The sequence below is a fragment of the Nycticebus coucang genome, chromosome X, assembly GCF_027406575.1.
Source record: "Nycticebus coucang isolate mNycCou1 chromosome X, mNycCou1.pri, whole genome shotgun sequence".
NCBI classification, from domain to species: domain Eukaryota; kingdom Metazoa; phylum Chordata; class Mammalia; order Primates; family Lorisidae; genus Nycticebus; species Nycticebus coucang.
This window is the reverse complement of record NC_069804.1, coordinates 153,216,609-153,288,697: the sequence shown is the minus strand read 5'-3', so window position 1 is coordinate 153,288,697 and position 72,089 is coordinate 153,216,609.

Sequence of the window (72,089 nt, the reverse complement as noted above, 5' to 3'; positions counted from 1 at the left end):
AAGTGTGATTGTGAAGCAAGGGATATTTGTCTCTGGGAAGATAGGAAATCCACTAAGGAGATATAATCAAATTTTTCTTTCTTTTTTTTGTTTTTTTTTTTTGTAGAGACAGTGTCTCACTGTACCACCCTTGGGTAGAGTGCCATGACTTCACACAGCTCACAGAAACCTCTAACTCTTGGGCTTACGCGATTCTCTTGCCTTAGCCTCCCAAGCAGCTGGGACTACAGGCACCCACCACAATACCCGGCTATTTTTTGTTGCAGTTTGGCCAGGGTTGGGTTTGAACCCGCCACCTTCAGCATATGGGGCCAGCGCCCTACTCACTGAGCCACAGGCACCACCCGATCAAATTTTTCTTTAAGTTGAATGTCTATGCATTCCATTTGAAATTGGTAAATAACATATTTATGTCAACTGAAAATGGAGTCATAAATGCACTTGAATACTGTTAACTTGCCCAGAAAACTGAAAATCTGTTTTTAAATTCTTATATCAAAATTGAAAAGCAAGGCTGCATATTTTTTGCTGTCCACAGTACTGTGTTTACTCAATGTGTTGAAATGCATACAATTGTTTTCCTCAAGCTAAGTTTGCCATAATTTCAGTTTCATGTGGAATGCTGTTATGGCTTGAAAAATTGTATTGAGAAGTTGGTTTTCAACTTGAAGATGCATTGTTAACTCATTTAGGTGAAAAGTTAAACCCACTAAAAATGCTCAATCTGTAAACCAATTTTCATTTTTAAGTTCTGGCACAAATTTGGTTGCTGATGCCATAAATGACTATTAATTTTACAAATCTTTCTGTTTTAAATGCCATCACTGGAGTATCACTAACTACCTATATGTTGACAATAGACATAGAAAATCTAACTCTTTCATGTTTACATGGATGGAGCTGGAACATATTCTTCTTAGTAAAGTATCTCAAGAATGGAAGAAAAAGTACCAAATGTACTCAGCCCTACTATGAAACTAATTTAGGGCTTTCACATGAAAGCTATAACCCAGTTATAACCTAAGAATATGGGGAAGGGGGAGAGGGAAGGGAAGGAGAGGAGAGGATGTGCGTAGGGAGGGTGACGGGTGGGATTTCACCTGCGGTGCATCTTACAAGGGTACATGTGAAACTTAATAAATATAGAGTATAAATGTCTTAACAAAAAAAAAAAGAAAAGAAAATCACTTTAACATACGTTTTATAGCTTCACATAAATCTCTTTATTTGGTTGTATCTTTTAATGGCAACAAAGAAGCCATTTCTTCAGTGACTTTATATTCCACCTCAATATCTCTAAGAAAAATAACAAGTTGAGCTGTATTTTTAGCATCAATACTGTTATTCATCAACAAAGGATACAAATTAAAATTGGCAGTTTTACTCTCCAAACTTCTTTCAATAGATTTTACAGTTTCTTCAGTTCTCCTCACTATAGTCTGGTGAGACAAACTGATTTTAGAAATATATCTTTTTTTTTCACAGCAAATTACCTCTGCCATGCTTTCCATGTATTGCTTTATAAACTTCCCAGTAGTTTTAAATTTTTTGCTATTAAATATGCCACCACGTTACTAGCTTCTTCTTCTTCTTTTTTTTTTAACCAGAGTCTCACTTTGTTGCCCTTGGTAGAGTGCCATGGCATCATAGCTGACAGCAACCTCAAACTCTCAAGCTTAAACTGTTCTGTAGCCTCAGCCTCCCAAGTATCTGGGACTACAGGCTCCAGCCACAATGCCCAGCTATTTGAACCCATGAGCCCAGGAAATCCACGCTTGGATTACAGGCATGAACCACTGCACCCCGCCTACTTTACTAGCTTTTACAATGAAATACATCTGAATTGTAACTTTAAAAAATTTGTTGAGAAGACATAGTTTTTTCAGTCCCATTGTTTTGTTCTTAGGACATAGTCTTCCATGTGCATCAGATTTGCCACCACGTATTTGCATATAATGCATTTTCTAATTATAGTCTTTGAAAACTTGTGTAAATTCCCTATTAATTATGCAGATAACCTTACTATTTGCCACAAAAAGGAATCATCTGTCTCCTTTTCATTGACTAATCTGTAATTTTTGTTTGTTTGTTTTTTAAGACATTATAGAAACCATGCTGTGATTTTAAAAAGTATTAATAAAGTACTATATTTCCTTTTTTTATAAAAATTAATTGACAGGAAAATAGAAAGCAAAGCAATTGCTGATTATGGCAGCCAATTGCAAAGTGAGTCAGGTGATGTTTGAGGCACCTCCAAAGTGTGGAAATGCCTTTAATAATGAAATACAAATGCTTACCTGACTTCTAAATAACATTAAATGTCTATTGTTGCAATGGCAGGTTGAAATATGATTGATAATCATTACCACACTGAGTCACCATGAGCACATGTAACGTCTGATGGTATCAATTTAACAGTGCTTGGAAGATAACATACTGGAGGCCACATACCACCACAAAACTGAAACCATACATGTATACAAATAGTCAGAGCACATATATATTTATTTAATATGACACTGTGACCCAACATGGCCATCTACAAAGCCACTCTTGAGAATTATGCAATTGAGTTTCCACTAAAAAATATCATAATGTTTTAGTAAGTTTGCCATTTTGTATTGGGCTGCACTCATAGCCATTGTGGGCCATATGAAGTCTGTGGACAATGGATTGGACTTCCCTGATTTAGAGCATTAAGACATTTCTGTGAAATTGTGTGAATATGACTGAGTACACTCATCTGGCAGTGACATTTTCTCTAGACTAAAGGAAATAATTATCTAGCATATATAGAATAATTTATAAATTTGTTAACTATTTGAAAATAACTATCTTTGTAAATAACAAATACTGCATGATTGGTGAGTACTGGTCTCTAAGTATGATGCCACAGTTCTTATTCATAATATTTTATTCCCTGGGTAGATGACTAGGCTTTTTCCTACATTTTCTTCTGGGATGCAGCAATCCAGCTACTGGGTATTTACACAAAAGAGAAGAAGTCAATTTATCAAAATGGCAAAATCACTCAAATGTTTATCCCAAGACGATTCTCAATAGCAAAGATGTGGAATCTATCTAAGTATCCATCATTTATGAGTGGATAAAGGAAACATGAGATGTGTCTCTCTGTGTGTGTGTATACACACACCAAGGAATAATACTCAGCCATGAAATGGAGTAAAACAATGTATTTTTAAGCAATTTGGATGGAATTAGAGACCATTATAAATGAAGTATCTCATAAATGAAAAAACAAACACCACATTGTCTCCCTAATAATTGGGAAATAAACAGTGGATACATATGCCACAAAGAGATATTAGGAACATTGGAAATGAGGAAGGGGAGAGAGTGGGAGGTGATGAGTACAAAATTACCTGAGAAGTATAATGAACAGTATTTTGGTAATGGAAACACTGATAACCCTGATTTCAGTATTATACAACTATCTGTTTACCAAAATCCTTTGAAATATGCTAGATGTGGTGGCTCACACCATGTAATCCTAGCACCTGGCAGGCAAAATTGGGTGAATTGTTTGAGCTCAGGAGTTCAAAACAAGCCTGAGCAAGAGACCCCATCTCTAAAAAAATACCCTGGCAGTGTGTTGATTGCCTGTAGTCCCAGCTACTTGAGAGGCTGAGGCAAAGAGGATCACTTAAGCCTGAGAGTTTGAGTTTGCTGTGAGCTATGATGCAACAACACTAAATCAAGGGTGACAAAGTGAGTCTCTGTCACAAAAATATATATATTTCTAAATAAAAAAGAGTAATACCATGATAGAACATTGATCTTTAAAATTTAAGTGTCCTCCAAATATCCGAATATATTCAACTAACCACTGTAGATTATAAATGGATCTATTAAAACACTTCTGGATTCTAGTCTTAGTCTTCATTCTAAATGTTTCTTAAGGGAAGTAGTAGATGAACTTAGAGAACTGAGTGAGAAATATCCATGAGAGGGAAGGAGAGTTCTTTTCGAGTGTTCTTTCAATAAGGTTAATATGGAAGGTGAGATCTTAAACATGATATATAGGCAATTATGTAAATAGAAGCTTCAATACCAGATGTGTCCCAATAATCAACAATACCAGTGTATAATATTTCAAGTGACATTTCTAAGCACAAAGATGCCATATTATTCATTTACAGTGATAACTTTTCCCAAACAATTTTAACTACAATGCAATTTGGAATAGCTAACATTCAATAAATGTTGAAACCACTGAACTTGTAGAGTTGCCCTATCCTATAGGATGAAGTTGATAGTACAGATAAACAACTACAGATGATGGAATAATAGATTCAAGTAAAAAAGTGAATAAATGGCTGGACTTATGTTGAAAATAAAGAAATGCCCTCACTTTTGCTGTTAGAGAACTAAAACTTGCCTATTGTGACAAGAAATCCCATGCCCCTTGTGAAGCTTCACAATTGAGCCTTTGGCTTTAGCATAGGAAGAATGATACGTTGGTTCTGATGAGTTTGGGGATTTAGCCCACACTAAACAGTTTTAATTTGTTCAGGGAGCTTTTACTATTCAGAAGCTTGAAAACATTTATTCTATAATAAGACCCAGTGAAACCATTCCTTAATTCCTTAAATTTTTCTTTCTTCTCTCCTTTTTACTTCGACCAGGATGATGTATGTATGTACAATGCATCCCACATTACACATAATCATGTGGGATGCATTGTAGCATGGATTAAATATTCTTCACCTTGAAAATATTTAAAGCATGTTGAACCAATACCTACATTAACCATAACAAATTCCAATAAAATAGACATTAAAAATCATTTAGGGAAAACAATCTTGCATCAGCAGGCCTGTTTAAATTAAATACCTTGCAGCCACAATGCTTATAAATAATTCAGTTCAATTATTACATGCTCAAAACTGTTTTAGGCACTGCAAGGGATAGAAAAGGTGAGAGAAAATGTTTTGTTTTGTTTTGTTTTGTTTTCTAGTGAGAGGAAACTCACTTGATAACAACATACACCCATATGCTAAGAGTTATTAATGTCTATTTTATTGGCTTTGTTTTTGTGGTTAATGTGGCTCTTTCTTACATATGCCTTAAATATTTTCTAGGTGAAGATTATTTAATCCATGCTATTTAAAACAGAATGTGGAGGCCTCAGCTCTCTTGTGTTAAATTTCTTTTAAAATTATTTTCTAAGGAGAATGTGAGTTCTATTTATAGATCCTCTTACCACTGAGCTTGAATGACGTTCTTCTACAATGTACCTCTCAGATTAAAAAGCAGTTTTAAAACATGAAATGTCTTTTAATCTTATAAAGTAAGCAAGTGCTCTTAAAATCATAGGGACATGTCAAAAGGACAAAGAGTCAGCTTGAAATATCCTACAATAGGCTAATTGAGACAGCATTTGAACATCAAAATAAATGCTAATAGTAACAGATTATACTTTATTGAATAAAATAAGAATCCATAAATCCACAGTGATAAGTAAATAGGGAAGAAGAAAAAGCTATTTCTTATAGTAGAATGTCAACTAGTAAATATGGAAGGAGTGATGGTGCTAGGTTTCAGGGCAGTCAGTTGACTTTCTCTTAAAATGACCAGGTTACAGGCAGCTGTATAGCCCCTGGATATTTTTGTCAAAAAATGACCAGCACCTCAAAGTAAGACAAACTTGAAGCAAAGTTTATTGAGAAAAGGAACAATGGGTTTACAGAGTAAGAGCAAGATAAAGGCTTTCAGGGCAAGATATGTTCACCATATACAGTAAACCTATTCCTATTGTCACAAAAAGGAAAAGACTTTGAATAATATCTTTATAGTGGAAAAACATGGAGGACAGAACCTTATCTAAGCAATCAAAGTTAAAATTGTCAATATTGGAAGAAATTTGTATCATTTATTTTCTCTTGAGACACTTTGAAAAGGCTATGCCACTTTTCTGTTATTCTAGTTAAAATGTATAAACTAAACATAAGCATGAGAAAATATCTTCTATTTAGTAATATTTCTCAAATAAGAAGTCTATATGCTTCAAAAAGATCAAAAATTATGTAAAAACATGAAGAAATTATTTGAACTAAAAGATATTAAATTGACATAAGGATTAATTATAACGCATATCTTTGCATTGGGTCATGGATAGGATAATTTTATAGCTTTAATTGACATTGTTTGGGCAATTGTAAAAATGTACTTGAAGACTTTGGGTTAGATAATAGTATTCTATTGATATTAAATGTGTGGATTTTCATAACAGTACTCTGGCTATATAAGAAAATGTTTTATTTTTATTTTTCTAGGAAACCTGAACTGAAGTATTTAGGTATACAAAGAACTATTTATGTGTGCTAGGGCTTGTTGAAGGTAAGGAGTCTTGGTTCCCTGAACCCAGTTGGCCTAATTCAACTACTCATCAGAACTAGAAAGTTCAACCAAGGCATGGCACAAATAAGAACTAAAAGAGTGAAGAAACTGAAAGTAAAACTGGTAATCACAGGCAGTGTGAATAGAAAGCAAAAGTAACTTCACACAGGCTGTAGTATAAAAGATAAATTTTATTTAAGAACAAAGAAAAAGTGTAGAGCACTTTCAAAGAGAGTTGGAAATGGGTCTCGCTTATAAGTGAGAAGAGAAAGATGGAATGGAAAGGCAGTGTAGAGGCATAAATATTCCCTTGTTTCCACTTAAAATTGTTTGCAACTTTATTATTGGTCTCTCTGTGCCTCTGGGCACGTTTATCTTTTTCTTCTTCTTCTATTTTTTTTCTCACAGAGATACTGCTACTTTTTATGTTCTTAATTTTTATTAAACAATAATGGTATAAATTTATGGGGTACAATGTTATGATTTGATATAAATGTGGAATGCTTAAATCAAACTGATTAAAATAACCATCACCTCACTTACTTTTTGTGGTAAGACATTTATAACATACTCCTAGTTGTTTTGAAATGTACCCTTGCATTGTGCACATTAGGTGAGATTCCACTCCTTCCACTCGACCTCCCCCTTCACCTTTCCTCTCCCTCTTCTCCCCTCCTTCTTTCTGGACTATATTTGTGTTTTATATTTGTATGAATGTGTAAGTGATTATATATTGGTTTCATAATAGTATTGAGTACATTGAATACTTCTTTTCTTCTTTCTTTCTCAAGAATTATTTATTAAGAATAATATATTCCAGCTCCATCCAGGTAAACATAAAAGATGTAAAATCTCCATATTTTTTATGGGTGCATAATAGTCCGTGGTACACATTTACCACAATTTTTTAATCAATTTGTGTGTCAATGGGCATTTGGGCTGCTTCCATGATTTGTTAATTATTAATTGGGCTGAAATAAACATTCTGGCACAAATGTCTTTGTTGTAAAATGATTTTTATTCATCTGGGTAGATACCAAGTAATGGAATTGTAGGATCAAGTGGTAGGCCAACTTTTAGTTCTTTGAGAATTCTCCATACTTCTTTCCAGAAAGACTGTATTAGTTTGCAATCCCACCAGCAGGGTAGAAGTGTTCCCTTCTCTCCACATCCATACCAACATCTGCAATTTGGGGATTTTGTGATGTGGGCTAATCTTACAGGATTTAGATGATATCTCAGAGTGGATTTGGTTTGCATTTATCTGAAGATTAAAGATGATGAGTATTTTTTCATGTGTTTATTAGCCATTCACCAATCATCTTCAGACAAGTTTCTATTCAAGTCTCTTGCCCTCAAAGAAATAGGGCTGTTTGGGTTTTTTGTTATTGATTAATGTGAATTCTCTGTAGATTCTAGTTGTAAGGAACTTGTCATAATCATAACCTGCAAAAATATTCTCTTATTATGAAAGCTGTATTTTTTCTTTACTTGCAGTGCCCTTAGCTTTGCAGAAGCTTTTTAGCTTGATAAGATCCCAGTGATACATTCTTGCTATCACTTCAATTGTCAGAGGAGTTCTCCTCATAAAATATTTTCCCAAGCCAATATCTTCAAGCATTTTTCCTGCATTCTTTTCTAGTATTTTTATAGTTCCATGTCTTAAATTTAAATCTTTCATCCAGTGAGAATCAATTTTTGTTAGTGGTGAAAGTCAACTTCCAGTTTCAGTCTTGTACGGGTTGCTAGACAGTTCTCCAGCACCATTTCTTAAATATGAAATCACTTCCCCAATGAATGTTTTTGTTAGGCATATCAAATATGAAATGATGATATGTGGCTGGGTTCATCTCTAGATTCTCTATTCTGTTCCATATATCTACATCTCAATTTTTGTGTCAGTACCATGCTGTTTGGATAACTATACATTTGTGGATTAACCTGAAGTCTGGTAATGTGATGCAACCTGGTTTATTCTTATTTCTAAGTAATTTATTTGGTAGTCAAAGTTTTTTCTGATTCCATATAAAACAAAGTACTATTTTCTCAAGTTCTTTAAAGTATGACATTGGTACTTTGAATGGGATTGTATTAAATCTGTAGATTGCTTTGTGTAGTATGGACATTTTAAGAATGTTGATTCTTCCCAGCCATGAGCTTGGTGTGTTTTCCATTTGTTAACATCTTAAGCTATTTCTTTTATCAGGGTTTCATAATTCTTATTATAGAGATTTTTTGTGTCCTTTGTTAGATAAATTTTCAGGTATTTAATCTTTTTTGGAACTACTGCAAAAGGGTTAGAGTCCTGGACTATATTGTCATCTTGACTTTTAATACATATAAAAGCTACTGATTTGTAAGTATTGATTTTGCATCCTGAGACACTGCTATATTCCTTGATCACCTCTAAGAGAATTGTAGTTGAGTCTTTGAGTATTTCCAGGTATAAGATCATGTCATCCACGAGGAGTGAGAGTCGAGATTCTCTGATCCCATTTGAATACCTTTGATCTCCTCTTTCCTGATTGCAATGGCTAGGACTTCCATTACTACATTAAATAGCACTGGTGACAATAAACATACATGTCTAGTTCCAGATCAGAGTGTTAATGTTTTCAATTTTATTCCATTCAATATGATATTGTCTGTAGATTTGCTGTGGATGGTCTCTATCAATTGAAATGTCCCATTTAACCCTTTTCTTATAAGTGTTCTCATCATGAAAGGATGCTGAATATTATCAACATCTTTTTCTGCATCAATTGTGAGAATCATATGATCTTTTTCTTATTTTACTTATATGGTATATTATCTTTATATATTACATATGTTGAACTGGCCCTGTAACCCTGGGAGAAAACCAACTTGATCACAGTGTTTAATTTTTTTGATGTGTCCTTGAATTCTGTTTGCTAGGCTCTTGTTGAATATTTTTACATCAACATTCATTAATCATGTTGGTTTATAGCTTTCATTCTTTGTTGGGTCCTTTCCTGGTTTGGGAATCAAGGTGATATTTCCCTAATAGAATGTGTTGGTAAATATCCCTTGAAATCACAAATTTCCTATGTTTTGGAAAAGGATATGTGATATAGGTAGTAGTTTCTCTTTGAAGGTTTGGTAAAATTGTAATGTGAAGCCATCTGGTCTTCAACTTTATTTATTTATTCATTTATTTTTTAAATTTATTATTATATTTACTGTTGGGGATTAATTGAGGGTGCAATAAGCCAGGTTACACTGATTGCATTTGTTAGATAAAGTCCCTCTTGCAATCATGTCTTGCCCCCAGAAGGTGTGGCACACACCAAGGAACCACCCCTCTCCCTCCTTCCCTCTCTCTGCTTTTCCATCCCCCCCCATGACCTTAATTGTCATTAATTGTCCTCATATCAAAATTGAGTACATAGGATTCATGCTTCTCCATTCTTGTGATGCTTTACTAAGAATAATGTCTTCCACTTCCATCCAGGTTAATACGAAGGATGTAAAGTATTTCTTTTTTTTTAATAGCTGAATAGTATTCCATGGTATACATATACCACAGCTTGTTAATCCATTCCTGGGTTGGTGGGCATTTAGGTTGTTTCCATGTTTTGGCGATTGTAAATTGAGCTACAATAAACACTCTAGTACAAGTGTCCTTATGATAAAAGGATTTTTTTCCTTCTGGGTAGATGCCCAGTAATGGGATTGCAGGATCAAATGGAAGGTCTAGCTTGAGTGCTTTGAGGTTTCTCTATACATCCTTCCAGAAAGATTTTACTAGTTTGCAGTCCCACCAGCAGTGTAAAAGTGTTCCCTTCTCTCCACATCCATGCCAGCATCTGCAGTTTTGAGATTTTGTGATGTGGGCCATTCTCACTGGGGTTTGATGGTATCTCAGGGTGGTTTTGATTTGCATTTCTCTAATAGATAGGGATGATGAACTTTTTTTCATGTTTGTTGGCCATTCGTCTGTCTTTTTTTTTTTTTTTAAGTTTATTTATTTATTTATTTATTTTGGCCAGGGCTGGGTTTGAACTCGCCACCTCTGGCATATGGGACCAGCGCCCTACTCCTTGAGCGACAGGTGCCGCCCCATTCCTCTGTCTTCTTCAGAGAAGGTTCTATTCATGTCTCTTGCCCTTTGATATATGGGATTGTTGGCTTTTTTCATGTGGATTAATTTGAGTTCTCTATAGATCCTAGTTATCAAGCTTTTGTCTGATTCAAAATATGCAAATATCCTTTCCCATTGTGTAGGTTGTCTCTTTGCCTTGGTTGTTGTCTCCTTGGCTGTACAGAAGCTTTTCAATTTAATGAAGTCCCATGTGTTTATTTTTGTTGTTGTTGCAATTGCCATGGCAGTCTTCTTCATGAAGTCTTTCCCCAGGCCAATATCTTCCAGTGTTTTTCCTATGCTTTCTTTGAGAATTTTTATTGCATCATGCCTTAAATTTAAGTCCTTTACCCATCTTGAATCAATTTTTGTGAGTGGGGAAAGGTGTGGGTCTAGGTTCGGTTTTTTACATGTGGATATCCAGTTCTCCCAACACCATTTATTGAATAGGGAGTCTTTCCCCCAAGGTACGTTTTTGTTTGGTTTATCGAAGATTAGGTGGTTGTAAGATGTTAGTTTCATTTCTTGGTTTTCAATTCGATTCCAAGTGTCTATGTCTCTATTTTTGTGCCAGTACTATGCTGTCTTGACCACTATGGCTTTGTAGTACAGACTAAAATCTGGTACGGTGATGCCCCTAGCTTTATTTTTATTACTAAGAACTACCTTAGCTATACGAGTTTTTTTCTGGTTCCATACAAAATGTAGAATCATTTTTTCTAAATCTTGAAAGTACGATGTTGGTATTTTGATAAGAATGGAATTGAATAGGTAGATTGCTTTGGGAAGTATAGACATTTTAACAATGTTGATTCTGCCCATCCATGAGCATGGTGTGTTCTTCCATCTATTAAAATTCTCTGCTATTTCCTTTCTGAGGATTTCATAATTTTCTTTATAGAGGTCCTTCATCTCCTTCATTAGGTATATTCCTAGGTATTTCTTTTTCTTTGAAACTATGGTGAAGGGAGTTGTGTCCTTAATTATCTTCTCACCTTCACTGTTATTGGCATATACAAAGGCTTCTGACTTGTGGACATTGATTTTATATCCTGAAGCATTACTGTATTTTTTGATGACTTCTAGGAGTCTTGTGGTTGAGTCTTTGGGATTCTCTAAGTATAGGATCATGTCATCAGCCAAGAGGGAGATTTTGACCTCCTCTGCTCTCATTTGGATTCCCTTTGTTTCCTTGTCTTGCCTAATTGTATTGGATAGAACTTTCAGAACTATGTTGAACAGTAAAGGTGACCAAGGACAACCTTGTCTGATTCCAATTCTAAGAGGAAAAGCTTTCAGTTTTACTCCATTCAGTAAAATATTAGCTGTGGGTTTGTCATAGATAGCTTCAATCAGTTTTAGAAATGTGCCACCTATGCCTATACTCTTCAGTGTTCTCATTAGAAAAGGATGCTGGATTTTATCAAATGCTTTTTCTGCATCTATTGAGAGGATCATATGATCTTTATTTTTGCCTCTGGTAATATGGTGGATAATGTTTATGGACTTTCATATGTTAAACCAGCCTTGCATCCCTGGGATGAAACCTACTTCTTCATGATGTATGACTTTTTTGATAAGTTGTAATCTATTGGCTAGGATTTTGTTGAGGATTTTTGCCTCTATATTCATGAGTGAGATTGGTCTGAAATTCTCCTTTTTGTTTGGGTGTTTTCCTGGTTTTGGTATCAGGGTGATGTTTGCTTCATAGAATGTGTTGGGGAGGATTCCTTCTTCCTCGATTTTTTGGAATAATTTCTGCAGTGCAGAAATAAGCTTTTCCTTGAAGGTTTGATGGAATTCTGGTGTGAACGCATCTGGACCAGGGCATTTTTTGGTTGGAAGCTTCTTTATTGTTTCTTTAATCTCAGTGCTTGAAATTGGTCTGTTCAGGAGCTCTATTTCTTCCTGGCTAAGTCTAGGGAGAGGGTGTGATTCCAAATGTTGATCCATTTTCTTCACATTGTCAAATTTCTGGGCATAGAGTTTCTGGTAGTATTCAGAGATGATCTCTTGTATCTCTGTGGGATCAGTTGTTATTTCCCCTTTATCATTTCTGATTGAGGTTACTACAGATTTTACTTTTCTATTTCTTGTTATTCTGGCCAATGGTTTATCTATTTTATTTATTTTTTCAAAAAACGAACAACTTGCTTCATTAATTTTCTGAATGATTCTTTTGTTTTCAATTTCACTGATCTCTGATTTGATTTTGGGTATTTCTTTTCTTCTACTGAGTTTAGGCTTAGATTGTTCTTCTTTTTCCAATTGCATAAGATGGCTTGTGAGTTTGTTGATGTGCTCTCTTTCTGGTTTTTGAATGTAGGCATCTACAGTGATAAATTTTCCTCTCAAAACTGCTTTTGCAGTATCCCACAGGTTTTGGTAGCTTGTGTCTTCATTGTTGTTATGCTCAAGGAAGTTAATGATTTCCTGTTTTATTTCTTCCTGCACCCATCTGTTATTCAACATAAGATTGTTCAATTTCCATATCTTTGTTTGGGGTCGAACATTTTTGTTACAGTTGAGTTCCACCCTTAGTGCCTTATGCTCTGAGAAGATACAAGGTAAAATTTCAATTCTTTTGATTCTGTTAAAATTTGTTTTGTGTTCCCGGATATCACCAATTTTGGAGAATGTTCCATGGGGTGATGAGAAGAATGTGTATTTTTTATCTTTGGAATGGAGTGTTCTATATGGGTCTATCAAACACAGTTGTTCTAGGGTCTCATTTAAATCTCTTATATCTTTGTTTAATTTCTGTTTAGAGGCTCTGTCTACCTCTGTAAGAGGAGTGTTAAAGTCCCCTGTTATTATGGTATTATCAGATATCATATTGCTCAGACTGAGTAAGGTCTGTTTCTGTTTCGAGAATCTGGGAGCACTTAAATTGGGTGCATAAATATTTACAATTAAAACGTCTTCTTCTTTTTTTTGTTTTTTTGTTTTTTTGTTTTTTGGTAGAGACAGAGTCTCACTGTACCACCCTCAGGTAGAGTGCCGTGGCGTCACACAGCTCACAGCAACCTCTAACTCTTGGGCTTACGGGATTCTCCTGCCTCACCCTCCCGAGCAGCTGTAAAACATCTTCTTGTTGTATTTTTCCCTTGACCAATATAAAGTGACCATCTTTGTCTTTTTTGACTTTAGTTGCTTTAAATCCACATGAATCTGAAAATATGATTGCAACTCCTCTTTTATTCTGAATTCCATTTGCCTGAAAAATTGTCTTCCAACCCTTGACTCGGTGTTTTAATTTGTCTTTTGAAGCCAGGTGTCTTTCTTGCTGACAGCAAATGGATGGCTTGTGTTTTTTTTAATGTAGTCATCCAATCTATGTCTCTTCAGTGGGGAATTCAAGCCATTGACATTTATTGAGATAATTGATAAGTGTGGTAGTGTTCTATTCATCTTATTTTGTGAGAGTCCATTGCTTAGTTTTATCTTTTGCATCAGTGTGGAGGTTAGGTTCTGTCCTTTAATTTCTGAGTTGTTACTTTGCTGCTGATCCATTGTGATGGTCAGTGTGTAGGACAGGTTGAAGTATTTACTGTAGAGCTGGTCTTGTTGTGGAAAATTTCCTCAATGTTTGTATATCCGTAAATGATTTGATTTCTCTATCTATTTAAGGCTTAGCTTACCAGGGTACAAAATTCTGGGCTGGAAATTGTTCTGTTTAAGTAGATTAAAGTTAGATGACCATTGTCTTCTTGTTGGAAAGTTTCATTAGAGAAGTCTGCTGTCACTCTGATAGATTTGCCCCTGTAGGTCAACTGGCGCTTATTTCTGGCAGCTTGCAGAATCTTTACTTTTGTCTTGACTTTGGACAGGTTCATCACAATGTGTCTTGGAGAAGCTCGGTTAGAGTTGAGGTGACCCGGGGTCCTATATCCCTCTGAAAGCAGTGTGTCAGAATCTTTGGTGATGTTTGGGAAATTTTCTTTTATAATATTCTCTAGTATGGCTTCCATTCCTCTGTGGCATTCTTCTTCCCCTTCTGGGATTCCTATAACTCATATGTTGGAACACTTCATAAGGTCCCATAATTCTCATAGTGAACGTTCTGCTTTCTCTCTCTTCTTTCCTTCCTCTTTTACTATCTGAATTATCTGAAGAACTTTGTCTTCTACCTTAAATTCTTCTTCTGCATGGTCTAACCTGTTGCTGATACTTTCCATTGCATCTTTAAGTTCCCTAATTGACTGCTTCAGTTCCTTCAGCTCTGCTATATCCTTTCTATATTCTTCATATCATTCATCTCTGATTTGATTCTGTTTTTGGATTTCCTTTTGGTTATTTTCCACTTTATTAGCAGTTTCCTTCATTGTTTCCATCATTTCCTTCATTGTTTTCATCATGTGTATTCTAAATTCCCTTTCTGTCATTCCTAACATTTCTTTATAGTTGGAATCCTCTGCAGTAGCTACCTCATGGTCCCTTGGCGGGGTTGTTCTGGACTGATTCTTCATGTTGCCTAGAGTTTTCTGCTGATTCTTCCTCATGAGTGATTTCTTTTATCTGTTTCCTTGCCCTAATTTTCCTTTCACTTCCTCTTTCTCTTTAAGTTCCCGTGCCTGTGGACTATGGTTTTGATGAGTCCTTTTGATATAGGACCAGAGGATGAGAAGGTTGAAGAGTAGAGGGATGAAAGAAAGAAGGAAAGAATTTAAAAAAAAATAGAGAAAGGAGAGGATGTGGATAAAAGTATTATTGATAAAAAGAAGAGAGGCACAGAAAGAGGGAGACAGAGCAATATAGGTGTACAGTAGGGTACTTTGACACAACCTTAAAAAACCCCATCCTCTGGGGGTGCCCAGAGCAGTGGTTCCCTTGAGGTCAGCAACTCTTTGTTGACCTGATCAGACACAGTACCCCACCTCCACCAAGTAGAAAGGAAAGACAAAAATGCTATAAATCAAACCAAAACAAGCAAACAGAAAACTTCACGGGGTAAAATTAGGTGAAAAACCTAATAATAGGGTAGAAACACTAGCAAAAATGAAGTTCTAGTTATTGAAAAAGGCAGCAATGGGAAATTTTATTTATTCTAGAAAACTGGAGAAAGAAAAGAGAAAATCTGTACAGAAAAAGTTTAAATTAAAAACAAAACAACATCAAAATAAACAAAAAACAAACAACCAAAACCAAAACAAACAAACAAACAAAAAAACAACCAAAAACAAAGTAGTATATATATATATCTTGTTGAATATTGTCTGGGCAACAGGTTGTCTTCTGGGGTATGAGATGTTAATTACAATGCTTATATGACTGGTGGGCTCCGCTGATTTCTCAAACCCCACAGCGTAGACACCCTAAGTCTCTCTTCAGCCCTCTTAAAAGGCACTTTAAGCTTCTAAACTTGCTAAGCAGAAGCTTTCCCGAGAAAGTGCTTGTCGCTGGAATCACTGGTGAAGTTGCTATCCACTTACCCAGTGTGCCAAAACTGGTTTCCCTCTGCCCCTGAGGGTTAGGGCTGCAAAGCAGCTCAGACCCCCACCCCCACTTTAGGCTGCTCAGTCACTAGGTTACTAGTTCCCACCCGATCCTTACTCTGCAACACCTAGGGTGGATCTTGTTGGGGCAGTTCTCTCACAATGGCTCCCTGTGGCCCACAGCCAAATACTATTAGCTCTGTCTGTCCAGCTCAGCGGCTCAGTCTGGGGTCCCAGACAATGCCCAAAGTTCTCCGCACCCCCACTCAAGCTCTCCCCAAGACAGTTCAACTGAGTGCCAAGTCCAAAAACACCAAAACAGTTCACAGGTAAGGCCTTTCTGGTTTGCAGTCTCACTAAGATCCTTTCCTCTGCCTGCTCACCTCTATCACTGAGGGATTCTACCATATTTGGAAGCTCCTTGGATAACTTTTTTACTTCCTTGAACTCTGGTATATATTTTTTTCATTATGTTCACATCCTTGGTGAATTTGTCTTTGACTTCATTAATTTCTTGAGACTACTTTTTCTTTTTTGAGACAGAGTCTCACTATGTTGGTCTTGGTAGAGTGCTATGGCATCAAAGCTCACAGCAACCTCAAACTCTTGGGCTTAAGTGGTTCTCTTGCTTCAGTCTCCCAAATAGCTAGAGCTACAGGTGCCCGCCCCAATGCCCATCTGTTTTTTGATTAGAAATATCATTGTTGTTTTGGCAAGTATACCAAGACTAATAGGAATTTTTAAACTTTACATATGGCCGTGTTGGTAAACTCTAATTGCCATTCTTCTCAGGGGAACTGGCCTCATCTCTGAGCAGGGTTCAGAGGAAAGGGAGGCTTGATCAATCTCCACAGGCTATCAGCTTGACAAATGGCATGTGCCTGAGACACCTGTTTCACAAGAGACTTTGGGCATATTATTATGGTTACTCAGTGTATCAGATCCACTAGAGAGTTTCCAAACAGCAGGAAAGCTTGGTGGAAGCTTGTGAAGAATTTCCATATGAGAGTGGAGGGAATATATGTCTTTCCTTTCCCTACTCACCATCCAGTTGGTTCTAAAATCATTCCATGCTCTAAAGCCCATTCCAAAGAGAAGGGAAGCTTCTCTTTAGTTCCTATTTCCAAAGGCTGAAATAATAACAACAAAAAGATTCTTTACAAGACGTCAATGTTGCCCTCTTTGTCTATCTTCCGTGTTATTTCCTTCTGGCTATTTCCAGCTTTTGGCATTGTTTACTGTATGAAACAGATAACTGGAAAGCTGCACTGCTTTTAACAAACTATTGATTTATGGCCCATATTTTATGGTGTATTCTGGGGATATAATGGTCCTCTTACTCTTCAGATTTGTCCAAGGGTTTGAAGGATCATAAATTCATATCCACTATCAGTGTGGATTTGAATTTTCTAACCTTTTGCTAATTCTATTGCTCTGGTCAAAGCAGTAAGTTCTGCCACTTGTGTGGAAGTTCCAGGTGGCAGGGATTTACTTTCAATTACCAGAATTAATGACACTATCCATATACAGCCTTCCTTTCCCCATATACCACTAAACTACTATCATAAATATACCAAATATAATCTGGTTTGTCATCTATAGGATGATCCTTTAAATCAGGATATTCAAAGAAGGTAAGCTTTAATATCTCTTCACAGCCAATTCCTATATTTTATCCATCATCTGAGCATATACTTACTGGCAACAACGTAGCTGAGTTTAGTATCTTCCAGATTTCAGCTGCGACATCAGGATATTCTAATGGTATAAACTGATATTGGAACATTCAGCTATTTGACAACATAAGTTACCCTTCTTTTATCAAAAGTGGGGCTAAGGAGTAGGAGGCTTAAACTATCAAAGGTTGAGTATGAGTAAATTTCTGAGATTCCTCTACCAACATAGCAACAGCTGCTACTGCTCTGAGATAGTGACCAGCAGGCCACTACTGGGTGTAAATTTCTTGATAGAGATAACACTGGTCATAGCTCTTCTCCCAGATATTGAAAAAATGCTCCCACTGCCACATTACTTTTTTTTAGTCACATAGAGAAAGAAATATTTCTTTAAATCAGTTATTCCTAGGGCAGGTCAATTCAAAAGGGCTTGTCTCAAGGCTTGGAAAACTTTTACCTGTTATTCACCCCATATCAGTCCTTCCACATATTCCCTGTTTAAAATGTCATACGAAGACTTAGCAAACTGAACATACCAAAGAATCAATATCTGACAGTTTGTCATTCATAGCAACTCTATTATTTTTTAGTAAAGAGACTAGAGAGGGAACAAATTGTCTTAACACTCTCATATAAAAGCTTCTTCCTGCCAGGGGAAAGAACAAAGCCAAAGTAATGTCAGGTTTGAGAGAGAGAGACACACAAAGGCATTGTAGAGGTATAACTATCCTTTTTTTTTTTTTTTTGAGACAGAGTTTCACCTTGTTATGCTGGATGGAGTGCCACAGAAGTTCAGCTAACAGCAATCCCAAATTCTTGGACTCAAGTGATACTATTGCCTCAGCCACCAAAGTAGCTAGCACTATAGGCAACCACTACAAGGCTTAAATATTTTTTAGAGATGGGGTCTTGCTCTTGCTCAGGATGATCTTGAGCCACTGAACTCAAGCAATTTACCTGCCTCGACCTCTCAGAGTGCTAGAATTTCAAGTGTGAGCCACCACGTTGGCTTTATCTTCATTTAAAATTGTTGGTTACTCTTTAATTGGTCTCTCTGTACATCCAGGCAAGTATGTCCTTCTCTATTTGTCATTGATTGCCTAGGTTACCTAATATTCACATTCTTTTCTCTTTTTGGTGTTAATTAATGAGTGCAGATCTAACAATTGAATGCTTCTGTGGGCTCTCCAGACTTCCTTATCCAACAGGCCAGATTTTCTTCCATCCCCCTTAAAGCCCCTTTCTTTGTCCCTTCTTAGGCCTGCCATAGCAAAACATCATAAATTGGGTGGTTTAAGCAACATAAATTCATTGTCTTACAGATTTGGAGGCTAGAAGTTCAAAATCAGGATGTTAACAGGGTTTGTTCCTTCTGAAGGTATAAAAGAAAGATATATTCTGGGTTTCCTTAAATTTTAGATACCTATCTTGTCTGTGTCTCTTCACAAGGTATTCTGCCTTCATGTGTCCCCGTGCCTAAATTTTCTCCTTTCATAAGGATATTATATATTTTGGATTATGGCTCATTCTAATAATTTCACATTAACTTCATTATCCCTATAAAAATTCTATATGAAAACAAGATCACAATCTGAGATACTAAGAACATTTTGTGAAATAAAGTCTTAAGACTTCCCCCTGAACCGATGACTGACTGTAACTCCTCTTGGCCAAGGGCATTCCTAAAACTAACTTGCTAGCCATGAGAAAGGAGATGAGACATACCTTCCTGTGCCCCTCTCCCCTTCTTAGAAATGTCATTTGTGACTCATTAACAGACCTAAGGCTATGCAAGACATACCTGTAGGTCCTCAATAAACCTAACAAACCACATGAACCTGTCCCCTACTTTGCCTCTGATTATCAGACTCTTTATCTTAAGTGTCCTTCTTCACTGACTCCTGGTCCTTTAACAAAACTTAACTCCTTAAACCAATTGTCATGTAAAGAATATTTAAACCTACCTATTCAGCACTGAGTGGGAAAATCCTATATAATGATGACTGGTTTTATGTGATAACCTCTAATCTCCTACTTCCAGATTCCCCACATTTTGAGCCCAAACCAATGTATGCTTTCCATATATTGACTCATGTCCTCACCGTAATTCCTGTCTCCCTAAAATGTATAAAACCAAATTATAACTACACTACTATGAGTTTACTTGCTCCAGGCTTGTTGGGTATGGTTGTGAGTCATGGCCCTCAAATTTTGCTCAGAATAAACCTCCTTAAATTATTATACAGAGTATGTGATATAGGCTAGTCTCATTGGAGTTAGATGATATCTCAAAGTAGTTTTGATTTGCATTTCTCTGATGATTAAAGATGATGAGCATTTTTTCATATGTCTGAAGGCCGTGCGCCTGTCTTCTTCAGAGAAGTTTCTCTTCAAATCCCTTGCCCAGCCTGCGATGGGATCCCTTGTTTTTTTCTTGCTGATGTGTTTGAGTTCTCTGTGGATTCTGGTTATTAAACCTTTGTCAGAGTTATACCTTGCAAATATCTTCTCCCATTCTGAGGGCTGTCTGCTTGCTCTGCTTACTGTGTTCTTAGCTGTGCAGAAGCTTTTTAGTTTGATCAAGTCCCAGTAGTGTATTTTTGAAGCTGCTTCAATTGCCCGGGGGGTTCTCCTCATGAAATACTCACCCAGACCAATTTCTTCAAGGGTTTTCCCTGCACTTTGTTCTTTCCATTTTTAAGGTTAATGAGAGAAATATTTTTGTTGGTGACTAGTCTTGTAAGTGACTCTGGTACATGTATATTCTTTGTGGTATATGAATATTCATGTTGTTTGATTCCATCTCCTCCCAGAAATAAATTCTAACTGCTGTCATTGTTAAAAAAATAAATAAAAAAAAAATAAAAAAAATAAAAAATTATACAGAGTATGGCTTTTTTCCATTAAGAATTTTAATCCATAATACTGTCTGTCTCCAATACCAAACATATTCTAAATTTATTCAGAACAATAAATCTATTTATGGGCTTGGCACCTGTGGATCAGTGGTTAGGGTGCCAGCCACATACAATGGAGCTGTTGCATTCAAACCCAGCCTGGGCCTGCTAAACAACAATGGCAACAACAACCACAACAAAATGGCCAGGCATTGTGGTGGGTACCTGTAGTCCCAGCTACTTGGGAAGTGGAGGCAAGAGAACTGCTAAGCCCAAGAGTTTGAGGTTGCTGTGAGCTGTGATGCCATAGCACTCTACCAAGGGTGACATAGTGAGACTCTCAAAAAAAAAAAAATCTATTTATGAAGGTAAGTTGTATTAAATACTTGGGACCAGGATCCGACCTTCAAAAACCTAAATGTAATTTTTAATATAAGTATGTTAAAATATTGTATAATGATTATTATATTATAAAATAGTATAATTTATATTTTATATTACCTGATATAAATATTGCATTGTGTAAATATAATTTTTAATAAAAGCAGCAATATTTCAGGTAGATGGTAGGTGTGATTGTTACCAGAACTTCTTCTTCACTAGATCCTTGGTCTCTGGGATTCATAGAATAAACCCACAGACCACAGATCAGTGGTAAGATAGGATTTTATTAGAAAGGAATACAGAAGAGCTTCTGGCAAAAGGGAATATCCAAGTCAGAAGTCTCCCACATGAGTCCTTTATCTAGGGGTATATATTATATTTTGGCCAGGATTTTCAAAGTTAATGAGTATATTAAGAAATGAATGAATGCAGTCCTTTCCCTGGGGAAAGGTTATTAGGTCTTTGCAGTTTTTGAGTCAGGAAGGGGATTAGGTTCTATGCTCCCTACTCAAGGTGGATCCACCCAAAACATATCAGGCTGCTTTTCATGACTTTGCTTGAGCCCAGAAAATGTGACCTGGAAAAGGCAGTCTGTTTGAGCCTACAGATGAGGTCTGATTTCTGAGCTCACCTGGGCCTAGAGAATGGTGGGGGTCTCTGTCCAGCCCTGAGTGGGGAAATCCTATATAATGATGATTAGTTTTATGTGTTAAATTAGCTAAAAGATAGTGAAGGAAATCAGAAACATTGTACCCCAGAATATATTACTTTGACATATTTTGAGATACCTGCCATAGTTCTCACAGATAGAAGAAGTGCTTGTGCAAAGCTATCTGTTGTGGGGAAATACTTACATCTGTTGAGAATCTCATTAAGTGCAACCAAGTCCTTCCTTACTTGAACTAGGAAAGATTAACCGAGAGCCTGACACTTTTAAACATTTGAAAAGAAACACTTACCATTTTTTCTGAAGTATGCCACCTATAAGCATTCATGTACATAATAAAACTACCTTTATGAGCTAGATAAACCTCTTCCTATCTTCAACCCCAAACCTATTTTTGCTGCTTTCAAGAGACCATTCTTTAAAAACCTCTGTATTTCATTGAGGAGTTGGCCCTTCATCTTGAGGATTCCCGTGTACATATATATTGAATAAATTTGTATCTTTTTCTTCCTATTAATTTATCTGCCTCATGTCAGTGTTTCAGGAAAACTTAGGGAGACTAGAGCTTTGTTCCCTAAAACAATATCCAGTTATTTACTCAAACAATAATCTATATATCACTGTGAAGTTATTTTGTAGTTGTAATTAACATCTGCAGTCATTAGACTTTTAAGTAAAGGAGATTACACTGGTTAATATGGATGGACGTCATACAGTCAATTGAAAGGCCTTAAGAACAAAAACTGATGCCATCTTTAAAAGAAAAAATTCTCCTTTGAGACTACAACATATATTATACTTGAGTTTCCATCTTGCTAGATTACCTTAGCAATTTCAGATTTTCCATCCCCAACAATTGTATGAGATTATTTCTTAAATATCTTTCTGCAGATAGGCAGGTAGGTAGATAGATAGAATCTATTGGCATCTGTATTTTCCAATATACTTAAGATGTATATCTTTATCTCTACAACATCAATTATCTATCTATCCATCATCTATCTTCACTGGTTCTGTTTCTCTGGAGAACCATGACTGTCATGGACATTGGCATTGAGAGAATTTTAGAGGAATATATTTTTAAGGATGAGCTTTCTGAATTGGTTGTGGGGGCTCTGGAAATTTTTCTCTACTCTGATTAGATTTCAAGGCATAGTCAGTCCATTTTTAATGTTATAGAGGACACTGCTAGTCAATGGCACAATGTGGAAACAGACATATGCAAAATAGCACCTTTTGGTAGTCCTAATCAAATGTTCATAAAAAACAAAATTTGGGGTAGCCATTCACTTGATACTTTAGAACAATGTTATATTACTAATGAGGATAATGTGATTGGCTGGTAGCTCCACACTGTGCTGTAAAATGTGGGATGGCAGGAGGTCAAGGCTTCTAATTCCAAGCTAAGGCTCTACATCAATTACTGACAGTTTTTATGTATACCCTGAAAGAAAATATTATCTCCTATAGCCAAAAGTCTGGGATTGTTGAAACAAAACCCACAGACTAATCCAGTTTGTGAGTAAATTACAATGTGATTTGAATTGTTCAAACTTGTAAAGTATCTCTCTTAAAGAAAGGACGTGAATTGGGATGAATTGAGATTCTTAAATTCTGTTGGGCATATATAGGTAGATTCTGACGAAGCTGGGGACATTGAAAAACTAAATGTTGATGAGTCTTCTTTGCCTGTAGAAGCAGTTATTCTACTCTCTGTTTGAGGAGAACTCAGCTTTGCCTGAGGACATTTTAATGGCTGTCTCTGAGATAGGTGCCTTGCAAGGAAGGCACTTCAGATTCTTTGTAGGACCTATTGCTAATGCCTTTTTTTTTCTTTTAAGTCTATAACTAGATAGAATCCCAACAGTCACCAAAAAGTGAGTGACAAAGTATTACCCATGAGGAAGTGAACTGTACTCCAAAGAAATTGCATGATTTTTTTTCCAATTTATATAGACAAATATCTGGAGACTATTTATGAGGATAAATATTAAGGATGTGGGAGATTGAAAGAAATATAAAGGTGTTGCCAGAATTTCTCTTCCAGTTTCTTGATCTCTAGAAATGAAAGAATGAATTCATGAATTATGAGTATACAAAAGGACAGATTTTATTACAGATATGAGGACATGAAAAACAAAGTCTCTGGCACAGCAGAGGAGGTCCTAAGTGAGTTTTCAGTTTTGGTTCTCTACTTGGAGGGTTGTAATATGGTTTCTTCCTCTCTGCAAGCAGGGGGTGTTTGGGGAAATGGAATGCATGTCTAAAATGTTATAGCCATTGGTGCCAGAGGCCTGTGGGCAGAACTTAATTTTAAAACTGCCATTGTATAGGAATGTGGTACTGTTTGGGAACTTCTGCTCTTCCTGCTAGGAGTGGTGGCTTAGATGGAACATTGATCAAACTTATAATGCAGTCCATGTCCAGCCCTAAGTGAAGGAGACCTGCATCAAACCTCTGAATGGAAGGCCTAACCTCCATAGAGGAAAGAGGCCATGATCAATATTGACTGCTTCCTGCTGGATGGGGAAAGGATAAAAATTGGGACACTTAGGGGTCCCATGGAGGAGCCAATTCAGAGATTCATGATAAAATAGGGTTCTGGACCAGAACTGTCATCGCCATCTGTAGCCTGATGGTATCAATTCTGGAAAAATTAATTTGGTTAGCATATTTATAAGGCAAGGGAGAAAGAGGTAAATGTAAATAAATTTTAATAGAATTTGACGGGAAAAGACTAGTTAAAAACAAAGAATTAGGGCAGCGCCTGTGGCTCAGTCAGTAGGGCGCCGGCCCCATATACCGAGGGTGGCGGGTTCAAACCCGGCCCTGGCCAAACTGCAACCAAAAAATAGCTGGGCGTTGTGGTGGGCGCCTGTAGTCCCAGCTGCTCGGGAGGCTGAGGCAAGAGAATCGCTTAAGCCCAGGAGTTGGAGGTTGCTGTGAGCTATGTGAGGCCACGGCACTCTACCGAGGGCCATAAAGTGAGACTCTGTCTCTACAAAAAAAAAAAAACAAACAAAAAAAAAAACAAATAATTATTGGTGCCAGGTGAAAATAACAAATCCAGCAATCATTTAAAGGATAAATAGCCCCTTTGAAAGTTGGAGATTGAAGTAGTGCACTTCAGGTACACATACTTTGGTCTAAGCCTTGGAGACTTTGTGTCCACAATCAGCCAAAAAATTTGGTAGGGCTTAGGTAACCTTATGACATTCCTCTATACCTGGAGCACCTAAAAGGTCATCTACATAATGAATTAGAGTTTCTGTAGGATATGAGGAATGACTTAAGTCCTGTGTTAAGACATGTCCAAGTAAGTGAGGACTGTCCCTAAATCTCCAAGGCAACACAGTCCATGTAGACTGAATGTTGGAATCAAAAAGATCTTCAAAAATAAAAAATAAAAGATAATTGGGAATTTTGGTGAAAGCAAATGCAGACAAAATCATCTTTAAAATCTAGGACTGTAAGGTAGGCAGCTTTCTCAGGAATTTGAGATAATAAAGTATATGGTTTGGGTACCACAGGATAGATGGAGAGGAATGACTGCTTTATTTATAATGCAGAAGTCTTGAACTACCCTATATGTCTTTTCCATTTGGCTTTGGCACTCACAGAATAGGAGTGTTACACAGATTGTTGCAGAGTATTAATGATTTCTGTTGATTTAGATTTTTCATTATAGGTATTAGCACTGTTATAGCTTGTGCTGTTAAAGGATATTGTCTCTGGTGGGGATAGGTGGTGGTGTCCTTTAACTTAATTTGGACAGGTTGAGCATATTTTGCTTTTCCCAACTGTCCCCCAGTAGCTCATACTTCTGGGTCAATGTCTGTCTCTGATAAGTAGAGACATAATATAGGGTCTTGTCTGAATTCATATAAATTATTGTTACTGATTTTGTCAGTATGTCCTTTCCTAAAAGAGGAATAGGACTTTCAAGCATGATTACTAAGGCATGAAAGGGCAGTCAGTTTCCCCAATTACAACTTAAGAGTTGAGAGAATAATTTGGTAACAAGCTGTCTTGACACTCCATGTACTATTACAGAGTTGAGGGACAGAAGACAGGATTAGAGAAAAGTACAGAAAAGGTGTCTCCAGTATCCAGTAGAAATTCTATTTCCTGGCTTTCCACAGTTAGGCATACCAGGGCCCCTGGGCAGTGCTGACATTAGCCCAGAACCAAAAGAGGCTGTCCTGGTCATACTCAATCCAGCTCAGCAGTCAATGGAGTCACTGATCCCCAAGACCTCTACTTTTGAGAACAGGCCAATCTTCAATTATAATCCTTACATTCCAGGCAGGGGGGCACTGCTCAAGGCTGCCTTTCTTAAAGTGGCCGATCTGGACATATCAGAAGGCTTTATTTGTTGTTCTTCTGACTTCCTTCTACCCCTGAATATTACCTATCTATTGAAGGGCCATCACTTGAGCTGATGTTTTTTGTTGTTGTTTGTTTGTTTGTTTCTATCCCTTCTGTCTTTCTTTTCCTCCTTCTCCTGGTATTGGTTATAAGAGACCAATGTGACCATTTTTTATGAGGTCTTCCAGATTATGATCAGAGCCTGGAGCCAATTTGTAGTTTCCTTCTAATGTCTGGGGTGATTTGAGTGATAAATTTTTCTTTTAAAATAATTTGTTCCTCTGAGAAGTCAGATATTAACTAGCTATATTTTCCAAATGCCTCCTTTAACTGCTGAAGAAGAGCTGAGAAATTTTCATTCTGTTCTTGATAAATAGTTGACAGCAGAATAATTCATAGGCTTTTTCTTGGATCAGTGTAAGTCTTCCAGGATACATGTTAGAAAATGTTGGTGCCACCAGTCACGTGGTCTTTCAGGGTCACATTCAGGATCCTCAAGGGAAACTGCCTTTCTTTCCATTGGGTACCTGGTCCTTTCTCTGGAAGACATATTGCTATTGGTATTGGATATGAACCACAAATCACCCCACTTTCTAGCCTCATTTAAGTTTTCATCTTCTCAATTAAAGTTAAGGTTTTGTCTAGTAATAGCTTTTCATCTCTCCAAGATAGGTCAAAACTCTCTCCTAGCCCTTGGAGAACTATATGTTTTTACCAAAATCATCAGGAAACATTCCTAAATCAATCTTGATCTATTTTAAATCAGCCAAAGAAAATGGGGCAAATACTCAAGTGGTTCCCATTTTACCACCCACAGTTTCCACCATATGACACAAGAAAGGATACAGTTGCTTCCTAGGGTCCCACTGGGGCAAGGGAAAACTTTTGGAGCAGGCTCTTTCTTCGGTTCTTCTAGAGGAACCCAGGAAAGTTGAGGACGTGCTGCTGGTGTTCCTGGGTAAGGTGGCAGCACCTCTCTCGGGAATTCCTGGCTGATCCATGAAGTTACCATTGCTTTGGCAGGTTCTGCACAGTTGAGAGTTATCATGAAACAAAAGAAAGTCTGCACATAGGGAACTTCATACCATTTTTTCTCTTCTATGCAAAAGAGTGCTAGCTGTAAAACAGTGTTATAGTTTAGCACACCATCTAGTGGCCATTTTTCACCATGGGGGAGTTGGTGGTGGGGCCGGGTTTTGATGTAAAAGAAAATCAGATGTTTCTTCTTTAACATCTGAGTGGGATCAGGTCTCAGTGTTTCAGGATGCAGACCAGTGGGGCAAACTCTTTGCAAGAAGGTGTGTTACCTATTTGGGTGAAGAACAGACATCCAACACCTTTATAGTCCCTCTTTGTCCTGGATAAATCAAAGTGTCCCCTGGTTGACTGAGGAATCCTTCCTAGCAACCAAGAGTTATCATCCTCCTGTTGCCTGGAAAAGTGTTCTGACGAGTGTGGTCTCCCCACCCAATGTGCTTGTCTGGATTTAGCCATAATTACCAGTATAGTGTTCTACAGCCAGTGGCACAGTCTGATTCTTGAGTCAAGTAATAATCAGGCATGGGGGGTTCATTGTCCCAGACCCAGAGTTGGATGAATGTCATTTCCCATTCTTTTTGCACTCAAGCATTAAGTCCTTGGAAGGATATTATCAGAGATTTTGACTACACAATTGCTAATTAATTTATATAGTTGGACTCTGTACTCATTTAGGCTTAGCTTGTATTTTCCCCTGAGCATATATAATGTTCCAACTTGAATTGAAAATTTAGAACAGCCAGGAGATAGAATCTGAACTGTTAACAAATTGTTTATATATATCTTCTCCACACAAACACATTCTATTCTGTTTAATCTTTCCTTTTCTAGAATACATTTCTATATTCATATACAATTGCTGGGGAGCTCATTACTCCAATCCTAAACAGCCTTTTTTTTTTTTTTTTTTTTTTTTTCTCAAGGATAGGAGTAAGGAAGCCCCTAAGCCTGGTAGAGAACTAATAGGAACATTGCTTCTACCCTCTCTTTTTTCCCCCAAGAAAGCCAACAAAACAATAATGACCTAAGTCAGTAAAGTCAGAGCTAATGTAACTTTGATGTAATTTTTCCTTCAGTAAAAACTTGAGCACAAGAATTAGCCACAATCAGCAGGAGTCCTAGAAAATCTGGACTGCCTTTGAGCATTTCCATTTACACAAACAAACCAAGTAGGGCACCAAGGGTCATTCTCTTTAACTCTCCTACATTTTAAATGATTTTTTCAAGTTTTTTCTTTCATCTTTTTGAAGAAGGGACTGAACTTTACATTTAGTGTAATATATAGGAGTGTGCTGTTTGTGGGTGAAGCTTAGTGTTTTACCAGTGAGCCAGTTTCTCCCTCTTATGTGTCTCATTTTCTCTCTCTGAGGGTCTGGAACCTCTAAGAGGACTCAAAAGGCAGAGTGATCAGCTCTTATGAGTGTTTCCTAGATGAGCCTTCTATTAATTAATTTTGGAAGGTTCTTCATAGGGTCACTCTTACTTTGGGGAAATTATTGTAAGCAACTGCCACTCAGGCTTCTGGTAATCCAGGAATACCTTTCAGCTGGGAGGTGTAAAATGCCCTTTTTCTTTGGAGCTGAAGAACTCAGTCTCTCATTTATCTATCAACAAGACAGTTCAGTCTCCTCTTTTGCAAATGTGCAGAAAAGGCAATTGGGATCAATTTTGGGAGAAAGAGGCAATGAAGAAGACCCTTTAAAATGTATGTAGAGCTATTGGGAAGTACCAGATAAAGTAAGCAAAAACTTAACCAAACACACAAAGCAGCTCCTTACTGATACATTGTCATTACTAAATAAAGCATGTGAACCACAAGGAGAACACACCTCAAAGAATCAACCAGGTTTCTCTCCAAGAGTGGAGAAGAGACTTTATTTCTTACCTGTAAATGTAGATGATGAGAGAGTTGGGAGTCATGGGCCTACAGTAACAGAGCGTGGGAGTGCCCCCTAGAGGGTTTTTCCAGAGGTTTGTACAGAGTCATGAAGTTGATACGTCACCAGAGATCTCAGGAGTTCTAACTACTGCCTCTGACTGCCTTTGGCTCTAAACCATAAAAAGACAGTAGGGAAAGAGAATGGGCTCAGGAACATGCCAACAGTCTCTCATGCACTCCTTATGGGGACTACAGGGGATTCAGAAGTTCATGCTCTTGTAGACTGTCAGGTGTGCCTTATAGACCAGTGGCCACATTACTCAATCTTAACTGACTGACAGGTGCTGGGTGTGAAGTCTCCTTTGATATTGATACAGCCTTCCCCCACTCAAGGCTGGACAAGGGACCCCAGTTTCCTAAGCCCGAACAATTTCCTGAAGGGAATACCCTGCCATTTTCCCCTGGCTGGAGGCACTGCATTCATTCATTTGTTAATATAATCATTAACATGAAAAAGTTGTCTCCCATCTACCAAGTCCTGGCCAAATGTAATTCTCCAAAGAACTTATACCCCCTCTGCCAGAAGCTCTGGTGCTTTTTATTCCTTCTGTATTACTTTCTATCTAATAAATTCTACCTTACCACTGATCTGTGGTCCATGGGTTCGTTCTTTGAATCCCCAAGATCAAGCACCTACTTCAGAAAGAAATTCTGGTATCAACATAAGGAAAAAAAAAAAGAGAGAGAGAGAGAGAGAGTCAAGCAAGATCCATTTCACTTACATAACAGCAGATCCCAAACCTGGACTAAGCCCCCAAAAGACGTAATCAAAACTTTTCTGCTGGGTCCTTGATCTTGAGAAATTGAAGAATGAATTCATGGACCATGAGTAAATGAAAGGACAGATTTTATTATAGATAAGAGGAGAAGGAAAATAACATCTCCAGCATAGCAGAGGGTATCCTGAGTGGGTTGCTGATTTTGGTTCTCTGTCTAGGGGTTTATATACAGTTTCTCCCTCCCTGTAGGTGGAGGGGGGAAGAAATATATGTCTAAACTAGAACACAGCTATTGGCATCAGAGGCTTGTGGGCAAAAGGTAATTTTAAAACTGCCATTGTGAGGGAATATGGTCTTGTTTGGGGCCTTCCACTTTTCCCATTGGGAAATGGAGGCTTAGATGGAACATTGATCAAACTTTTAATGGATTGCATGTTTCAGCCCTAGGAAGAGACCTGCATCAAAGTTGGATGAGGTTGAATTTATTGATACAGGTATGCTAAGTAAAGCATTTTCAATTTTGTAGCATGAGTAGTTTGAGGTCTCTAAGAATTTGTTTGGATAATTGGCTAAAATATGGACCAAATTATGATCTCGGTAAGTAATGATAAAAAGTGGGAGTCTGAGGTGAGTGGATTGCCTAAGCTCACAGATTCAGGACCAGTCTGAACCAGAGAGAGACCTTGTCCCTATTAATAGCTGGGCATTGTGGTGGGTGCCTATAACCCCAGCTACTTGAGAGGCTGAGGCAAGAGAATCACTTCAGGCCAAGAATTTGAGATTGCTGTGAGCTATGACACCACAGCACTCTACTGAGGGTGACAAAGTGAGACTATGTCTCAAAAAAATTATAATGATAAAAGGAAAGATCTTATTTGGTATACTGTAAGAGGAAGGTTACTAAAGGCTTAGGGTTATTCAAAACTTAAAGTAGATTCCTTACTTAAAACATGATTACCCGTCACAGGAGGGTCCAGAATACACACCTTTCACCACAACTCTGAGAATTAAATTTGCAAGGGGAGTCTTAGCATTATTGAAGATCTCTGTAGTTGTTCTTCTCTGTAGATCAGAAGTTTAATTGGTAGCTGTTGTCATTGAATGAGAATCTTTAAATGCAATGGAGTAGCCACTGAACAGAAATATTTACATGGATTCTGGCATGGCAGCAGCCAAATGGTAAAACACAATTACTAAAGAAATGGTAAGTATGATTACACAAATTGGCAACAGAGTCAAGGAAGTAAAAGAATGTTCTGGCTCATAGACATCTGTCATGTTGGCTAGTTCATCACAGTTTTCATAAATAAAAGATATATAGGCAGTCTACTAAATTCTTTCTTGATGTATATAAAGCAGAAAAGTTTAAGTCTAGTGAATAGAAGTCTAATATAAGTCATTAAAAGGGGTGTGCTACTCCAGCACATTTTCCAAGTAATTTGAAAAGCTACTATTTTGATGGAAGCCCAGCATGCAAAGGCTCTCCAGCAAGTCCAGTTTGCTGTACAAGTTACTCTGTCACTTGGAGAATATAGTCCAGCAAATATTATGGTACTCTAAGTGTCTGTGACATATTGAGAAGCTTTCTGATTATTTACCAGGCTGGTAGAGGTAAACCAATATGCATATCCTTAGCATTTGGAGGCAAAACATTTCCGTATCTTGGGCGGCACCTGTGGCTCAGTGAGCAGGGTGCCGGCCCCATATACGGAGGGTGGCGGGTTCAAACCCAGCCCTGGCCAAACTGCAACAAAAAAATAGCCGGGCGTTGTGGCGGGCGCCGGTAGTCCCAGCTATTCGGGAGGCTGAGGCAGGAGAATTGCCTAAGCCCAGGAGTTGGAGGTTGCTGTGAGCTGTGTGATGCCACGGCACTCTACCGAGGACAATAAAGTGAAACTCTGTCTCTACAAAAAAAAAAAAAAACATTTCCGTATCTTGTGAATAGATAATTTACTTTTGATAAACAGCTTTTAGTTTACCACTGGGCCTTAGTAAATAATAAATGCTTGACCACGAACACCAAGATACCATGTGACCTGAGTTCCCCATCATGAGCTAGGTGTTTTCTGACCCATCAAGCTACAGAATTAAACATGGGCTGTATAACTCCATCACTAAATAAAAAGTGGCACACAGATCAAGTTTGGAAAGACCCTGAAGGTAAAAATAAATTATACAACAAAGTGGCACCAATGCTTATGGCTTCAACTTTTACCACATTGCATTTTTTCCCCAGCCCATTCCTATAGCCTAATGGAGACATTCTTTTGATTATTTGACTGAGTAAGAGTAGACTTACTACTTAGGCCTAGTTCACAAATGGTTCTGTATAATATGCAAGTACAACCTGAAAGTGAGCAGCTATCATATTACAACCCCTTTTAAACACATTCCTAAACAACAGGAAGAAGGGAAAACTTCTCAGTAGGCAGATCTTCAAGCTAAACAAATGGCTTTACATTGTTTTTGGAAGGGGAAATGGCCAGATCCACAGAGTACATCAACAAATGGACTATGGCCAATGATTTAGTTGGAGGGAAGGAAGGTAAATTAGTAATAAGGAGTACTGAAGAAGAGATACACAGATAGACTTTTATGTATGGGGGGAAAGCAACATAAAGATATTTTTGCCCCATGTAAATGCTATTGGGTGGCCTCAGAAGAGAAGGATTTTAATAATTAGTTTGACAGGAAGACGCCTTATGATGACAGCAGTCATTCTCACTGCTGTCATTAACAAATAGATTCATAACCATGTCATGATGGCAAGGATGGAAGTTATGAATAGGTTCACCAACATGGGCTTCTACTCATTAGTGCTGACCTGGTTACAACCACTGCTGAGTGTCTGATTTGCAAGCAACAGATACCAATACTGAGTCTCTGATATGGACCAATCACCAGATGATAAGAAAAACACTTAATGGTAGGCTGATTATATTGGACTACTATCATAAAAGGGGCAGCACTCCATTCTTACTGGAGTAGATATTTACTCTGGAAAAATATTTAGCTTCAGTACACACAATGCTTGAGCCAGACCTATCACCTGTGGACTTACAGAAAACTTTGAATTACCATGCTATTCCATACTTTATTACTTATGATTAAAGAACTCACTTCACATCAATTATAGACAATAGGTCTATAATCATGACGTACACTGATATTAGTTTCCCACCACGCTGAAACATACGAATAGTTCATCATAAAAGTCTTTTTATGCCTCAGTTATAATGGAAGCAAGGTGGCAATATCTTTCAGAGGTAGAACAAGGTTCTCTTAGAAAATGTACATATGCTATAAATCTATGCCAAATAAGTGCTATTTCTATTATATCCAGGATTCATGGATACAAGAATTAAGGAGGAAATGGGAGTGGTATCACTCATTTACTTTTAGTGATCCAATAACAAAAGATTTCCTTTTTACCCTCACAGCCTTATGATTTACTAGTCTAGAGATTATATTTACAAAGGGAAGAATACTTTTACTAGGAGACACAAACAATGATTCCACTGAACCAGAAGACTGCTACCCAGCCTCTTTGGGCTCTTTATGACTCTGAGTCAACAGGCAAAGAAGGGAGTAATTTTTCTGGTTGGAGTGATTGATCCTGGCTACCGAGAAGAAATTAGACAGCTGCTACATAGTGGAGGTAAGGAAGAATGCACATATGCCTGGAAAGCAGAAGATCCCTTAGGATGTCTATAAGTATACCATGCCCTGTTGTTGAAGTCAGTGGAAAACTATGAAAACCCAATCTAGGAAGGAGTAGTAATGGCCCAGATCCTTTAGAAATGAAGATTTGGATAACTACACCAAAAAACCATAGCTAACTGACACTCTTGATGAGAGAAAAGGTAATAATAAATGAAGAGTGGAAACAGGTTAAAAAAAGTGTAAAGCTACAAGTATCTGACTAGTTGTAGTCATAAAACCATAATAATTATGAATAAATATTCCTTATTTTGTCATGAATTTTTTACATATGCAATTTTTGTTTTCTTTTCTCATTCTCTTATCCTATCACATGAAATGCTTTAATAATAATGAACTTTGCATTATGGTATTTAAGTTACTGGTTGCCTCAATTTCATCGTGTCACAATAATAATAATAAGTACTGTAAACTGAGTGAATTATTTTATTTTATTTTTATTTTTTAATTAATTAATTAATTAATTAATTTTTTTTATTAAATCATAGCTGTGTACATTAGTATGATCATGGGGCACCATACACTTGGTTCATAGACCGTTTGACACATTTTCATCACACTAGTTAACATAGCTTTCGTGGCATTTTCTTAGTTATTTTGCTAAGACCTTTACATTCCACTTTTACTAGGATTCACATATTCTCTTTTAAGATGCACCGCAGGTGTAATCTCATTAATCCCCCTCCCTCCCCCTCCGTCCCCCCTCCCTCCCCTCCCTTTCCCTGTAGTCACCCTTATTATGAAACTAATGTAGGACCTTCACATGAAAGCTGAGTGAATTATAAAAAGTAAATTTTAAGGTTTCTGGAGTGTTGATCCTTTCTGAGAGCTATAAGGGAAAAACCTGTTCTACACTTCACTCGTTCCTTGTTTTTTCCAGACAAACAGAAGCCAAGGGAGTTTATTACCAATAGACTACATATACAGTAAATGATAGAGTGAGTCCTTCATTTTTAAAGAAAAGGGCAGTAGGCAGCAATGAAAAGATATCCAAAAATATACAGCTTTCTTTTCTTTTGTTTACCACTTCCTATTAAAGGTAAATACACAGGTAAACACATCCTGTACTATTGTGATTTTAATGCATAGGGTTTAAATGACAAAAACATCAAAAAGTCATTATTAATATATATGCAATACACAGGGTGTTCATAACGTTTGTGTGCACATGAATTGTATGAACATCCTGTATAAAGACGTAACTTGTGAAATCAGTAATACAGAAGTGTAGAAGATGGAGCTCTAAATAAGTAGAAATTTTGTACATAATTTAACTTAAATTGTTATCAGTTTAAAATAGAATACTATAACTAAGATGTTTTATGTAATTATAATGATAATTACAGAAACATTTTGTGTAAAATGTATTAAAAAGTAAATGACTTCTTTTTATTTCTGAGTAATGTCTTGGCTATTCAACGTTTTTTTCTGTTTCCATATAAAATGAAGTACTATTTTTTCCAAATCTTTAAAGTAGGAACTTTAATAGGGACTGCATTAAATCTGTAGATTGCTTTGGGAAGCATATACATTTTAACAATGTTGGTTCTTCCCAGCCATGAGCATGGTGTATTTTTCCATTTGTTAACATCTTAAGCTATTTCTTTTTTAATAGTTTCATAGTTCTCTTTTTTTCTTATTAAATCATAGCTGTGTACATTAATGCTATTATGGGGCACCATACACTGGTTTTATAGGTCGTTTGACACATTTTCATCACACTGATTAACATAGCCTTCCTGGCATTTTTTTAGTTATTAGAACTTTCATGTCCTTTGTTAGGTACACTCCCAGATAGTTCATCTTCTTTGGCACTATTGTAAATACTATGCAGCATTAAAAAAAGATGGAGATTTTGCCTCTTTTATGTTTACATGGATGGAGCTGGAAAATATTCTTCTTAGTAAAGTATCTCAGGAATGGGAAAAAATATCCAATGTACTCAGTACTACTATAAAACCAATTTATAATCAATCACATTTTCATTTGAGAGATCAATCACAACTGTAGCCCAAGATGAAGGAGGGAAGGGGAGGGACTTGAAAAGGGAGGGGGTGGCTCTATACAGAGAGGGTTAATGGTGGGACCACACCTATGGAGTATATTGTAAAGGTACAAGTCAAATCTATCAAGTATTGAACACAAATGTCTTAACACTGTGATTATGTAAATGAGGTGAAAGCTATGTTAATTAGGAGGATGTAAGCACTCCAATTTGTACAAATAATCAACATATTGAATCCCACAAAGGCATTAATGTATTCATGATCTGTGTATATATGGCTTAATAAAAAATAAAAGAAAAAGTAAATGACAAGACATTCAAAACACATCACTACAAAAAGTCAACAGAACAAAGGGAAAACAATGAGAGGAAATGAGAGACAAAACAGATATAAGACATACAAAAAATGGGGCAGCTCCTGTGGCTCAAAGGAGTAGGGCACCAGCCCCATATGCTGGAGGTGGTGGGTTAAAACCCAGCCCCAGACAAAAACTGCAAAAAAAAAAAAAAAAAAAAAAAAGACATACGGAACATGATGAACAAAATAGCAATAGTAAGTTTTTCCCTATCAGTAATTAAGTGTAAATGGATTAAATTTCCTAGTCAAAAAATATAGATTGGCTGAATCAATTAAATAAACAATATCTAACTGTGCGTTGTCCTCAAAGGACTCACTTTAAATCTAAAAATCATATAGACTGAAAATAAAATAAGGAAAAAGGTATTCCATGGCAATGGTAACCAAAAAAATATGCAGAAGTGGCTGTAATTATATCAGACATCATAGATTTTAAATAAAAATTGTTATAGGAGATAAAGAAGGACACTACATAATTATAAAAGTGTTAATTTACCAACAATATATGTATTTAAAAATTATAAATATCTGTGTATTAAAACTTAGTACTCTTATGAAGAAAACATGGACATAATTAAAGTAAGAAAAAGGCAGCATCATAAAAATAGTAGTTTTTAATATCCTATTTAAAATAATGGATAAACCAACCTGAAAGAAGATCAAGAAAACATAGTACTTAACCAATGCAACAAATCAATTAGACCTAATAGAAATATTCTATCCAAAAATAGCATAATAAATGGTATTTTTATATACACATGAAATGTTTTCAAGGATAGAATACCTATCAGTCAACAAAACAATTATTGCAAAATTCAAGAAGATTGAAACAAAAAAAAAATTAAACCTACAAAAATATTGCAATTTATCAATACAGTATTAAACAAACCATAGGTCAATTAATTCACAAAAAATCAGAAAATATCTTGAGGGGAGAGGGCAAGCTTTCCACAAAGGCCCCTGTCCAGAAGGGGAGATAAAGGACAGAAGGTTCTCAAGAAAACTGATAGTTAGGAGCTGAGCTAAGACAGAAGATTGAGGAGTGCACATAACCCCTGTTTCCCAAGGAAACAAACTGCAGGTACAAAATCCATTGCCAAGTGGACAAGAGTCCCTTCCCCCATGAATGTGACTCACTGTGTGCTTTCTACAAACAAGTTAGCAGAGTTCAGATCTTTCATTTTATCCCACATGAGAGAGCTGCTAAAAACCAGAACTCCTTGTCCAGAGAGATCCCACCTGTAAGCGTAGGCATTCTCCTGCCAGGCAAAAAATTGAACAAATATTCTACCTGCAATTCTGAATTTCCAGTCCATCCCTCCACCCTCATTCCATGGTCTGGAAGCCTATCCCCTGCAGAGTCCAGAGTGTTGGGCAATTCTTCAAGAGGTATGGGCATGGTGTGGGCTGCTACAAATCTATGCTGAAACAGCAGCACAGGTGTAAAGTGGGGATTGTGGAGCAAGGGAGTCAAGCGGGAGAGGGAGTAACGTGGCCTGTGGCAGAGCAGGGTGGCTGAAGTGGCAACAAGGCTCACATCCTGGGTTGGATTTTGGAGATACACTTCCCCTTTCTCTTGGCAACTGGTGGGAGCCAGGCCTCTACCCTGGGGGAATCTGCCAGTGGAGCAGAACTTGGACAGAAACACAGGCTCCGTGAGCTGGCTGTACACCTGCAGTGGAGCCTGCCTGGGCAGGGCATGGTTAGGACTGTGATACAGACCCTGCAAGGGTTCACACTACAGCACCTGCCCCATAGTCGGACCAGACTGGGACAGAGATTCAGCCTCTGAGAGCTCAAAATAAACCTGGTGGTACCTGCCCTGCTGGGAAATGCAGCCAGGACAGAGAATCATACCCCACAAGAGTATATGTACAGTGGTAGCACCCACCCACAGCAGGTCTAGGACAGAGTTGTAGCCTCTGTGAATCCAAAATCCACCCAGACCCTCAGTGGAGCATAGCCGGACAGAGAAGCAAACTCTGCAAGAATGAGTGCAGTGGTGGTTCCAGACCAGGGCTAGGCTGGCACAGAGGTGCAGTCTCTGTGAGCTCTAATTACTCCTGGCCCAACACAGAGTACAGCTGGAACAGAGACACAGACTCTCCAAAGTATGCTTGGCAGTGCCACCCATCTGTACCAGGTGGGGCTGGGACTGAGTTGCAACTGTTGTGAGCGCAAAAGATGCCCGGCAACAGTATTCACCCCCAGCAGGTCCGGGTCAGGACAGAGATACTGACTTGGTGAGTGCGAAATACGCCCTACAGCCATGCCCTCCTATGGACTGCAGTGAACTCACCCAGGGACTGTTGCTGCTGTGTGCTCCCCAGAAGCCACTGAGCACTAGATGAGTGGGGCTTCTGACCCACAAGACTGCTCTGGTGGTATAGTACTACAAGGAGGAAGTGCTGATCCTCCTTGTCTCAGGCAGGCCCATATCCCTGTTGCTTCCACCCACTGAAGGGATCTGGGTCATGGCACCACAGGGTGACCAGTGATGGTGCAAGGCTGTGGCATAGGGTGGGAAAGGAGGCACAAATTCCTCTAGCCTGACTCTTGGTCTGGGTGAGCCTTTCTGATCCCTTGACCACCAGAAAGAGCTAGACTTTGCATCTTGGGTTTCTGGGTCTGAGCTGCCTATGGAACCCTACCACCAGGTTGCTGGTCACCAATCTAACTCTCACAATCGAGCAGTGATTTGTACTGCCCAGGATAATTGCTTTTGGAACTATTGACTTGGGGGGTCCATCTGGAGACCCTCTAAGATTGAACTGTCGTTGTGTTGAACTGGTACGGACTGACTCCTCCTGCAATAGTTGCAGGGAATGGGATAGGGGATCTCAGTTACCTGTATATCCCCCCAGATGAGATTTTTGCCTAATGTTTTGTCTCAATAGGATTGGATAGAGGCTGGCTGACTACAAGTCAGAGCCAGCTAGCCCTATCACACAGCTTTGGTCCTCAGAATCTCTAGATTCAGGTCTGAAAGGGGCCTTTGCAAGGCTGTAAGGAAAAAGCCACAATCACTAATCCCAGCTTTTTGGTAAAGGGCTAGTTAAGGACATTACTTGAACCCTCAATTCAATCACACCCTTCCATTTTTAATATACAACTATGGAAAATAAACATGGAGTGGAACCAGAGGAAGAACTCAGGAAACATGAAAAATCACAGTAAATCAACTCCCCCAAGGAAAGACAAAAGGGGTATGTCAGAAAATGCTATTCATAAACAAATAGCAAAAAATTCAGAAACAGAATTCAGAATATGGATGGCAAATAAGATGAATAAATTGGAGGAAAAGATGGACATTGAAATCCAAAAAGTTGTGCAAAAGTTTTCTCAAGAAGTAAATGAATTCAAAGACTAATTTATGAAGGATATGGATATAATGAGAAAGCAGACAGCGGAGCTCAGTTAAATGAAATAATTATTCAAGAAGCTTCAAAATACAGTAGAATCCCTCAGTGATAGAGTGGAGCAGGCAGAAGAAAGGATTTCTGAAATAGAAAACAAAGCTTTTGAATGTGCCCAAACATTCAAAGAGGCAGACAGAGAGAAAAAGCTGATCTTTCCCTGAGAGAGTTGTGGGGCTACTCCAAAGGATCAAACATTCGTCTTATAGGAATTCCTGAAGGAGAAGAGAATGGTCCTAAAGGCACAGATGCCTTACTCCAAGAGATTATGGAGGAAAATTTCCCAAGCATTGCAAGGGATACTAAAATTCAGATAGCAGACAGTTTCAGAACCCCAGCAAGACTCAATCCAAATAAAATATCTCCTAGACACAATGTAATTAACTTCACCAAAGTTAAGAAAAAGGAGAAAATTATGCAAGCAGCCAGACATATGAAAAGCATTATATACAATGGGAGAAATTTAAGAATGACTGCAGATCTCCCACATGAAACCTTCTAAGCCAGAAGGGGTTAGTCATCGACCTTCAGTCTCCTTAAGCAAAACAACGTCCAGCTCAAGATCCTGCATCCAGCCAAACTAAGCTTCACCTATGATGGAGAAATCAAATGCTTTATTGACATACACACATTGAAGAAATTTGCTATAATTAAACCACCTTTCCAGGATATTCTCAGTCCCATCCTCCCTAATGGTCAGCAGAATGGTCCACGGTCAAAGTAAACTCACCTAGAAACTTTTGGACAAAACTTAACTTCCACAGTAGGGAAAGGACTAAAAATATATACTAGACATTTGAAAAGCATGACACCAAAAAAACTATCATGCTTATCAATTCTCTCAATTAATGTGAATGGCTTAAATTATCCTCTAAAGAGGATAGGTTGGCTGACTGGATACATAAACTAAGACAAGATATATGCTGCATAGAAGAGTTTCACTTTACCTTAAAGGATACAAATAGATTCAAGGTGAAGGAATGGTCATCTATAATTCCAGCAAATAGAAATCAGAAAAAAGCAGGGGTTGCAATTTTATTTACAGATACAACAGACTTTAAACCAACAAAAGTAAGGAAAGATAAGCATGGCCAGTTCATATCTGTCAAGAGAAAAACTCAACATGAAGAGATTTCAATTATCGTAATTTATGCACCCTATCAGAATGCTCCTCAACTTATAAATGAAACCCTACAAGACATGAACAATTTGATATCTTCCAGCACTATAATATTTGGAGATTTTAACACCCCTTTGGAAGTTTTGGATAGATCCTCTAAGAAAAAAGTAAACTAAGAAATATTGGACTTAAACTTGATCTTACAAGTGGACTTAACAGACATCTAAAGAACATTTCATCTGAATTAAACTGAATACAAATTCTTCTCAGCAGCCCATTAATCATACTCCAAAATTGATCATATCTTAGGACACAAGTCTAACCTCAGCAAATTTAAAAGAATGGAAATTAGGGTGGCACCTGTGGCTCAAAGGAGTAGTGCACCAGCCCCATATGCTGGAGGTAGTGGGTTCAAATCCAGCCCTGGCCAAAAACTGAAGAAAAAAAAAGGAATGGAAATTATTCCTTGTATCTTCTCAGAATAACATGGTATAAAAGTTGAACTCAATAGCAACAGGAATCTTCATACTGAAACAAAGACATGGAAACCTAATAACCTTATGATGAACCAAAGGTGGGTCAAGGATGAGATTAAAAAGGAAATCACCAAATTTTTGGAACAAAATTATACTGAAGACACAAATTATCAAAACCTGTGGGATATTGCAAAGGCAGTCCTAAGAGGGAAATTTATAGCACTAGAAGCCTTCCTCAAGAAAAAAGAAAGAGAGAAAATCAACAACTTAATGGGACATCTCAAGCAACTGGAAAAGGAAGGACATTCCAACCCCAATCCTAGCAGAAGAAAGGAAATAACCAAAAGTAGGGCAGAATTAAATGAAATTAAAACAAAAGAATCATTCAGAAGATCAATAAAACCAAAAGATGGTTTTTTGAAAGGATCAATACAATTGATAATAATTTGGCTATCTAAACAGAAACAAAAAAGTAAAATCTCCAATATCATCAATCAGAAATGATAAAGGAGATAACAACAGATCCTCAGAAATCCAATAAATCCTCAATGATTACTTTAAAAAGCTCTATTCTCAGAAATATGAAAATCTGCTGGAAATGAACCAATATCTGGAATCATGCCACCTTACTAGACTAAGCCAGAAAGAATTAGAAATGCTTAATAGAACTATATGAAGCACTGAAATAGCATCAAGTATATAAAATCTTCCAAAAAAGAAAGGTCCAGGACCAGATGGCTTTACATAAGAATTCTACCAAACTTTCAAAGAGGAACTAGTACCTATATTACATAACCTTTTCCAAAACATAGAAAAAGAATTGCTCCCCAACACATTCTATGAAGCAAATATCACCCTGATCCCCAAAACAGGAAAAGACCCAACAAAAAAGAAAACTATAGACCAATATCATTAATGAATATTGATGCAAAATATTCAATAAGATCCTAGCAAACAGAATTCAACAACACATCAAAACAATTTTACAGCAACATACATAAATCCATAAATATAATACATTGAATAAACAAAATAAAAAAACAAAGACCACATAATTCTTTCAATTGATGCAGAAAATAGTTTTGATAATATCCAGCACCCTTTCATGATCAAAACCCTCAAGAAAATAGGCTTAGAAGGATCTTCTCTGAAACTGATAGAGGCCATATACAGCAAACCCACAGCCAATATCATACTGAATGGAGTAAAATTGAAAACATTTCCACTCAGATCTGGAACTAGGCAAGGATGCCCATTGTCTCCAATGCTGTTCAACATAGCAATGGAAGTTCTAGTCATTACAATTAGACAAGAGAAGAGGATCAAAAGTATTCAAATGGGAACAGAGGAGATCAAACTCTCACTCTTTGCAGATGATAGATATGGTCTTATACTTGGAAAACCCCAGGGACTCAAATACAAAGCTCTTAGAAGTGATCAAAGAATAAAGCAACATCTCAGGATACAAGATCAATACTTACAAATCAGTAGCTTTTGTATATACCAACAATAGGAAACTGAAAATACATTCAAGGACTCTATTCTTTTACGGTAGTGCCAAAGAAGTTGAAATATCTGGGAGTTTATCTAACAAAGGATGCAAATGATCTCTACAAAGAGAATTATGAAACTCTTAGAAAGGAAATAGCTGAAGTTGTTAACAAATAGAAGAACATACCATGATCATGGTTGGGAAGAATCAAGATTGTTGAAATGCCATACTACCCAAACCAATCCACAGATTTAATGCAATCTCTATTAAGTCACCATTATCATATTTTAAAGAGCTGAGAAAATAGTGCTTTATTTTATATAGAATCATAAAAAAACCTCAAATAGAAAATATACTACTCAGAAATAAAAACAGATCAGGAGGTATCATGCTACCATACTTCAGGCTATACTATAAATCTATAGTAATCAAAACAGCATGGTGGTGGCACCTGTGGCTCAAAGGAGTAGAGCATGGGCCCCATATACTGGATGGATGTAGTAGGTTCAAACCCAGCCCCAGCCAAAAACTGCAAAAAAAACATGGTACTGGCACAAAGACAGAGAGGTAGATGTATGGAACAGAGTAGATAACCAAGAGATGAGATGAACCCAGAAACTTACAGTCATTTGATCTTTGACAAACCTATCAAAAGCATTCAATGGGGGAAAGATTCCCTATTTAACAAATAGTACTGGGAAAACTGGCTGGCAACCTGTAGAAGAATGAAACTGGACCCCTATCCCTCACCATTAACAAAGATTCATTCTCATTGGGTAAAAGACCTAAACTTTAGACACGAAACTATAAAAGTATTAAAAGATAGTACAGGGAAAACACTTGAACAAATTGGGCTGAGAGAATGTTTTATGAAGAAGACCCTCAGGACAATTGAGGCAACACAAAAATTATATTACTGGGATCTGATCAAACTAAAAAGCTTCTTCACAGCCATGAGCACAGTAAATAAAGCAAATAGAAAGCCTTCAGAATGGGAAAAGATATTTATAGGTTATGCTTCTGACAAAGGTCCGATAACTAGAATCCACAGAGAGCTCAAGCTAATCAATAAGAAAAAAAATAAATAACCCTATTTCTATGTGGGCAGGAGACTTGAAGAGAAACTTCTCTGAAAAAGATAGGTGCCTGGCTTACAAACACATGAAAAATTGCTCACCATCTTTAATTATCAGAGAAATGCAAACCAAAACCACTTTGGGATAGCATCTAACTCCAGTAAGATTAGCCCACATAACAAAATCCCCAAACTATAGATATTGGTGTGGATGTGGAAAGAAGGGAACACTTCTGCACTGCTGGTGTTAATGAAAGCTAATATGACCTTTCTGGAAAAAAGTTTGGAGAATACTCAAGGAACTAAAAGTAGACCTACCATTTGGTTCTCCAATCCCCCTAATTGCTATTTACCCAGATGATCAAAAATAATTTTACAACAAATAAATTTGTACCAGAATGTTTATTGCAGCTCAATTTATAATTGCCAAGTCACGGAAGCAACCCAAGTGCCAATTGACCCATGAATGGATTAACAAATTGTGGTATATGTACACCATGGAATACTATGCAGCCATAAAAAGATGGAGACTTAACATCTTTTGTGTTTACCTGGATTAAGCTAGAATATATTCTTCTTAGTAAAGTATCTTAATAATGAAAAGAAATGTATACAATGTATTCAATATTACTATGAAATCAGTATATAATCACCCACACATTCATAGGAATGGTAAAACATTACTGTAGTCCAGAAAGAAGGATGGAACAGGAAAGAGAGGGAAGGGAAGGAGGAGGGTAGGACAAACTAAAATTATTTCTGTTCACAGACATAATATCATATATAGAAAACTTTAAAATTTACAAATACCTTTTATAACTGACCAATTTCAGACAAGATGCAGCATACAAAATCAACATGAAAAAATCAGCTATGGTTCCATACACTGTCAATGAATAATCCAAAATTGAAATTAAGAAATCTTTCATACTAAATAAATCATATTGAAATATACTAAGGAGTTGATAAACAGTCAATCATCTGTCAAATAAAGTTATTCTTCTTTTTTTAAAAAAAAGAAATCTACTCCATTTGCAATCGAATCAAAAATAATAGAATGAAAATAAAAGAAATGGAAGTGGGCAAATACTTGCAAAATAGAAACTGCAAAACTTTGATGAAAAAAATAAAGATAAATAAATGGAAAGATATCCTCTGTTCAAAGAAAAGATATTTAATGATGTTAAGATGTTCATACTATCCAAAGAAATCTATAGATTCAACACAATCTCTATCAAAATTTCAGTGACATTGTTTACACTCAGGCGTCCTCAAACTTTTTTTAAACAGGGGGCCAATTCACTGTCCCTCAGACTGTTGGAGGGCGGGTCTATAGTTTTTTTTAAAAAATTATGAACAAATTCCTATGCACACTGCACATATCTTATTTTGAAGTAAAAAAACAAAACAGGAACAAATACAATCACAACGCCTCATGTGGCCAGCAGGCCGCAGCTTAAGGACCCCTGCCTAAATACCTATACTTATGTGTATGTGTTTCTATTGGTTCTGTTTCTCCAGAGAACCCTGATTGATACACTAGGGAAAACATAAGATTTCACATTTACTTCTATGGGAATCTACCCAAAGTTTAACCGAGTAAAATATTTATTTAGAAGTGTTTTTTGAAAATATGATGCAATCTATTTTTTGGGGGGTCTGGATTATCTAAAATCCAGTCCTACATAAAATAACTGCTGTTTTTCTAGACCCTATTTTATTCTGTCTCCCCCTTTCCACGCACCAGTGACTGCATTGATAACTTTAAACTTAGGATGTTTTGCCTTTCCTGAGCTATTGCTTTCACTTCTCTGTACAATGCATTTGATCAAGCTTCTGTGTTCACTTTTTTTTTTTTTTTTTTGCAGTTTTTGGCTGGGGCCGGGTTTGAACCTGTCACCTCTGTTATATGGGGCCAGCACCCTACTCCTTGAACCACAGGTGCAACCCTTCTGTGTTCACTTTTGTAGCTAGAAAGTGTTAAAAATAAATTTGTTGTAATAATAAGGATAAATAATATTTTGTGGTATGCATTCTTTTAAATATATATTTATCTTTTGTGATCAACTTGTTTCCTATTGTGTGGGTATGAGAATGTATCTATACCTTTCTATGTATATTTTTACTGGCCAACACATACGCTTCTGGGACATGATAGAAATATAAATAAATAATTGTAAAAATGTAAAGCAAAAAATGACTTTAGATAATATCTAGTCGAATACATTATTCATAGACAAAAATGAGTCTGAATGTGGAGTTATGACTTACCTAAGCATACACCCATTCTGTGAAAGAACCTACTAGAAACCTGTTCATTTTTGTTGGTGAATTTACTAAAGGCTAAAAATGGGTAATTCCTACAATTGATACTGCGTCCATGAAAAGAAGGATGAGATCACTGTGAACTCCTTAGAAAATATGGGCCTTGAGCTGTGCCTTAAAATAAGGCAGAGCTGGCTTGGCACCTGTGGCTCACTGGTTAGGGCACAGGCCACACGCACCAGGACTGGTGGGTTCAAATCTTGCCTGAGCCTGCTAAACAAACAAACAAACAAAAATAGTTGGGCATTGTGGTGGGTGCTTGTAGTCCAAGCTACTAGGGAGGCTGAGGCAAGAGAATCACTTGAGCTTAAGAGTTTGAAGTTGCTGTGAGGTATGACACCAAAGCACTCTATTGAGGGTAACAAAGTGAGACTCCGACCTGGAGGGAGGGGCAAGATGGCCGACTGGATGCAGCCTCTGACATAGGCTCCCATTCAGAGAGAAGGATAATGTCCAGAGGATATCCAATTGAGCTGAAGATAGGAAGCCCAGCCAAGAGAGAAGAGACATAACTGAGGCAAGTTGTGATTCCAAGATAACAATCTCCAGGTACAAAACTCAACCAAAAGGAAAAATGCCTGACCCTTCCCCTAAGAAAGCTGTGGGTTCTTTTTTTCCTTTTCCTTTTGCTCTTCATTTGCTCCTGTGGGATTTCTACAGGCAAGTAGTGAACTGAGGACCTCTTGTCTCAACACACGGGTGAGAGCAGTAAGAAGTGATGACTTCTTCCTCCACAGGGACCCTGTGGTGACTCTGATCATTCTTTTACCAGGCAGAAAAACTGAACTTACATTTTCCCTGCCAATCTGAACTTTCAGTTCACCCTTCCCCACTAACTAGATAAACCAGATTCCTAACCACTGCAGAGTCTGAGGGAGGAGGCTCATGAGCAGTTCCCCCGCTCCCAGCCTGCCTGAATGAGTACCCCGCCCCCTGCCTGGTCAGTCACCTGCTCCCTCCCTGTCTCCAAGCTGTGCTGTGCCCCCATGCCCTCCCTGCCTCTGCCCTGGGCCCCACCTGCCCCAAAACCACCGAGGCCTTGTGATGCTCCTGAGCCCCAACCGCCCAGAGACCTCCCAGGCTGCCACCTCACCCCGCCCACCCAGAGACTGCAGAGACCTGTGCCCCACCCACCCGGAGACCGCAAAGGCCTCGCACTGCACCCTGCCCGCCCGAGACCACCGAGACCGTGCTGTGCCCTACCTGCCCAGACTGCCAAGGCTGCACGCTGTACCCCACTGGCCAAGAGTCCTCTGAGGACGCGTGCATGCCCTGCCCATCTGGAGACCATGGAAGCTGCTCTCTGCACCTGCCCTGCCTCCATACCAGGCCCCTGCCTGATCAGAATCACCAGTGGAGTAGTGTTCTTGCTGAAGCCATCGGGCACTAGATACTGCCAGAATCTGTGCAGTGTACCCCACCCTGATGGCAGATCCATGTGCAGCATGCTCCTAGAGCTGCTCCTACAGCCAGAATTCTCTGGCTTTGGCAGCGGTAGTGGAAGTGTGCAGGGGCACTTCCCACAAAGACCCAGCAACAATAGAGTGATCATGCTGGGGTCCAATCTTGGAGAAACACCCCCCACCCCCCATTCTGAACTGCCAGAGGAATCTAGATATCACACTATAGGGATACTGGTGCTGCAGAGCGGCAGGGACAAAGGCATGGTGGCTAAGGGAGATAAGCATTTGCAGGCCTGGTACCCCCAGTATTAGACTGAGCCCAGGTAGAACACTCACCAGTGGAAACTGAACACTCGAGGTAGGCAGGCCCCAGCTCCCACAGCTGGCTGGTAGTCGAGGACAGTGGCCGGGCCTTGTGGGCATTGACCTTCCTTGGACTCTGACAAGCACTAAGCCCTGGCACTTCACATTATTGGAGGAAACAGGACTGCAGCCCTGTGGGGTCACCAGTGATTAGGAATGAAAAAGGAACAAAGTGGAGAAAGAGACTCAGCCCCCTGGTCCTACTGTGCTACCAGGTGGGGAAAAAGCTGCAGTCATCAGTCTCAGATCCTTAACAAAGGGCTGGTTAACCACAACCCCAGGAAACCCCAATCCAATCTCACCTTACCAGGCCACCTAGCCAACAGTGAAAAACAATCACGAGGTGGAATCAGCAGAAAAACTCTGGCAACATGAACAATCAGAGTAGATCAACTTCCCCAAGAATCAATAAAGCAGATAAAGTACAAGATCCTATTCCCAAACAAATGGCTGAGATGATAGAAATCGAGTTCAGAATTTGGATAGCAAACAGGATCAACAAAATGGAGGAAATGATGAAATTAGAATTTAAAGCAGAAATTCAAAAGATGTCTCAAGAATTTAACAAATTTAAAGACAAAATGACCAAAGATTTTGACACATTAAAGCAAGAATTTGCATCCCTCAAAGATCTAAAAAATACAATAGAATCCCACAGTAACAGAATGGAGCAGGCAGAAGAAAGGATCTCCGATATTGAAGACAAAGCTTTTGAACATTTCAAAACACTCAAAAAGGAAAAAAGTGGAGAACAAATTTGGATCATTCTCTCAGAGAGCTCTGTGATAATTCAAAGAGGTCTAATATTCACCTTATAGGAATGCCCAAAAGTGATGAGGTTGCTGCTATGAATACAGATGCTTTGTTTCATGAAATAATTAAAGAGAATTTTCCACACATGCCCAGAGATTCTGAAATTCACATAGCAGATAGTTTCAGAACACCAGCATGACTCAACCTGAATAAAAATTCTCATAGACACATTATAATTAATTTTGCTAAAGTTAATATGAAGGAGAAAATTCTAAAAGCTGTAAGAAGTAAGAAAACCATTACATATAAGGGGAGGAGCATTAGAAAGACTGCAGATCTCTCCACTGAAACATTTCAAGCTAGAAGAAGGTTGTCATTGACCTTTAATCTCCTTAAACAAAATAACTTTCAACCCAGGATCCTGTATCCAGCTAAACTGAGTTTCATCTATGATGGAGAAGTTAAATACCTTAATGACATTCACATGTTGAAGAAATTTGCCATAACTAAACCAGCTCTTAAGGATATTCTCAAATCCATCCTCCATAATGAACAACACAATCCTCCACCACCAAAGTAAAATCACTAAGAAACTTTTGATCAAATTCTAACTTCCATAGTGGCAAAAGGATTAAAAATGTCCACTGGACTCTTGAAAAACTCAATACCCAAAACTCTGTTGGGTTTATCATTACTCTCAATTAATGTGAATGGCTTAAATTGCCCTCTAAAGAGACACAGGGTGGCTGACTGGATATAAAAACTCAGGCCAGACGGCTTTTGCATTCACGAATCTCATCTTACCTTAAAAGATAAATATAGACTCAGGGTGAAGGGATGGTCATGTATAATTCAGGCAAATGGAAATCAGAAAAAAGCAGGTGTTGCAATTTTATTCGCAGATACAATAGGCTTTAAACCAATCAAAATAAGAAAAGACAATGATGGTCACTTCTTATTTGTTAAGGGCAAAACTCAACATGATGAGATTTCAATTATCAACATCTATGCACCCAACCAGAATACACCTCAATTTGTAAGAGAAACTCTAACTGACATGAGCAATTTGATTTCCCCTAACGCCATAATTGTTGGAGACTTTAGCACTCCTCTGGCAGTATTGGATAGATTCTCAAAAAAGAAGCTAAGCAAAGAAATTTTAGAAGTAAACTTAACCATTCAACATTTGCATCTAATAGACATCTATAGAACATTTCATCCTAACAAAACCGAATACACATTCTTCTCATCAGTCCATGGATCATCCTCCAAAATTTATCACATCATAGGTCACAAGTCTAACCTCAGCAAATTTAAAAGAATAGAAATCATGCCCTGTATTTTCTCAGACCACCATGAAATAAAAGTTGAACTCAGTAACAACAGGAATCTGCATATACATACAAAAACATGGAAACTAAATAACCTCATGCTGAATGATAGCTGGGTCATAGTTGAGATCAAGAAGGAAATTACCAAATTTTTGGAACAAAACAATAATGAAGAAATGAACTATCAGAACCTCTGGGATATCACAAAGGCAGTCCTAAGAGGAAAATTTATAGCGTTGCAAGCCTTCCTTAAGAGAACAGAAAGAGTGGAAGTAACTTAATGGGACATCTCGAGCAACTGGAAAAGGAAGAACTTTCCAACCCTAAACCCAGTAGAAGAAAAGAAATAACTAAAATTGGGGCAGAACTAAATGAAACTGAAAACAAAAGAATCATGCAACAGATCAACCAATCAAAGGGTTGATTTTTTGAAAAGGACAATAAAATAGATAAACTGTTGGCTAACCTAACCAGAAGTAAAACAGTGAAATCCCTAATTTCAACAATCAGAAATGATAAAGGCCAAATAACAACGGACTCCTCAGAAATTCCTCAAATCCTTACTGAAGACTATATAAAACTCTACTCTCAGAAGTATAACAATCTGAGGGAAATAGATCAATACTTGGAAACATGCCACCCTCCCAGACTTAGCCAGAAAGAAGCAGAAATGTTCAACAAGCCTATAACAAGCTCTGAAATAGCATCAACTATAAAAAATCTCCCCAAAAAGAAAATCCTGGGCCAGATGGCTTCACATTAGAATTCTACCAAAACTTCAAAGAGGAACTAGTGCCTATTTTACTTAATCTTTTCCAAAACATAGAAAAAGAAGGAATACTTCTCAACTCATTATATGAAGCAAATATCACCCTGATACCCAAACAAGGAAAAGACCCAACAAGAAAAGAAAATTATAGACCAATATCTCTAATGAATATTGATGCAAAAATATTCAATAAGATCCTAGCAAACAGAATCCAACAACATATCAAACCAATTATACACCACGGCCAGGTGGGTTTCATCTCAGGGTCCCAAGGATGGTTCAATATACATAAATCCATAAATATAATACATCACATAAACCAATTAAAAAACAAAGACCATGTGATTCTCTCAACTGATACAGAAAAAGCTTTTAACAATATCCATCATCCTTTCTTGATGAGAGTGCTTAAGAAAATAGGTAAAGAAGGAACATTTCTTAAACCAATAGAGACCATCTACAGCAAACCCGCAGCCTATATCAAAGTGAATCGAGTAAAATTGTAAACATTTCCACTCAGATCAGGAACCAGGCAAGGATGCCCACTGTCTCTACTACTTTTTAACATTGTAATGAAAGTCTTAGCCACCACAATCAGGCAAGAAAAGGCAATCAAGGGGATCCAAATAGAACCAGAGGAGATCAAATTGTCACTCTTCACAGACAATATGATTATATAGCTGGAAAACCCCAGGGAATCAACTACAAAACTCCTAGAAGTGATCAAGGAATATAGTACCGTCTTAGGATACAAAATTAACACTCATAAATCTGTAGCCTTTATATACACCAACAATAGTCAAGGGGAAAAAACAATCAAAGATTCTATTCCCTTTACAATAGTGCCAAACAAGATAAAATATCTGGGAGTGTATCTAACGAAGGATGTGAAAGATCTCTATAAAGAGAACTATGAAACTCTGAGAAAAGAAATAGCTGAAGATGTTAACAAATGGAAAAATATACGATGCTCATGGCTGGGAAGAATCAACATTGTTAAAATGTCTGTACTACCCAAAGCAATTTACAGATTTAACGCAATCCCTATTAAAGCACCTCTCTCATATTTTAAAGACCTGGAAAATTATACTTCATTTTATATGGAAACAGAAAAAAACCTTGAATAGCCAAGACATTACTCAGAAATAAAAACAAATCTGGAGGAATCACACTTCCAGACTTCAGATTTTATTATAAATCAATAGTGATCAAAACAGCATGGTACTGGCACAAATATAGAGAGGTACATGTGTGGAACATAATTGAAGACCAAGAAGTGAGCCCATACACCTATCATCATTTGATTTTTTTATAAGCCTATTAAAAATATAAACTGGGAGAAAGATTCCCCATTCAATAAATGGTGCTGGAAGAATTGGCTGGCAACTAGTAGAAGACTGAAACTGGACCCACACCTTTCTCCTCTAACAAAAATTGACTCTCACTGGTTAAAGGACTTCAACTTAAGACATGAAACTATAAATATTCTTAGAGAGAGTGCAGGGGAAACACTTGAGAAAGTTGGCCTGCGAGAATACTTCATGAGGAAGACACCCCAGGCAATTGAAGCAACATTAAAAATACATTACTGGGATCTGATCAAATTTAAAAGCTTCTGCACTGCCAAGAACACACTAAGTAAAGCAAATAGATAGCCCTCAGAATGGGAGAGGAGTTTTGCAAGTTATGCTACTGACAAAGGTCTAATAACCAGAATCCACAGAGAAATTAAACTTATTATTAAGCAAAAAACAAGTGATCCCATTTCATTGTGGGCAAGAGACATGAACAGAAGCTTCTCTGAAGAAGACAGGGACATGGCCTACAGACACATGAAAAAATGCTCATCATCTTTAATCATCATAGAAATGCAAACCAGAACTACTCTGAGATACCATCTAATTCTAGTAAGAGTAGCCCACATCACAAAATCCCCAAACAACAGATGTTGGCGTGGATGTGGAGAAAAGGGAACACTTTTGCACTGCAGGTGGAAATGCAAGCTAGTATGTTCCTTCTGGAAGAAAATTTGGAAAACACTCAGGGATCTAAATGTAGACCTGCCATTTGATCCTGCAATTCCTCTACTAGGTGTATACCAAAAGGACCAAAAATCATTTGGCAATAAAGATATTTGTACCAGATTGTTCATTGCAGCTCAATTCATAATTGCCAAGTCATGGAAGAAGCCCAAGTGTGCTTCGACCCATGAATGGAGTAATAAACTGCGATATGTGTACACCATGGAATATTATGCAGCAGTAAAAAAAATGGAGACTTTACCTCCTTTATGTTTACACGGATGGAGCTGGAAAATATTCTTCTTAGTAAAGTATCTCAGGAATGGAAAAAAAAGTATCCAATGTACTCAGTACTACTGCAAAACCAATTTATACTTACTCACACTTGCATATGAAATATGCAAAATAACTCACACTTGCATATGAAAAATGAAACACAACTTTAGGCTATGATGAAGGAGGGAAGGGGAGGGGGAGAGATGGGGACGGGGTGGGAGGGATAGTAGGGGACGGGGTGGGAGGGATAGTAGGGGATAGTAGAGGGACCACAACTATGGAGCACATGGCAAGTACAAGTTGCATCTATCATGTGTAGAACACAAATGTCCTAATGCTATAATTGTGTAAATGAGATGAAAGCTATGCTGATTAGTATGATGTAAGCACTCCAATTTGTACAAATAATCAACACACTGAAATGGGCATAAATGTATTTATGATCTATGTACAAAAGACTTAATAAAAAAATAAAATTAAAAAAATGTGAGAGTCCGTCTCAGTAAAAAAAAAAAAAAAAAAATAGGCAGATCTTGGATGACTATGGAAGGAATAATAAGGAAAATCTTGCAACAAAAAAGGCAGAGGTATATGAATGAGTATAATTTGTTCTAGAGAGTAAGAAGATAAAAACCTATCTGAAATTGAGGTTTTACATTAAGCAGCAATAAATATAAGTAGAGAAATAAATTTTAAAAAGTAACACAGGAAACATAAGTTTTGATTATAGAAGGTCAAAATATGGTGTTCAGATGTAGTTTTGTAGTTGACATAAATACCTCTCACAAAAGATGTTGACATAATTATAAGATCGTCCTTCCTCTAGTCATGGTGAAAATAGAAATTTGTGCTCAGAAGATGAAAAATGGGAGAAAGAAACAAATAACTGAATACTGAGGAGAGAAGAAAAGAGAGACCTGAGGATCTAGAAAACCATTCCCTGAGAAGTTTAATGAAATCCCAGGTATTGAGCAATCTTTGCTGGAGTTCTGATCCTTTGGGATGAAATGAAAGGAAGGAAGTGAACAATCATTCTATACTCATTTTATGAAGGTAGTTGGATAACTCAGAGACATTTTTGCCTGTTTCTGTACATAGTGGCAGGATCACAAGGAATGAGAAAGCAACATCTGCCTGATCATGATCATTTATTTCCATTACCACTTCTACTCTCATAGTCAGATCACAATCTTTCTCAGTAATTACTGCAATACGCTTTTTCTTAAATTCCTTGCTTTTGAATCTTGCCTCAACCTACACACTCAGTCCCCACTTGTCACAGATGGTAGGTTTGTTTAATGAACATCTAGTTCTTTCACTTTTCTTCCTAATACTTTAGCACTAGGTGAGCATCTTTGGTGTTTGAAGTTCTGAGACAAAATATTGAAACCAAACATCAAATCAGTAAAGCAAAATGAATGAAGTTTATTAAGCAAGTACACTTCTAGACATGGAGGTGGGTTGCCAAGAGACTTTAGCAACCAATAATACAGTCTGGGGTAGAAGTGGGTACACATTCCAATAGTGCTATGGGGTCTCTGTATCATCCCTTTTTCTTCTTGTCTAGCCTCCCCTCTTTCATGATGTTTCCCCCTTTTTTATTGACCAAAAGGGAGGTTGTTTCCTTCCTGCTGTTAGATGGAGTGGTTTCCTCCTTGTATGATTAGGCACCAATGTGTTGTGCTGTCCAAAGACCACTGTGGTGGTGGGAACTGTAATGTGTAATGTTACCTTTGTTGTCTCTAATAATGGTTATGTTTACTGTTTATCTTGTTATTGTTACAGTATGTTCTCTAATTCAGCATCCCATTTTTTTACATACTTGTTTTCATTTTTTGTTGAGCCAGAGTCTCACTTTGTTGCCCATACTTGCTTTCATATTTTCTTTTCTCATGTTTCATTTTTCTTACATTAATATTCTCTGGCACTTAAAGCTATCATTATATTGCAGTATGTTTTCTTACTCCATATCCTGTTTGTATGCATAGCCTGTTCTGTACTTCCTCTGCTCATGTCTTACTTTCTTATCAACATTAACAGGATAGTGGTTCCTCATTACCTACAGGAATTGTTTCTAAATTGGCATTTTGACCCATTAAGGCCTATGAATTCGCTGTACTGGGTCACAACCACACGTTTAAACAATAAAACAGAATATTTGATGCCCTTTAGTAAGTAAATGGATAAATAAACTGTGGTACTTTCACTGTGGTACTTTCAGACAATGGAATACTACTCAGCACTATCAAGCTATGAAAAAACATAGAGGAAACATAAATGCATATTATTAAATGAAAGAAGACAATTTAAAAAGGCTACATACTACATTATTTTAACTATAGGATGTTCTGAGAAAGGCAAAATTATGAAGATAGTGAAAATATGAGTGGTTGCCAGAGGTTAGAAAAGATGGAGGGATGAATAGGCAGAGAATAGAGCATTGTAAGGCAATGAAACTATTCTGTATGAATCTGTAATGGTGGATACAGGTCATTACATATTTTTCAAAACCCATAGTGTGTACAACACCAAGAGTGAACTCTAATGCAAACTATAATCTTTAGAATACAATGATGTATTAATGTAGGCTCATCAATTTTAACAAAGATACTACTGTGGTGCAGGAGAGATATTGTTAATAAGATAGTCTATACTTGTGTGGGGGCGGGGGTATGTGGGAACTCTGTACATTCCACTCAATTGTAATGTGAGCTTAAAATTTCTCTAATAAATAAAGTCTGCATAAAAATTAAAACATCAGCAAAAAGCCCTGAATATGTGAGGATGTTTATACATATTAAGAGTAGATATAGGCTTGGCGCCTATAGTTCAGTAGTTAGGGTGCCAGCCACATGCACCAGGATTGCTGGATTCAAACCCAGCCTAGACCTGCTAAACAACAATGACAACAACAACAAAAAATAGCCTGGAATTGTGATGGGTGCCTGCAGTCCCAACTACTTGGGAGGCTAAGGCAAAAGAATTGCTTAAGCGCAAAAGTTTGAGGTTGCTGTGAGCTGTGACTCCATGGCACCCTATTGAGGGCAACATAGTGAGACTCTGTCTCAATAGAAGAAAAAGAAAGAGTAGATATATTTGGGGGAACATTTGTCTTAAGTATATAAGCATATGTGTGTGGATAAGCTTATACATGCATTAGAGATGCTGGTATGTGCCTGTGTACTAAGTTACAATATAATATGTATTTCCTATTGTAGGACAATGTCAAAACATTTTGAAAGCTACTGACATCTTGGGGAAAGATTAAACACTTTAGCACGGTCAAAAATTCATTTTTAAATGTACTGTTCTCACATATAAGCGTAAGTCACAGTCATCTGGTGGGCTTTTTAATGGACAGGTTGCTGGACTCCATCACCATAATTCAATAAGTGTAGGGATGAGCCTAGGAATCTGTATTTTTATTGTTGGGGATTCATTGAGGGTACAAAGAACTGTGTTAGAGTGATTACATTTATTAGATAAAGACCCTGTTATAGTTGTGTCCCAACTCCCTAAAGGAATCTGTATTTTTAAATAGGTGCTTTATGAGTTTTTCCTCAAATTTTTGAAGCACAAAGAAGATTTTAGTTTACTTGAAGAGTAATGTAATTCCCATACCCTAAGCAGTAAGTGGATACTTAAGCTATGTGAAAACAATTACTGACTTCTTCCCCTCCCTCTACAGCAGGGGTTCTTAACCCTTTGTCATGCCACTCATTCTTTTGGCAGTTGGTGATGCTTCCAAGCCCTTTCACAGAACAATACATTAAAATGCATTAAATAAAATACAAAGAATTTCATAGAAAACAAATTATACTGAAATACATTTATTAAATTATTTTAGGAGACAAATTTGAATTATAGTACATTGTATACTTCACTATTAATACATTAAGTAAAAACATGTAGCAGGGGGTCTAATAACTACCACATTTCAAAGTAATAATAAACATAATGGTTTAGTGATATTGACAAACATTGTAATGTTATATAATAATATATAGGATTTCTATTGGCAACCAATTCGATGTTCTGGTAATACCACTTTGGAATATTAACAACATTCATTAATTGAAGGAAATGCTACAATTCCATGAGCAGTTAGTGTAAAACATCTAATTTTTCATCAAATTTCAAAGTTTTTAAAGAAATTTTGTTTTAGGTCAAGTATGGCGGCTCACATCTGTAATCCTAGCACTCTGGGAGGCTGAGGTGGTGAAATGCTTGAGCTTAGAAATTCAAGACCAGCCTGAATAAGGGCAAGACCCAATCTCTAAAGAAATAGTTGGGTGTTGTGACAGGCACCTATAGTCCCAGCTACTTGGGACGCTGAGGCAAGACGATCACTTTAGCACAAGCGTTTGAAGTTGCTGAGAACTATGACACCAGGGCACTCTACCAAGGATGACAAAGTGAAACTTTGTCTCAAAAAAAATTTAGAGGTCCTTCATTAAATCTTTCTAATAGATCACCATTGAAAGCTAACCATAGAGATAATTGGTTAGATTTAGAGAAGAAATTGGATAGGTGGGTGCATACCTATTTATACAAGGGTGAGTAGATTTGTCCAATGTTGCATATGTCAAATGACTGTTTAGATTCTTGTTTATAGTGTTCTCACTGGGTCTTCTTGTACTGTATCCAGAGCACAATCCCGTAAAAAAGGAAGAACGTTGATTGGAATAAGGAGCCACTAGCATCGCTGTTTTCTTTAATAAGTTGGCTTTGCCTGAGTTTCTTTTTAAAGCTTTTGTAATCTTATCACCACATTTTATCTTTCTTATCTAGGCCTATCTTTTACATAACCTGGACTGCAAAGCTGTTTATGTGGATAAGGTAGCTTAAATTGGGGTTTGTCTCCTCAGTTAATGTTGTTTACCTTTAAGGCAATGTAAGTTCTAGCTAGCTGCTCAGTTTTTGAAATACAAAGATAGATATCATTAAACATAACTCAGATGACCTTCTGGATCACTCTGATCTATAAAAGGGAAATTTCTAGAGCAGCTGAGGTGAACAACTTTATCTCTCTCTCTCTCTCTGTCTCTCTCTCTCTCTCTCTCTCACACACACACACACACACACACATTGGGCAATGCATTTCATTTTAGTTAGAAATAAAATATAGGAAACAGCAAATGAAGTAAATTTTCTTATGTCACCTATTCAAAATTAATTTTTTTAAATATTTTTGGAAACACTGACAGAGCCATGATTATAGTTACCCTTTCTGTTTACCCATACCCTTCTTACCCATACAACTCCTTCTAAACAAAGTGCTTGTTTCAATGAGAAAAAATAATACAAAAGTCACTTTTTAAAGGCTCTTCACCATAAATAAGGCTTGGCACATCATATCACATCAGTTATGCAGAGAAATAACCCCTTAGGAGACAAGCACATCTATAAATCCCCCCTTCAGAAAAAAAAAGTATAAGCGAAGTGCTATAGGAAGGACATCATGAATAGAGAATATGTTTGACTTAGACCAAGGAGAGAATTTTTTAAACTATCAAAATAAAATGCACACTTTTTTTGAAGAGTCTCTCTGGGCAGTAATCTGCTAGAAACTGTCAACAAATATTGTTCTGTAATATTCTACATAACTCAGTTGCCATGCAAACTGTATCATGATTGGAAAGAAAGAAAGAGAAACATATGGTTGGGTAACTGTCTTACTTCAAGAAGCCTCAAACCTATTTACAGGGTCATCACTGTCTCTGAAAGAAGTAAGATATTCAAAACCAAAGACAGCTTTAATCAAATATTCCAGTGGTGATGGTTGAAAATTGTTAGTTTTTGCTAATAAGATAAAGAAATAATAACAAAATGTTGGTTTGCTATATTTTTAGAATGTTCTCTTTATTTTCAGTAATCCACAAGATCCAATGAAAGTCCATTTATAATTAAAAATGTATTGCATTTTACTTAGCTCATTTTTCTTTCTATTAAACATTATTCGGGTAATATTTATGAAGTGTCTACTATACACATAACAAGATACTAGGCTCCTTGTTATGACACATGTTCCTTGTCCTTCAGTTGCATATGAGTTATTAAAGGAAATAAATTTAAAAAATTACCATTGAATTATAAGTGACATAATATAGTCATTAATGGCATTCACAAGAGTGCCAAAAGAGAACTATTAATTGATTTTTTGCTCTAGGTTTGCAATGAATGTTGCCAATTCTTCCAAAATAGCAGTTATCACATTGAATTACAAGTTCTTACACATAATATTTGATTAGTAAATATGTTTCATACTGATCATTTTGTCAATCTCTTTGCATATCTAATTAACCAGTAGACCTTAATCAAGTTTTAGTCTACATATGTATAGCTAGAATGTGGCATTGTGCCCAATATATCATATAACTTAAAAACTTATTTAATGCATTAATGATGTTGAAGGTAGAATTTTTATCTGGTTTGTGAAGAATCAATTTATTTTCTATTTGTAGAAATATGGAATAGGTAAATGTCTCAAATTTTTCTATCTCAATCATTCTAAATTTTCTTTTTTCTTTTTTTTATTTATTTTTTATTTATTTTTATTAAACCATAGCTGTGTACATAAGTATGATCATGGGGCACCATACACTTGGTTCATAGATCGTTTGACACATTTTCATCACATTAGTTAACATAGCTTTTGTAGCATTTTCTTAGTTATTTTGCTAAGACCTTTACATTCCACATTTACTAGGATTCACATATACCCTGGAACAAAACGACAATGAAGACACGAACTATCAGAACCTCTGGGACACAGCAAAGGCAGTTCTAAAAGGGAAATTTATAGCACTGCAAGCCTTCCTCAGGAGAACAGAAAAAGAGGAAGTAAGCAACTTAATGGGACACCTCAAGAGACTGGAAATGGAAGAACAGTCCAACCCCAAATCCAGTAAAAGAAAAAAAATAACCAAAATCAGAGCAGAACTAAATGAAATTGAAAACAAAAGAATAATACAACAGATCAATAAATCAAAAAGCTGGTTTTTTGAAAAGTTCATCAAAATAGATAAACCTTTGGCCAACCTAATCAGGAAAAAAAGAGTAAAATCTCTAATCTCATCAATCAGAAATAACAAAGACGAAATAACAACAGACTCCTCAGAAATCCAAAAAATCCTTAATGAATATTACAAGAAACTATACTCTCAGAAATACGAAAATCTGAAGGAAATCGACTGTTACTTGGAAACACGTCACCTTCCAAGACTTAATCAAAAACAAGTGGAAATGTTGAACAGGCCCATATCAAGTTCAGAAATATCATCAACCATACAAAATCTCCCCAAAAAGAAAAGCCCGGGACCAGATGGTTTCACGTCAGAATTCTACCAAACCTTTAAAGAGGAATTAGTACCTATACTACTCAACCTGTTCCAAAAGGTAGAAAAAGAAGGAAGACTACCCAACACATTCTATGAAGCAAACATCACCCTGATCCCCAAACCAGGAAAAGACCCAACAAGAAAAGAAAATTATAGACCAATACCACTAATGAATATAGATGCAAAAATATTCAACAAGATTCTAACAAACAGAATCCAGCAACATATCAAACAAATCATACATCATGACCAAGTCGGTTTTATCCCAGGGTCTCAAGACTGGTTCAATATACGTAAATCTATAAATGTAATCCAGCACATAAACAAATTAAAAAACAAAGACCATATGATTCTCTCAATCGATGCATTCTAAATTTTCAAACAAAAATGAAATGGATAAATTTAAAAATTCCTATTCACTTTTATTACATCTTGTCAAAATTTTCAATCTAGTTAAATATTCAGAGAGTAGTAAAAAATTGGTTCCTTTAATGAAAAGCCTAGAGGCTTTATCCTTAGCACACGGGAGACAATATATTTAATATACTTGTAATAACAAAGTATGTCTTTGCATGATGAAATGGAAGGTCCATTTTGAGTTGAGGATTCTCCATTCTTCTTTTTGAAGAGGCTGTGTTAGTTTGCAGTAACTAACTAAAATGATCAGTATGAAAGTGTTTCCTTCTTTCCTCATTCATGACATTTGCAGTTTGGAGACTGTGATGTGGGCTATTCTCACTAGGGTTAGGTGACATCTCTGGGTGGTTTTGATTTGCATTTCTCTGATAAATAGGGACAATGATCATTTTTTTTACATGTGTGTTAGCCACTTGTTTGTCTTCTTCGGAGAAGATTCTGTTCATGTTTCTTGCCCAGTGATAGATGGAATTGTTTGCTCTTTTCCCCTTAACTAGGCATCTACCCAGAAGAAAAATATATTAATTTTATAATAATGACATTTGCACAAGATTGTTTATCACAGCTCAATTTACAATTGCCAAGATGTGGAAACAACCTAAATGCCAATCAACCAAGAAATGGCTTAATAAACTGTGGCATATGTATACCATGGAATACCATTCAGCCTTAAAAAAGATAGAGACCTTACATCTTTCATATTAACCTGGATGGAGTTGAAATAGATTCTTCTTAGTAAAGTATCATAAGAATGGAAAAAGCAAGTATCCAATGTACTCTATACTAATATGAAGCTGGTAGGTGATCTAATGCATACCACACAAGAGAAAAACTCAATTCAATTCAAGATGGAGAGAGGGAAGAAGAGATAGGGAAGAGAAGACGAGGGAGGGGATTGGTATGTTCCTACTTAATGGGCACAATGTGGGAGTATATGGCACATCTCCTGGCGGTGGGACAAAACTACAACAGGGACTGTACCTTACTAATTCAAACATTGTAACTTAATTCTTGGTACCTTCAAATTAACCTTAAATACGTCAAAAGGTATGTCTTTGGTTTCCTCTGGGGAGAAACATAAGAGTAACAAGGATCTTACTAATTTATATCAGAATCAGAAGTGAAACTCAAATATTTCTATTCCCTTTCTTACTAGTAAAATCACAACAGTGTTTATCACTTAAAATTAAATTTTGTTGCCAAGAGCTTTCTCATTTTTGAGCCTTAGTTTCTTCCTTTTCACAATACAGGTTTTGAATTAGTGATCACTAATGTTCTGTGAAACTCTTATGTGGTTTAGCTTCAATTTAAGTTTAAAAATTGTGCACAAATTAAAAATATGAAATGTACTGTTTGTTAATATGTTGTCATTAAAGCTTCCTTTTTCATACACCATTTTCTTTAAAACATAACTAGAATAGACCTGGGTTAGGTTTTAACTCTGTGATATCTTTGAACCAAAGATTTTCTAAAGTATAATTATAAACAAGGTTTTTAGAAACTAAGACTATTAGAACTTGAGCTGTCCAATAGAACATCTTCCTTCAAATACACACATAGTCACACACATGTATACACACATACTCTTTCACTCTCACACATGCATGTGTTTCCTTGGCTTATAAATTCTCATCCAAAATTTAAATCAAAGGATATATTCTCTCTGTATAGTAGCCCTCTCCAAAAGAAATTTGAGACAATAGACTTTGTGACAAGTTCTCAATTTTGTACTGTAAAACATGGTAGGCAGGAGCCACCTGTGCCTATTGAGCACCAGAAATATGGCTAGCACAACTGAAGAGCTAAATTTTGTTTTTAAGTTTAGTTAATTGTGATATAGAAAATCATATGTGGCTGTGTTGGTCAGGTCCATTGAGATTATTTAAGAAAAGAAATATTCCAATGACCCTAAATGTTTCCTTTTAAAAGTGAGTTTTAATTATAAATCATTCTTAACTATTTGTTAAATCAATCAGTAAGGTATAAACCTAGTGGGAATTACTTCCTGCTTTTGAAAACTCAAACTGTATTGCCCTAAAGTTGTTTAGAATTAATAACTTTCACTATTTTATATAATTTTTTTTCACTAGTTTAATAAAATAATTATTCCCTACACTGACATCTTACCTGACAATTTTTAATACATTTTTATACCTGAATTTTATATTATATTTACAACAACCTAGAACTATAGGCAATTAAATATTTTTGTGTGATTCTAACAGATTGGGAGATGAGTATTAAGAGAAACTGTAAATTACAATAGGACTTGTAATTTACACAGCCAAAATCTTAACTGAAGTCCCCTATTGTCTAAAATGCAACCTTCTTTCTATTACAGCCTGAGTGCAAAATAGTTAATGCTTTGATAAAACTACACTTGAAATGAATGAGACCCTTTTTTCCTCATTAAATTTTCATCAAAGATACTTAGATGTCAGATGGCTGCTTGCCACACTAATCATCAATTATCTTCAAGTATATTTTCTAGTTGACAGTAATAATACTAAAGGAAGTACTTACAACTTGCAGCCAAGATTTTACACATTTTTAGACAGAATTTAATATCAAATGGTGTTGTTTGATATTTCCATTTGTTTGTGGGAAGTTGGAGCGGAGTGAAGAAAAGTAGCAAAGTATTGAGAGGGTCAACAGTATGCAGTTTGAGCATTTGAATTTCATGTGGACGACGCACTATAGAAAACTAATTTTCTTTTATTCATACAAATGCTACTTTCACTGACAGTTACAAAGCTTTGTATTATTGTTCACCTGTGGAGTGTTCCCCAAGGAATCTGTTTCCCCAATATGTGGTGCCTTAGACTCCACAGATAGACCAAAGTGATTGATATGTTTCCATACCCTCCATTTGCTCCTTCAAGAATTTTTTAAGGTGATGTAAGTCTCTCTCTTTTGATGCAGCAATAGCATAAGAAAGCAATAGGAATCTCAGAAGAATATAGTTTTCTGAAATGACTGATAGGAAATTCTATAAAGACAAGCGAACACATTTCTAAAAATCTATGTAGGTACAATTTACAAAGTAGTTTATTTAATTAAGGTCCCCAAATCCATTTTTAGGGGCACACTAATTAAAGAAATATTTGCTTGAAGTAATTGGATAAGACATGATCACAAAGTATGAAAATAATCTCACTCTCTGTCACTGGTATATATAACTATGCTTTCCCCCACTTTTGTCTGAAACCTTTAGAAACTGCCCAAAACATAAAATCTGCCTCTTCAATGTATTCTTGAACTGATAAGAACTTTATGACACCTACATTTCTGGAAAACGAAAATGCTAATACATTCCTGCATGCCTGTTATGAAGACTAAATGCTAAACACACTGTAGTTGTTACTAATGGTCATTATAAAATATAGTTATACAAAGATACAGGTCTCATGAAGAGAAATTTAATAGAAAAAATATGCTGCTATATAACATATAAACCAGTTCATTTATTTAATTTGCATATTTTTGGTGACTCTAAGAAAGTTATTATTCCTCTAGAATTCAATTTCATTTTCTATAATGAAACCTGTTTTGAGGTTTGAGCTAAATAGACTTCAAGATCTTAACCATTTTAGGTGAATTTCAAGTAAGTTCCACCCCAAATGATATAATGTGCTTGCCATGGAAAAGAGAATATTCTTCAGACACTAAGAACATTTTTTATTGAAAACACTCCTTTAGTGGGGCAGAGCAAGACGGTGAGCTAGAGACAGCTACTTTGCATCTGTGAATGGTAAGATTGGGGAGAAAAGACTCCAGGTGCCTTGGCTTGTGGGCTTTGCCCAGAAACATCCTTGTAGGGGCACAGGGAGGCAGTGGTATACTTCAAGATCCAAAGAAGAGGACAGAAGCAGCGAAGGAGCAGCAAGTACTTGTGTTCAAGCAGAGGCCAGTGGTGGTGGCAATGGGAATGACAGTTTGCAGACCAAGAAGTCCACCCCTACAGGTTTTTTCTTTTAGGTGGGGGGAGCCTGGGCACTTCTTTGAGTTACCTTGGGAGATCTTAGATGAGTTAGCAAGTGATTTTGAACAACACCTAGGGGCCAGGACTGAGCCACTGGGTGGAACAGACCTTTTATTGTTCAGCTGAAGGCCAGGCGCAGCCATTGTGTGAAGGATGTCATACAGGCTTAGCCCTCAGGGTCATAGTGCCAGGTGGGTTCTGGCATGCCTGATAAGCAGGTAGCTACTCCTGGAAAGATTTAAGCAACAAACACTTTCCTGAGAAATCCATTTGCATATTCAACAGACATGGTTTGGAAAGGTTTAGGCGTGTCTATTAAGTGGGCTGAGGAGAGTTTCAGGCTCCCAACCCTGCAGGGATTGAGGGCCATGGAACATTCTCCAAAGTAGGTCATATCCCAAAACAGAAAAAAACCTTAACAAAATCAAAAAAATAATTTCTTTCTTCTGAGACCACAGGGGAGTAAAGTTTCTAGGCCAAAATAAATGTTTATTCCCCACACAAAGTCATGAAAACTAAGTAGCCTTATGCTGAATGACAGTTGGTTCAAGGAAGAGATAAAAAGTAAATCATTAACTTCCTTGAACATAACGACAATGAAGACACAATCTATCAAAACCTGTGGGACACTGCAAAAGCAGTCCTAAGTGGGAAATATGTCCCAATAGATCCCTTATATCACAAGAAGAGAAAGAGACCACATCAACAATCTAATGAATCATTTTAAAGAAATTGAAAAGGTAGAGCAACCCAATTCCAAACTTAGCAAAGAAAAGAAATAGGAAAATTAAATCAGAAATAAATAAAATTAAAAATAAAAGAATCATTCAGAAAATTAATGAAACAAAATATTGGTCGAGCAGGTGGATCATTTGAGCTCAGGTGTTTGAGATCATCCTGAGCAGAAGAAAGACCCCCCATTTCTAATAAAAATAGAAAAGCCAGGCAAGCATCATGGCAGATGCCTGTAGTCCCAGCTACTTTGGAGGGTGATGCCGGAAGATCACTTGAGCTCAGGAGTTTGAGGTTGCTGTGAGCTAAGATGATGCCACAGCTCTCTACACAGGGCAATGGAATGATATTCTGTCTAAAAAAAAATCTCAAGTATGGAAGAAAAAGTACCCAATGTACTCAGCTCTACTATGAAACCAATGTATAAGCACCCACACTTCCATATGAAAGCTATAGCCTAAATACAACTCAGAATGAAGGGGAAATAGGAGGAGGAAGAATGGGGAAAGGGGAGGACAGGTGGAGAGAGGGGAATTGGTTGGACCACACCTATGGTGCATTTAACAAGGGTACATGTCAAATCTACTTAATGTAGAGTATAAATGTCTTAACACAATAATTAAGAAAGTGATGTGAAGGCTATGTTAACCAGTTTAATATAAGTATTTCAAATTGTATATAAAATCAACACATTGTACCCAATAAATGCATTAATGTACACAACCATGATTTAATAAAAAAATCAAATAAAAAATCTCCAGAACAAATGGATTCACAACCAAGTTTTTTCAGACCTCATCATTTTAGTACTCCCGAATTAGTTTGTGATGCATTTCATAATGTTAAAAGTCTTTCAAAGCTCTTGTTTACTTGATGCTTTTTATCCTTTCCCTCCGACCACTTGCCTGAAGATACCACTAGCCACCATAAAATTTACATGTTAAGAACCAGCTTGGAATTTTTTTTCTTCTTGGGACAGTTCTGATACTATTACTTTAAAAAGTTTATTAACACTGTAGGTCAAAGTATAGAATGAAGGTAAAAGGATCATAGTGAATTACATAATAAACATGGCAGAACATTGAACTCAGGATAATGAGGTAGTGTGTTCTTGAGAGTATGCTTTTCTTTTAAGATAAAATGAACAGAAGAAGGCAGACATTTTGTAGTTGGTTGGACTAGCTCTCATTCCTAAGTATAAATGAGAACTCAAGGAATTAAATAGAGGGACAAAGTGAATGAGAGAGAGAAAATTGCCAGTGAATTGCTATAACTGATATATATATATATTTTTTTTTTGGCCAGGGCTGGGTGGGTTTAAACCCACCACCTCCGGCATATGGGACCGGCGCCCTACTCCTTCTCCTTGAGCCACAGGCACTGCCCTATAATTGATATCTTAGTCTTTTTAAACTTTGGTGTGTTTGGAGTGTCAATCCTGAATTCTTTTTTTTTTTTTTGAAACTTTATTCAAATTAATATGAGGGTACAATATTTAGGTTACAATGTTCTCACTTCCAGGATAAATTTCCATTTTTAGAAAAGCCCCTCACCCAGGGGGTATGTTATAGACCCTCACAATGTGTACATTAGGTGAGATCCCACCTCATGCCCTCCCTCCTTCTGCCATATATCCTCCCCCCTCCCCCCTCCCACTTCCCTCTACCCCAGAACTGGACTATAAGAGTGTTTTATTGTTTTATGGATATGTAATTGTTTATATATTAATTTCATATTAGTATGGAGTACATTGGATATTTATTTTTCCATTCTTGTGTTATTTTACTAAGAAGAATGTATTTCAACTTCATCCAGATAAATGTAAAAGATGTAAAGTCTTCATCTTTTTAATGGCTGAATAATATTCCACGGTATACATATACTACAGTTTGTTGATCCATTTGTGGGTTAATGGGCATTTAGGTTGCTTCCACATCAGTCCTGAATTCTCCTTTTTCACTCAGTCCTTAGGTGAGCATATCAACTTTGCATAGTTTTAAAATACCATCTAATCTCATCTTCTTGTTGATGACCTTCTGTTTACCCTGTCTATGAGATTCTTCATCACTAAAAGTGTCTCCCTAGGTCTCTCACATTTAATTTCCAATAGATAATTTCTGATACCTAATGCCTCTTCTAATCTCCCCCTTTTTGAAATCTCAAAGTCCATTATACCTCTCTGTATGGCCATGTCCCTAGAGTATTTTTTCCCCCTTTGGTGAGTTACTGCATAAGAAATAATGGCTTCTAGTTTCTTTCAAGTTGCAATAGAAGGCATGTTATTCCTTTGTATGTTTGAGTAATATTCTTTGGTATGTATACAACATTATATTTTCTTTAGGCACTCCTCACTTTATATGCACCTAGCTTAATTCCATCTTTTTGCAATTGTGAATTGTGCTGTGATAAATAAATGAGACCTCTGTGAGAGCATGTGATATAAGGATCTTTTTGATATAAAGATGTGAACCTGAGAGATTTCTAGTACAAAAGCAAAACTTTTCTGATGAGATTGGAAGTGAAAATAATGGATGTGATTTTTTGATATTATGTAATATAATATGTCAACACTTGGAAGATATGTATAACTCATTATAACAATATTTTTCAGATGACCAAGTCATAATGTTACAAAATCACTCCTGGGTAAAAGATCCATTTGAAGTGCAAGACAGACCAATGGATTTTAAATTATGAGCATGTAAAAAGTTTGTTGATAATAAGTTCAGATTTCACATTACAGCTAATGTTGTAGAAACTGCCACTTATTAAATTTTGATGTAGTAAAAAGAAAATATCTGCACTTATCTGATATTAATATTAAATTACCTCTCCTCTTTCTAACTATACATCTTTGAGAAGCCAAATTTTCTTCATATACTTAAACCAGAACAATGTATCACAAGACACCATATGCAGAAGGCAAGATGAGAATCCAGCTTCTTTCTATATAGCCAGACATTAAAGAGATGCACAAAAATGAAAAAAAAAAGATATTTTTCAATTTGCCTTATCAATTTCCTTTATTAGTGTTTTATAGTTTTCTTTGTGGAAATCTTTCACCTCCTTGCTTAAGAATAATTGTAGGTATTGAATGATTTAAATGATTGTGTTCAGCAACAGGCTGAAGTGGAAATGTTTAGGCCAGGTTTATTGAAAGGGGGAGGGTGACAAGACTTGACAGTGCAAAGGTGGCATCTTCCCATGAGGAGCAGTTAGAAACCCTTTTAAATAGGGCCATAAGGTGTGGGAATATTCCGCAACTTGCTTGGAAAATTAGGGTCTTTGGCAGAAACTTCTTAGGGAGTGGACTAGCTACCTTCTTTGTGTCTTTGTCTTAGGAGGAGAAGAGGAGGACGGGGAAGGGAAAGGGTTTGTGTGTGGCTGCCTTAGGCCTCCCAACATTCCTGACTCTCTTTAAAAGGAGTGATGGAGATGATGGTCTGTCTTCCAAAACTACTTTTGGCTGGATAGGGTCATAGTTGTTCTCAGTGGGATGAGTTGGGTGTTAGTATGGCTATATAGGTTTGGGGTATAATGGAGAGGGTTTAGGAAAATAGTAGGAATTGGGTTGCAACAATGGCTGAAACATTTTTACCCTATCTTGAATAAATGAGAACAGTAATTGGATGACTCAAGGGGCAATGGTTAATAACAGGAGTATTGAAGCAAAGGTGCCCAAGAGAGGTAAAAGCCAGTGTCCCCCATGAGCTGTCAAATGAGAGTCTCGTTTTGTGATTGCAGATGGGTATATTGTTCTTGGAGCCAGATGATGTGCTCTCAGAACATATAAGATTTCTTGCTGTAGAAACAGCATGCATCCTGGAAGGGAGTTCAAAAGTCCCTTTCCCTGGCTGTGAGTAGGTCCCAGCCTCTATGATTTTGGAGAACTACTGTCACTACAGAGTCCACCTGGTCTTGGATGAGTTGTAACTGATCAGAGACTTCCTGAGGTTTTTGGCTAGCTCAGTGTATATTAGTCAGAACTGGGTGGCGCCTGTGGCTCAAGGAGTAGGGTGCCGGCCCCATATGCTGGAGGTGGTGGGTTCAAACCCAGCCCTGACCAAAAAACAAAAAACAAAAAAAAAAAAACAACAACTGGTGGGTAGCAATCCCTAGGCTGACAGTCCTGGTGTAAACTCCTGCCATTATGCCTAGCCCTACGAGGAGAGGGTTTAATTGGATGACATGCTTAGTTCTAAGTAATGAGTGAAGGGGAACTGGAACCTATTCATTTCTTGGGAGGAGGGATATATCAGGAGAAGTAAAGACAAAAAGAGTGCAGGTGCCCATCCAGTTTGTTAGAAGGCATAGTTAGGTAGAGGCTCTGCATAGGAAAAAATACACCAATGTTGTCAAAGCAAGTGAAAACGCTGAAGGAAAGGAGTGGTTCTCGAGTTTCAGCGTGTTTTTCAGGGACCCTTCAGTATCCTAAATGGAAGGAGTTCCTGCTATAGTCACTCCAGTGATAGGTTGTATAGGTGGTGGTGGTGAAGTAATAAAGTGTGGCTCAGGGAAGAGGTAAAGAAACCACAGTGGGAATGGTGCGGAATGAGAAAGTACAACACACAAGAGACAAAGATCACACATGAGGTAAAAGTGATGGGGCCGGTAGCTCTGGCAAAGCTGATAGCTACAGCCAGCACTGAACCATGTGAACAGCTTTATTTATATAGTACCTAAACTAGGTTACTGTACTAACAATGTTGCAAATGAGCAAGAAATGCAAGTGGGAATATTTTCATCTTACAAGGATGAGGGGAAGTAATAGTACATGGGGGTAAACATTAACTTAGGGAGAGAAGGCTATGTGTTTTTTGGCAACAGATAGGAAAGTATACAGAAGCTACATGACTTCTGGCAGAGGGAGCAAGGATACAGAACCATTGTTTTAGGAAGGGAGGAGAAGCAGTTTGGGGGTCATTTCTTGAAGGTTTTTGAGGTCTTGCCACCTCACAATCCACACTCCACACCTTACCTTAACAGGGATAGCCCCTTTGGGGAACTTGGGTGAGCTTTTAAGAGAACTTCGTCTCTGGTTTTAAGTGAGGATGTTACTTTCTCCTGGTCAGATTGAGGCAAGGTGAGGTCAGCATGTTTCAGCAGATTTCTTAAAGTGTTAAGAGTTGGGAGATAGTCCCAAAGCAGTGAGCAAGGTGGAGGCAAGTTTCCTAACAGAAAAGGGCAGCCATGCATCAGTTCAAAAGGGCTTAGAAGGGAAGGTTTTCTGGGTAGGGCTCTTGAGTGTGAGAGAGCTAGGGGGAGAAGTTGGGTCCAAGGGAGGTGAAGTTAAGCCATAAGTTTAGCTGGATATAATTTTAGGAGATGGTTCGCTTTTTCCGCCTTTCAGGAGGACTGAGTGTAGTAGGGAATGTGAAGATTCCAAGCAATGCCTAAGGCATTAGACATCCTTTGGGTTATTTGAGATGTGAAAGTGGGCCCATTATTTGACTGACAAGGTGGGCATGCAGAAGTGGGTAATAATTTCTGTCAGTAAGATCTGGATAGCGTCTCGAGCCTTCTCTGAAGTGAGAGGGAAGGCTTCAATCCACCCTGAAAAGGTCTTTACAAGAATGAGAAGGATTTTTAAACTACCTGGTTCAACTGATGACTCTCATCTTAACCCCCTAAGTAATGAATCACCACACCCAGTTAAGGTGCTAGTGTAAGTACTATATACCCTTCAAATCAGATGTTAATGAACAAAAATAAACAATTTAATTGAATAAAAATAGTTTAACAATCTAGTTAAGGTAAATAGTTTTTACACGTTACTGAATAGCAAAGCTCTTTGGAATTACTTTATTTTTCTATTATAGGTCTAATAACCCAATACTGGCAGTGATTATTTCTGATTCTCAATGCGTCTGTCTTTCTCTCTGAGTACTCTTCTCTCTTTCTTCTTCACATAAGCTTTTGCCATAGTGTGGCCTACTGAGTTTCATCATCCTCAATGTGCTGGTTTATGAGATTAAACCTGAATTAATGGTTTATTGGTACAATAGGATAAAAATATTAGCAATATCAAAGTGTTGCTAGTATTGTGTATTAGAGTTTCATCATTGTACTCAAGACTTATGTATAAAATATTAATCTTCTTTCTTAAGCAGAAAAAATTCAACTCTATTATTTTAATGAGAAACAGGGTTCTACATGAAAATAGTATTTAATTTTCTTGCTATAATAGTGCTTAATTATAATTATATACATTAAAAATTCTATTCATTATCATTACTTAGTAGTACAGGTATAGTACTGGGTATCCAAAATGGTAAATTGTAGTTAAATGTATCTTTGTTTACAAAATATCCATTACACAATTTTACAAAATTTTTACAAAATATTATTTATGTCTTAGCCACCTCTTTGTAAAGTTTGTTAATAGATACTTTATAAATACAGAAGATTTAGCTAAAATTTTCCATTTTCCATATATAGAGACTTTATGGGTTACTTTTTGGATACCGTTTGCAGAAATTTATCAGTTTCTAAGGGAGAAAAAGGACATTTCTTAGTGTTGACTATTTTGTATGCTTTTATTATCTATCTTTAATCTTTCATTTATTATACTTTATTGTTGTTGTTTATAACACTATAGATAGAAATACATTTGTCCTCCGGGCACACTGTTTGCTGTTCAATTGTTCCTTTCAGGCTAGTAAAGCTTTAGCCAATTTTGAGAACACTTCAATAATGTTCTACCTTCGATTTGAAAGTTTTCTTTATTCATCCCTTCTTTCTAGAAATCAATTATGTGCATACTAAAAATCCAGGTGGTTATCATGCATGTTTTCAATTGTCACAGTAACCAACATGGTCTTTGGTGAAAAGAAAGAGTAAATTGAAGACCCATTACATCTCCTCCAACATTGATTAGGTTATTTTTAGTTAGTAATTTCAGAATGATTCCTTAACAAGTGATATTAGTCATTTAAATAATAACTGATGCATAAATATGAACTGAAATTCAAGTACATATAAAGAAATAAAGAAATATATTGTCATCATTAATCTTTAGATAGAGATTTGATTTGTACCATATGTATTGATGACATAGTGAGCTATGAATTCTTCACAGGGGTTAGTGTGAAATGACAGTTGCAATAAACAGTATTTTAAGTTTTTCTTCT